The 69,275-nt window shown below is 54.0% G+C and overlaps 2 protein-coding genes across 7 annotated transcripts; one reads left to right on the top strand and one right to left on the bottom strand.

The window, feature by feature from the left end:
- Window positions 1-950: 950 nt before the first annotated feature.
- Window positions 951-6,206, bottom strand: DLX3 (distal-less homeobox 3). Its single transcript, XM_032322779.1, has 3 exons — window positions 5,676-6,206; window positions 4,383-4,573; window positions 951-2,801 (listed from the first exon to the last, which is right to left on the bottom strand). Exons 1-3 carry the CDS (start codon window positions 5,998-6,000, stop codon window positions 2,454-2,456), a joined length of 864 nt encoding a protein of 287 aa, XP_032178670.1. The 5' UTR covers window positions 6,001-6,206; the 3' UTR covers window positions 951-2,453.
- Window positions 6,207-38,694: 32,488 nt separating this feature from the next.
- On the top strand, window positions 38,695-69,015 carry ITGA3 (integrin subunit alpha 3). Of its 6 annotated transcripts, none has more exons than XM_032320182.1 (27): window positions 38,695-38,821; window positions 41,155-41,362; window positions 49,025-49,152; window positions 49,469-49,548; window positions 51,493-51,742; window positions 53,271-53,357; window positions 53,741-53,948; window positions 54,396-54,592; window positions 56,228-56,316; window positions 56,444-56,580; window positions 56,744-56,830; window positions 57,956-58,023; window positions 58,094-58,230; window positions 58,853-59,002; window positions 59,100-59,197; window positions 59,551-59,698; window positions 59,980-60,048; window positions 60,873-60,952; window positions 61,063-61,140; window positions 61,685-61,787; window positions 61,927-62,109; window positions 62,312-62,434; window positions 63,209-63,322; window positions 64,297-64,395; window positions 67,540-67,665; window positions 68,058-68,200; window positions 68,923-69,015. In XM_032320182.1, exons 2-26 carry the CDS (start codon window positions 41,157-41,159, stop codon window positions 68,166-68,168), a joined length of 3,156 nt encoding a protein of 1,051 aa, XP_032176073.1. In that variant the 5' UTR covers window positions 38,695-38,821; window positions 41,155-41,156; the 3' UTR covers window positions 68,169-68,200; window positions 68,923-69,015. The 6 variants fall into 6 exon arrangements, with proteins under 6 accessions (XP_032176073.1, XP_032176074.1, XP_032176079.1 ...); XM_032320183.1 differs by lacking the exon at window positions 38,695-38,821 and adding an exon at window positions 39,725-40,151; XM_032320188.1 differs by lacking the exon at window positions 38,695-38,821 and adding an exon at window positions 40,177-40,525.
- Window positions 69,016-69,275: the final 260 nt, after the last annotated feature.

Raw genomic sequence — 69,275 nt, 5'->3', positions numbered from 1 at the left:
TTTGTGTGACGCTAAGGGGGTCTCAGAGGTGTGTGTGTGTGTGTGTGTGTGTGTGTGTGTGTCTGTCTGTCTGTCTGTCTCAAGTGGGAGTTCATGTAGGTGTGAGGGGAGAGAGAGATGTCACCGCGCGTCTCGGTACACATGTCTCAGGGGGAAAGGCAGCTCACAGGTGTGTGCGCGCCTTCATGCAGTCTCCCAGCTGCACCAGCACGTGTCCCTCACACCCTTCCCCTCATTCCAGCTCGTCCAGGTCCCTGTCTCCAGTGTCAGAGGTGAGCAGCCAGAAGGGGTGGGTGGGAGCCATGCTGTCCCCCCTCCCCGAGGTCTGGGGGGCAGTAGCAAGAAGGCTCAGAGTCAGGGCGCAAGCCTGAGAAGGGAAACACCGAGCCCACTCGATGTGTTTGTTTCTCTCAGTCCGCTCGGATCCCCGGCAAGGGCTGGGGGCATGGTGGTGCTCCCCCTGCCTGAGGCCTCACCCTCACCCCAAGCTGGAAGGGACAGACCAGAGAGTGAGGGACCGGGGAGTGCCTGGGCGTGGAGGCAGGGGGTTTACACACGTGTGCAAGCATGTCTGCGTGTGAGCCCAAGATCAAAGAGCAGCCCTGAGGTGACCTGGCGGCGGCGGCCGTGGCGGAAGGCAGCTGGCTGGCAGGGAACGCCAAGCGGCCAAGCAGAGTGGAGTCAGGGAGGCCACAGCCGGGAGCCTCCCACCCACCCCGACCTGCCCCAGTCGGGGGCAGCCACAGGGTCAGGAGCACCTGCAACCAGCGGCCAGGCCCAGCCCAGCCCTTGAGCCGAGAGTCCCAGCAGTGGATCCTCAGGACACAGAGTTCCCCAGGAGCCCCTGGAAGCTCAGAGGCCTCTCTGTGTCCAACACCTTCCCCAACTCCCAGGCCCTCCCCGAGAGCTGTCTGCCTCCAGCCTCCAGTTCAAAGAGCTCAGCGGTTATTTTCTTCTTTTTTATTAACGTTATATATAAAGATGGATCCAGTAAGAAAGCAGAAATGAGAAGGCTGGGAGGGAGTGGGAGTTGGCTTCGTTCCTGCCCGGCTCGGGTGGGACTCTGAGATCTACCTCGTCTCTCCTTGCTCCCGCACCTCCCACCAAACCCAGATCCGGCCGGAGCCCACATCCCTGTTTCTCTCTGCTCACAACGCATAGGCAGGTATGTCCAGGAGGAAAAGGCCACATAAATAGGAAACCACAGTAGGGAGGAGGCTGTTTCTCTCTGTTGCTCTTAAAAAAAAAAATTACTATATATATAGCTAGTCTATCACCTCCCCTTTTCTTCGATGTTTGACTACATCAGGGTGGAGGAAGGTTAGCTCTGGCAGGACGTCCGGGCCCAGGAGGGGCGACGCTACCAGCCCTTCAGACGGCCACCCCGTCACCCCTAAAGGCACGGAGCTGTCGCCCTCCCCTCTCTCCCCGTGCACCTCACCCGCCATTCTCCATCTGCGGGAGCAATCTGTTTCCAAAGTCACCGGAAAGGGGATGGTTTGGGGTTTGTCTTGCCTGGCATGCTTCCTTGGAGATTTGGGGTTTGGCGCCCAAACTGCCAACTTACTGCAGGAGAGAGAGGAAGAGGTGGGTGGGAGTGGGGCAGAGCTGAGGTGCCCATGCAGGGGAGACTGGTCCTATCTGGTAACAATGCCCTTTGTTTTCCTAGTTTTCAACAGCTTTTAAAACCAAAGTTGTGCAAAGTCCTGTACACGGAAGAAATGGGTCCTTAGGAAAGACCCCTGAGACCCACCGCTCCTCTCCGACCAGAGGAGGAGAGAGGACAGAGATGGTTCCTTGAGTTCTTCCCTCTAAAGCCACAGATATTAAACGATTCCCTCACTTGGGGAGATTTCTTTGGTTTAACCCTCAAATCTGAAATGAGGGCTAGAAGTGCAGGCTGGGAGCTTCCTGACATCCCCACCCTGAGTCTGGTCACGATGTCCAATGTCTTTTTGACAGAGGGGATGCTCGGGAAGTGGGGAGCCGCAGGTGGCTTAGGAGGGACCAGGCCTAGCAGGTCCTGGGATCCTTGGTGCCTGGTGCCCCGGCCCGGGCCTGAGCTGCAAACGCTCCATGGTCTCCCTGGTCCCCAAGGTCTCCAGTCTGCGGAACGAGCACTAAGTTTTAGAAGCTGGAAGGCGATGGGCCATTGAAAGCCAATCCAGGCTCCTGGAGCAGAAGGGGAACGGCTGTCCCAGCTGGAGTGGAGTGCCCCAATATCTGGAGGGGGACCCCAGTGCCTAGGCAGGGGGAGGGAGGTTCAGGGGACATCCGTGGTCCATGCAAATTTCATCTGGAAGCTCTCAGGTCCCTGGAGGAAGGGGCAAGGAAAGGGGGCAAGGGGTGCCTTTTCCCCAGTGCTCCTCGATGATTCCTGAGTGTCGGCTAGGACAGAGGTGCCTTCTGCCTGGTCCGGGGTCCTTCATGGGAGGTTCAGGCCAGGTGGGTGCTCAGTACACAGCCCCAGGGTTGGGCGGGGGCCCGGGGGAGGCGTGATGCAGGGCGGCCGGCTGAGGCGGCTGCTGCTGTAAGTGGGGTCCACTCAGGTTTTGTGCATGGTACCAGGAGTTGGTGGGGTCGTCCAGATAGCTTGGGGAGGCACTGTATGGGAGCGGTGGGGGCAGCTGGCTTCGGGCAGGGGCCGGAGTGGAGTGGGAGGAGGTGTCCCAGAGGGCGGGGGACGGCGGTGAGTTGCAGGCCATGGAATCACTGTTGTTGGGGCTGTGCTCCAGGGGCACCTCCCCGTTCTTGTAGAGCTTCTTAAATTTGGAGCGGCGGTTCTGGAACCAAATCTTCACCTGCGTGGGAGGGCATGCAGAAAAGGGGGAGCAAGTTAGCCTTTCAGGATGCTCAGCGAAAACCCCAAGAGGACCCAGCCTAGAGAGAGCAAGCCCAAGTTCAGCCCACCCCATTTTACACACAAGGTCCAGGCAAAACCCAAGGGTTTCAACCCAGGGCCAGCATCTTTATTCTATCTGGGCTAGAACGTGGAGAGGAACATTCCACTCCCTGGGTCCAAAGTCCGCTCTAGTGCGTGACCTTGGGCAAGCTACTTAACTTCTCCCATCTGCAAAATGGGGATGCTGACAGCCCCTACTTCATAGGGTCATCACGAGGCTCAAATAAATTCGGATGGATAAAGAACTTAGGACCGCCTGTGTGGCTAGCACTCAACAAAAGGCAGCCAGTGGGGTGGGGAACGGGCAGTTCGTGGCATTTGTTCACATAAGAAACCCATGGGCAGAGATGCACAGACCTACAGAGACAAACACACACCCACGTAAGCATCTCCATGTGCAGGAATGCACCCATTCACAGCATCGCACTCACACACCAGCTTATAAAGACACACACAGGCACAGAGGCACCCAGGTAAATGCCCTGTGAACGTGAGCACCCATGGGCACCCTGGGACTGGCTCACGGGGGTGACCTGGGGACTCAGGAGCAGGTGAGCCATGATTCCCCACTTTTCCCTTGGGGTATCTCCCCCTCCCCCTGCTGTTCCCCACCCCATGACTGATACAAACAATGAATCAGCTCCTCACGGGGTGACCCAGATTCCCAGCGGACAGGGCCCCACGCAGCCACCCAGGTCCGCCTGTCAACACCTGTAGGGATCCAGGCATCCAACAGCCACTCCCCCCTGAGCAGGGCCAGCCTGCTGGGGGGGCTCTAGGAACAAGCTGGGGGGAGGGGTGGAGCTCACCTTTGAGTTCTCATCCCCCTTTGGTGGGGTATCTCCCTCCCTGGCTTGGTGCAGAGGAAGGGGTGAAGCATTTGGGTCAAGCACTAATGTGGTGTTTGGGTAGAAGGGAACATTTCTGTACACATGCTCGCCAGTGTGCACAGCTGTGGATACAGCCATGTACACGTGTCCCTCCATCTATAAACACAATGACCCTTGAAAGGTCACACTCCTGTTGCGACCCTTCCCACATGTACACTGGCCCATTGGCATGTGTGCAAATGTACACGCATACACACGTGTATGTACGCTGCTACCCACACACGCCTGGCCTGCTGGCCGGGAGGGGGGGCCCAGACGGGAGGTGAACTCCTGTTAAGTGAGGGACAAGCCCTGCGGAGAAGCGTGGGAGCCAGGGCGTCTGGAGTAAGGGGAGGATACCTCTCCTTGTGGCAGACAGACACAGTTGCACAGGTTCACAAATAATGCACGCCTGTACACGTTTTAATGCAGAAACTTCCGACAGCAGTTGTGGCTCGGCATGGGGGAGGGGTGGCCTTCGCTCTAAGAGCGAGGGTTTCAAGGGCCTGCCGGCGATCTCAAAGGCCAGCCAGTTTGTCGGCGCCTGGGGAGCCCCCGGGTCCCGCGCGGCCCCACCAAGCCCCAGCGGCCGTCGCCGGCCCCTCACTGACCTGTGTCTGCGTGAGGCCCAGCTGCGCGGCCAGCTCGGCGCGCTCGGGCAGCGCCAGATACTGGGCCTTCTGGAAGCGGCGCTGCAGGGCGGCCAGCTGGTAGCTGGAGTAGATCGTGCGCGGCTTTCGGACCTTCTTGGGCTTCCCGTTCACCATGCGCACCTCGGCTTCCGGCTCCTCCTTCACGGATACTGCGGGCAACGCACGGGGTGGGGGGCGGCTCAGCCTGGGCCTGCGCCCCCTGCGCCCTTCGCGCCCCCGCGGGCAGTCCCAGGCTCCCGCCCAGCGACTCGCGGCGGGCCGCCCGCCTGCGCGCTCCGCCGTCCGCGCCCCGGCAGGGTGTTGCGGCGACCGAGCCGGACCGGGGGTTGAAGGCGGAGACCCGGACCCGGCGGCCGCCCACGACGCGCGCCCCCAGCCCGCAGCTCCGCGCCCGGGCCCCAGAGCGCCGTCCCCGGCGCCGGCCACCCGGGCGAGGACAGCCGAGGCTTCGGTCCGACGCCTGCCCGGCTCGCCTCTCAGCCTCTCGTCTCCTCGCCACCCTCCTGCCGGCCGCCCCCTTCCCGCCCCACCTTGCCCTCCGTCACCTCTCTCGCTCTTTCCCTCCTCTCTCCCTTCCTTCCTTTTTCTTTCCTAAACTTTTTTTTTTTTTTATTAAATCTTGGAATCGTTTTAGATTCTCAGAAAAGTTGCAAGCACAATACAAACTCCCTCTTCCTTCCTTCCTTTCTCCTTCCTTCTCTTTCTTTCTTGGCCTTTCTTGGGTTCCTTTCTCTCACTTTGTCTCTCCACATTTCTCTTTCGCTCCTTCTCCACCCCTTCTCTTTTTTTCACTTTTTCACTTCTCAGTCTCTGCTTCCGTGTGTGTGTGTGTGTGCGCGTGTGTGTGTGTGTGTGTGTGTGCCTTTCTCCAAGTTGCCCTTACCATTCACCTCCTATCCCCGGCCCATTTCCAGAGGGTTCCTGGAGTTTCCAGCCCGTTGCCTAACCTAACCCCAAGCCTTGCCACCCGTTGGAAGAGTTGATGTGCCGGCGAAAGCAACTCGATTCAGAAGTCCCCTGACACCCCTCTTCTCTTCCCTCCTCTAGTTGGCCCCATCCTCACCGAGACCCCGAGACCCCGGCGCACAGCCTTGCGACTGAAAGGTTGTCTGACCCCTCTGGGGTCATTTAACCCACCCTGCCTAACTTTAGACAGCATTTTTATTTTTTTTTAATCCCCTCAACGCGTCCCTAGATCTGGGGTTCAATTCCCCGTCTTTCTCTCCCTAGGGGAACCCTCCAGGCTCTCACCTGGATCCTGGGCGGGCAGCGGCTGCTCCCGGTACGCCCCGTATTGCCGGTAGGAGGCTCCATAGGTATATTCCGACTTTGGCGAGTAAGCGCCCGTGCCCGCAAGCCCGTTGAGATTGAACTGGTGGTGGTAGGTGTAGGGGTTCACGGTCTGGCCGTAGGGCTGGCCCGAGTAGTAGTCGTGCTGGGGAGCGCTGTAGTAGCCCAAATCGGTGACAGAAGACTCGGGCAGGGTGGGCGAGTCCTTGGAGCCCGCATGGCAGCTCAGCGAGCTGGAGATGTCGGTCAGGATGCTGCTGAGCTTGCGATCGAAGGAGCCACTCATCCTGGCGGGCGCCGCGGGTCCGGGGGCCGGCCTGGGCCGCCGAGCCGGAGCGGGCAGGAGCGCGGAGGAGGCACAGGAGACGAGGCGGGGGTGTGCGTCCGGGGGGGCGAGGGGAGGACCCGCAGGTTCTCGGGGGAGGGGAGGCCGAGGGGCGCCTAGACCATCGCCGGCCTTCCGGCGGTCGCTGCGCGCCTCCCGTCGCGTCCCAAGCCACAGTCAAATGCTGCCAGCTCCGCCCGGCCAGCCGGTTATAGACTCAATAGTGGAGTCGCGGAGGGAGGCTCCTGCGCTCTGATTGGCTGCAAGTCTTGCCTTCGAGGCAAAACATGCTCTTGCGCTCTTTCGTTCTCTCTCTCTTTCTCTTCTCTCTCCCCCATTCTTTGTTGTTACCCAAAACACACACACACACACACACACACACACACACACACACACCCCTTGTTACTCCTCCCGTGGCTCCCACCCCCAGTTCAGATAACCCCTCCAGCGTCTCTGCAGGAAGGCGTAGGGGGCGGGTGTCTCTGCCGGGCGCCCCCGGGATTTGCCAGTCTGTCTGTCTCCCTGGCTGCGGCTGGGAGGTGGGCTTAGGTGCGATGGAGAAGCAGGGGAATTTGCCCATTGGGCGTTTGTAGAGGGAGGTGGTCCAAGGTGGTGTGTGTGTGACACTATGCAAATAACAGGCGGACAGATGTGCCCAGAATGAGAAAGACCCAGGGCTCATGAAAATACTTTAAATTTCTTTTACAATCAGAAGAGAAGGAACAGACACTTTAGGTTGAAGAAAATGTTTGACTATAGGATATTGATTTATTTACAGCGATGCAGTCATAAAATGTAACCTTGAATGCCTTTCCAGAGAAAGGGGCCCATCAGGACAAAGTGCCACAGGACCGTGAATGTCATAATGGGGCCGTGAGGGTCCTGTTGGAGAGGTTGGGGGGGGTGCGGCTGGAGTGGGGGAGCAAGTGGGTGTGGATTTAGGGGTTTATCCAGAGGGTGGAGGGGCGTAACCTGTTGGGCGATGCTGTTTCAGAGACTGCCTGAGCTTGCTGGAGGGAGCAGGGGACCTGAGTCCCCATGAGGCTGGGTGGGACACAGGCTGGCTTTCTGTGTGTCTTGGTAAGTCTGGGGGGCCTATTCTGGGCACTGGGGACAACACTAAGGAAATGCGGGCATTTTTAGAGATCAGGTATATGGGACGGGTGGACTTGGTGCGTGTGGTGTAAGGGTTTCACGTGGTCCACAGTATACAGACATGCACAAAGGTGTAGGAGTGTGTGTGTGTGTGTGTGTGTGCATGCAGGAGTGGGCATGGGGGAGAGTATAAGCTGTGTGAGTGGAGGGCTGTGGGAGGGGGTTTCTGCGTGTGCATGCATAGTTGTATGCAAATGTATACAAAACTCTTAGCGCCTTCCCAGTCTCCAGTAGCTCTAACCCATGATGCCCACTGAGTCCTGTCCCTCGGAGAGGGCCCTGAAGAGGCTCCCCTTCCTGCCGGCGGGCGCCTCTTAGGTCCTATCTGGCCTGCAAAGTCATCCAAGTTGTTCCCAAGCCTACAATATTTCTCTATTCCACCCCCTATTCTGCTCTCCGCCTTCTTTGGGGGGGAGGGGAAGGTCCTCCAAATCTCAGTTCCCGGCCGCGTACGACCTTCACACGGGGCAGCCCTGTCAATTCTTCCCTGTCCCCTTGAGGGGCACGGCTGGGCTAAGGCCACCAAGGACACGCAGTGCCAGCGCGCCACCTTGTGGTTATTTCTGGACTCGGCAGCCTCCCATCGTCTCGACGGGCCCGGGGGTACGGGTTTCCCTCGCAGACTCCCCCGCCTGGCAGATAAGTGTGCAGGGGGCTCTTCGCCCCTGTCCAAACTTAGACTCCGTGGGCAGGCTGCCAGGGGCTCCCAGGGCTTTGGGAGCTGCAGCTGGCGGAGGCAGAGGGCCCCGGTCCTCGGGCCGAGGGGCTGGAGGGCCCGCCAGGTCTGAGCTGCTCCGGGGAGGCCGTAGCGTGGGAAAGGTGGGGGCGGGAGCCGGGCGAGGGGAGCGCTATCTGTCTGTCTATCTCCGCGTCCCCCTAGCGCCTATCGCCCGCCGCTCTGAGCCCGTGGCGGGGCGAGTTGCCACCCGCTCAGGATGCCCTCTGTTCTGTTGCCAAGAGGGCGCCTAGAAAGCCCGAGGCGTTGGGGGCAGCGAGGGCACTGGCCCGGCCGGCTCCCCTCCCAGGATGGGAGCGGGGGAAGAGGTCAGGGCCTGCTCTGGAGCACCCAGCTCCCCCCAGAAAAGAGACAGCCTATGGCAACCCCCCTTCTCATGCCTTCATTCATTCATTCACTACGGAGACAAGGAGGGCCGGGTGATTGGCAGATGGCAGGGAGTTAGTCTGCCTTCTTTATGAGGTCCTTGAAGAAGCTTCGCTCCTTTCTCTCCTCCCCCACCCCAACCTGCAGCTCCCAAGTTCAGTGAGTGAGCACTGGACTGGGAGTCCGGAATCCTGGAATCCTGCAAATGTGAATTACATTAGGCTAGTTTCTGTGCTACATTCGGCTCGGAGAGTCTGAAAGAAATGGACAAGACCGCACAGTGAAGACTTCAGTGAGCAATTCAACAAGGTTGGGTACGGTGAGATTAGCATCTGGTTCTCTGTTGCACTTTACGCTTCAAGACTCTAGGGACTGTATCTTGCTGTTCACTATCACCTCCCAGATACCTAGAGCAGGTCCTGACACACACAACCTCAGTCCTCAATAGATGTTTGTTGAATGAATAACTGAGATTCTCTACTCCTGGAGAGGGACTGAATCATCTTGTCTGAGTGTGCTTGCAGAATGACAGAAAGGGAAGGCGTGGAGCCGGCCCTGGTGTCAGGCTACCTCCCTCCAGGGTAGAAGTAGCAGCAGCTTCCCAGATAGGACCATGTGTGACCTCAGAGGGGCCCTGTCAGGTCACTGGGACTGGGGCCACCTGCCTTCGCCCAGGACCCTGTAGGCTCGGAGTTGGCAAGGCAGTGGGAGGATGTAGTGGGATCAGTGCTGCCCAGTGCATCTGCTCTGGGCCAGCATGATGAGCAGGTGTCAGCCGGGCCAGAGTCCCGCCGCTGGTGCTGGGATGCTGCGGGGTGGTCTGTTGGGAGCCTCTGTGAGGCTGGTGGGACAGGGGAGCTGTGGTCCATCGCCCACCCTCTCCCTGGGCACGAGAAACGGTAGACTGTTGAAGCAAGCTGCTTCTTGGAACCCAGGTATCGTGCTCTCTGGGCATGGCCACAGCAGCTGGGCTCAGGAGGCGCTGGATCCCAGGGGAGGAACTCAGGAGGAAGGCTGGAGGCAGAGGGAGAAGCGGTCCAGCCCTTGCTCTCTCCTTTGCCTGGGGAGCGGACGCCATCTAGTGGTCGGTATTAGGAGGCCAGAGTCCAGCTCCACCAGGGAGACCCGGGAAGGGAGTTTCGTGCAAAAGCCCCACCATCATACTCAGAAAGAATATGGTCTTCACTGATTTTAGGAGCCCTGTCCGCACTACATATTCACTTTTCCTTTTTTGTTTTTAAATATTTTATTTATTTATTCACGAGAGTCAGAGAGGCAGAGGGAGAAGCGAGCTCCCTGTGGGACCTGATCCCAGGAACCTGGGATCCTAAACTGAGCCAAAGGCAGACGCTTAACGACTGAGCCACCCAGGTGCCCCTAAATATTAATTTCTCATCACCACCTTGCCTTACTCTGCAGCTGCCATCTCCCTCCCCTGCACCCATCCTTGTCCAGCCAGTGGGTCTTTCTCTTAAGTTTGTCATTTGTAAATCAGAAAGTCGATGATTACGGGGCACCTAGGTGGTTCAGTTGGTTGAGGGCCCAACTCTTGATTTCGGCTCAGGTCATGATCCTGGGGTTGTGAGATTGAACCCCATGTCCAGCTCCTCACTCAGAGGGGAGTCCGCTTCCTCTCTTCCTGTCCTTCTGTCCTTCCCCCCGACCCTGCACTCTCTCTTTCTGCAATAAATAAATAAATCTTTTTAAAAAGTGGATTATTAGATGGTCTCTAAGTTCCCTTCAAACTCTGATTCTAAATTCTCGGACTCTTGTCATTCAAGGGGGAGCTCGCCTTCACCATCTCACCAACCTCCTTGGACATATACCCCAGACCTCCAGCCCTTGGCTGTCTGGATGTCTCCTGGAGTCCTTCATCTACCCAATAAATCCCTCCTGACCCTCTACTGTTCTTGGTGCTGGGGACAGAGTGATGAACAAGACAGACACAATACCCTCTCCATGAAGTCCAAGGTCAACAGGAGGAGTGGACACAAAAGCAGCCAGTTTTGCTATCATGTGACACATACTGGGAGAGGTGTGGCACGCTCTGCTGTGACACGGTGACATGGAGGCAGGAAGATATCTGGACTGAGACCTGAAGGTTGTGTGAGATTCAGCCAGAAAAAGCAAGGATAAGGGGAAGAAGGGAGTTCTGGAAAAAGTCTTTGCAAAGCCTCATGGGACTGCCTGGGGCACAGTGTAGGGGAAGGATTGGCTAAAGGGAAAGCTGGAGACCCAGAGCACAGAGATCTTAGAACCCCAGAGCAAAAGAATGGGCTTTATCTAGTGGCGACAGGGAACCACTGGAAGATTTTAATCAGGGGAGAGACATGACTGGGTGTTGGTTCTAGAAGGGTCTCTCTGGTTGCTGTGTGGGGATGAATCAGAGCTGACAAGAACAGAACCTGGGGGGACAGCCTGGAGACTACTGAAGGAGCCTGAGCAAGAGAGCTGTTGGGTCCAGGGTAAGGAGGAGGCAGTGAGGATGGAGAGAAGCAGATGGGTTTGAGAGACAGCGAGGAGGAGGGATAGTAGTGCTTGGAAATGGACTGGAGGTGAGTGACCAGGAGAGGGGACAGTGGAGACTAGTGGCAAAGTTTGAGACCATTCTCAGTGAGAGAGGAAGAGAGAACACAAAGAAGAGGGACTGCTTGACGAGCAGCCCTTTTAGTTTAGTTTTGCTCTTTTCAACCTTTTTGCAGAAAAGTGCACAAATCATAAATAACGAATTTGTGCGACCCAAACACAGCCATGTAACTGACAGCCAGGGTGGGAAGCGATGGTACCAGCCCTCAGAGGTCCCCTCAGGTTTCCTTCTGGTTATGACACCCCAAGGCTAAAGTCTCAGCTCCTACTATTAAAGGTCAGTTTTGCAAGATTTTGAACTTCGAAATAAATGGAAGTATACAGCGTATACTCTTTTATGTCTGACTTCTTTTGTTCAAGATTATGTTTGTGTGAGTTTGATATTATTGGATATATTGTAGATCATTCATTTTCGCTGTCATATGCAGGTTTCTATCATGTGTATATACCGCCATTTATTTATCTGTGCTGCTGTCTGTGGGCATTTGAGTAGTTTCCTGTTTGGGACCATCATGAGCAGCGCTACGGGCATTCTTGTACATGCCTTTTGGCGCGCACTGCTGTTGGGTACCTAACGGTGGACTTGTGGGGCCACAGAATGTATGTTTGGCTTTTAAAGATACTCCGGGGCGGGGGGCGCCTGGGTGGCTCAGTCAGTTAAGCGTCTGCCTTCAGCTCAGGTCATGATCCCAGAGTCCTGGGATCGAGTCCTGCATCTCCTGCTCCTCTCTTGTCTCTCTCTCCAACAAATAAGTAACATCTTAAAAAAACATTTTTTTTTTTTTAAAGAAGATATTGCCGGGGCCCTTGGATGGCTCAGTTGGTTGGGTGTCCAGCTCTTGATTTCAGCTCAGGTCATGATCTCCGGGTTCGGGGTCGAGCCCCACATCAAGCTCTGTACTCAGTGAGGAGTCTGCTTGAGATTTTTTTCTACCCCTCTCCTTCTGTCTCTCCCCTGGCCCTCCCTCTCTCTTTCTCTCTCTCTCTCTCAAAGAAATAAAATCTTAAAAACGAAGAAGAAGAAGATTCTGCCTAATCATTGTCCCAAGTGGTTAGGCTCAGTCAGCTCAGCTCTGACCACGCTGAGTGTGACCGGCTTTACGGGAGCTGTCCAGCAGGTAGTTGGCTCTATGGGTCTGAAAAATCAGAGTCTGGGATGGGAGATGCAAGTTGGGGGTTTGATGGATGAGATGGTTCTGGAAGGGAGGGACAGAAGAGAGCCAAAGAGAGTTCTAGGGCGACACCTGGGAGAGAGTGGCCAGGTTGGTGTCAGGCAGTCCAGAGGGCAGTGTCTGGGTGGCCCCGGGTGTGTCTGCGGGTGCTGCTGTCGCTGCTGAGTGTTTCGAGGAGGAGGGAGTGGTCAGCAAGGTCAAATCCTGCTGGGGACGTGCGGTTCGGGCAGGATGAGGATGGAGATGTGCCCTTTGGGTGACATTTCAAGGGGGGCAGTCAGTAACACCAGGCAGAGCGAGTTCGGTGGAGGGGAAGTGGGAAGGTTGTTTACAGCTGGTTGAGGGGCAGTAGGAGGGGCGGAGATGGAGAGAACAAGTGCAGGCAACGCTTGCCGAGGAAAGGCAGGAGGGAGCGGAAAGCGCGGTCGCTGGAGGGTATTTGGCACATTAGGAAAGGGGTGTGTGTGTGTGCGTGTGTGTGTGTGTGTGTGTGTTTTAAATGGAAGCAAGCTTGTTTAGATGTCAATTACAGCAGCCAGCAGAGAGGGGTTCATCAAAAGATCCATCCTTGAGTAGGTGGGAGGGAAGGATTGGAGCCCCACCCAAGGGGGGAGACTCACAGCATTTTCTCCCTGCCCTTGAGTCAAGAGGGAAGATGCAATGACAAGGGCTGGCTTTCATGCAGCACTGACCGTGACGGGCACTGCTCAAACCTTCTACACCGGAGTTCCTGCCCCACTACTCTATAAGGTGGCCACTCTCCTTTCCACCTTTTGACAGGGGGGAAACTGAGGCACAGAAAGACTAAGTAATTGGCATATTCAAGATTTGGACCCAGGAAGTCTGCCTTTTTTTTTTTAAAGGAAGCAGGCTCTTTGCTCAGCAGAGAGGCTGACACAGGGCTCCGTCTCAGGACCCTGAGATCATGACCTGAGTCAAAGGCAGAGGCTTTAACCCACTGAGCCACCCAGGCGCCCCAGCAGTCTGACTTTTAACCCCTCTGGGATGGAGGTACGTTTGCAGGTTTGGAGTCAGAAGTAAATGGAAAAGACTTTAGCTATTTTAAAGACTTTTAAATTATTTATTTATTTATTTATTTATTTATTTATTTTGACAGAGAAGTGGGTGGGGGGGAGACCACAAGCAGGCAGAGCAGCAGGCAAAGGGAAAGGGAGAAGCCGGCTTCTGCTGAGCAGGGAGGCCTACCTGGGGCTCGATCCCAGGACACTGGGATCATGACCCAAGCCAAAGGCAGATGTTTAGCCAACTGAGTCACCCAGGCACCCCCATAACAAATATTTTTAGTCATGTTTCAGTTTCCTTGACATGTGCAGAAGCACAATGAGATTACTGATGTTATACACATAGAAGGAGATTCTCCTTAGACACCTGCCTACAAGATGACTGTCAGGGTTGCTGTCCACGGCACAGATGTCAGAATGTTGACCTGTGAAGTCATTCTTAAAGAGTGAGAGAAGAGAAATGTCCTTCTCTAATTTGGAAGCATATGAAATACCAAAATGAAGAAAGGAGGGGCGCCAGTTGGTTAAGTTGAAAGGAGGTGGCTCAGTTGGTTAAGCATTTGATTTTGGCTCAGGTCATGACCTCAGGGTCTTGGGATTGGGTCTGGAGCCGGCTTCACGCTCAGCAGGGCGTCTGCTTCTCCCTCTCCCTTTGCCCCTCCCCCATCTCTCTCTCTGTCTCTCAAATACATAAAATCTTTTATTTTATTTTATTTTTTAAATATTTATTTATTTATTTATTTATTTGACAGAGAGAGAGATCACAAGTAGGCAGAGAGGCAGGCAGAGAGAGGGGGGGAAGCAGGCTCCCCACTGAGCAGAGAGCCCGATGTGGGGCTCCATCCCAGGACCTTGAGATCATGACCTGGGCTGAAGGCAGTGGCTTAACCCACTGAGCCACCCAGGCGCCCCCATAAAATCTTTTAATAAATGAAACGGTTACCTGGTGACTCAGTTGGTTAAGCGACTGCCTTCAGCTCAGGTCATGATCCCGGAGTCCTGGGATCGAGACCCGCATCGGGCTCCCAGCTCCATGGGAAGTCTGCTTCTCCCTCTGACCTTCTCCCCTCTCGTGCTCTCTCTTGCTCTGGTGGCTCTCTCTCAAATAAATAAATGAAATCTATTAAAAAATGAAATGAATCAGAGCAAAATGGAAATCTATATGCTATTTCTCCAAAACTGTTTGATGATCCTTGGACAGGCCATGGAGAACCTACAGAAGGATGAACTGACTGCCTTGGAATTGTTCCGTATCATGCACAGGCTATGCTAAAACTCATACAGTTAAAAAAAAAAAAAAAAAAGACTCACATTTAGGAAATAGGAGTGCTTCAGAACTCCAAAAAACAAAACAAAACAAAACAAAAAAAACCCAAAACACAAGACTTTCTTAATTTTTTAAATAGAAACTGTAACTTATTTGAAATCGACGTTAGTCTGGGTTCTCCAGAGAAAAGACCCAATATGATACCCATCCATCTGTCCATCTGTCTATCCATCTATCCATCTATCTATCTATCTATCATCTAACTGTTTAAGGAATTGGCTCATGTAGTTATGGAAGATGGAATTTCAAGATCTCTAATTAGCAAGCTGCAGACCCTTGAGAGCTGACTGTGAGGTTTCAGCCTGAGTTCCAAGGCCTGAGACCTGGGACCATGGATGGTGTAAGTTCCAGTGTGAAGGCAGGCAAAGACCGGTGTCCCAACATGAAGATAGCCAGAAGAGAGAGTGTCTTCTCTCCAATCAGCCTTTTATCCCATGCAGGACTTCAACAGATTGGATGAGAGGACCTCCCTCCACACCCCCGCCACCCCATTTGCCAACCACGATGATGGGGAGAGTAATCTTTACTCAGTCTACTGATTCAAATGCTAATCTCATTCATAAACACCCACTTGGACACACCAGAATAGTGTTTCTCCAAACACCTGGGCGCCCTTGACCCAATTCAGCCCACATAAAATTAACCGTCACAGAATCCAACTTGGATTTCACACTACAGATCACCTCCATGGGTTTTATTAAAGATTCACCTGTAATTTGAGAGGGGTAGGGACAGAAGGAAAGAACCTCAAGCAGACTTCCAACTGTTTGTGAGCCCCAAAAGGGGACTCAAACTCACAATTCTGGGATCATGATCTGAGCCCAAATCAAGACAGACGCTTTAACTAACTGACCTACCCAAGTGCCCCCAGATCACCTCTGTGTTTTAAAACCATTTTTCCTTGCATGGAGCACTGGGTGTGGTGCAAAAATAATGAATACTGTTATGCTGGGGAAAAAAAAAGACCAAAAAAAATTTATTTTCCTAAGAAAGAAGTCAATCAGGACATCTGGATGGCTCAGTCGTTAAGCATCTGCCTTCGGCTCAGGTCATGACCCGAGGATCCTGGATCGAGCCCTCATCAGGCACCCTGCTCAGCAGGGAGCCTGCTTCTCCCTCTCCCACTCCCCCTGCTTGTGCTCCTGCTCTCGCTGTTTCTCTCTGTCAAATAAATAAATAAATAAATAAAATCTTTTAAAAAATGATGGACATTTTAGTCATGGCTAGTCTATATGATTAACTCATAGACACAAAGGACCAGTTGATAAACAGTGGATCTACGAGATTGTAGATGCAGGATTGTAGATGCAAAGTAGCTGGACATTTTTGAGGAGCCGTAATATATTTCCACAAGTCTAAAATCCCACTGTTGCGAGTAAGTAGAATCCTAAGTGTTCCATGCCCATATGTTTTTGTTGAGGACAGATTTAGTTGGAAGTTATCACACTGGAGGGACACAAGGAATCCTATATTGTGGGCTTGTTAAGCACAGAGCTGTGGGTCCAAGTGACTTTGACATTTGACTCTGTGAAGTTTCAGCACTATATATAAAAGGAAAGGAGGCTGTCATGAAAAAAGGTGCAGGAAGTTCAAAGAAGTATTATTGGAATAGAAAACCAAGAATCACATTATCCTACCATGTCCTGGGTCAGACAGAAACATGCCATTGTTGTATTATTATTGTTGTTATTATTATTACCAAATATGAACAGTATCTGCTCCATTTGTCCTATCACATGTATGTTCTCCTTTTTAAAGTCTTAAACTTCTGAATCTTGAGAATAGGCCATCAGGGATGCCTGGCTGGCTCAGTTAAAAGTCTCTTGATCTCAGGGTTGTAAGTTCGAGCCCCACATTTGGCATAGAGATTACTTAAATAAATGAATAAACCTAAATTTTTAAAAAAAGAATACACAATCATATAGCTCACAGAATTTAAATGTCTAACAAAGAGTTCTTAAAGAGTTCAAATAAATTTTCCTATATCAGATAAAAAGAGATGTCCTAAAAATATTGTTATATTTTTCTCACACATATTATTTAATTGGTCCTATTATCATTTGGCGCTAATTGCCTCTTTTAACTAGTCGTATTATTTCATTTAAATAACAGCATTGGGGTGCCTGGGTGGCTTAGTGGGTTAAAGCCTCTTCCTTCGGCTCAGGTCATGATCCCAGGGTCCACCCGCATCGGGCTCTCTGCTCAGCGGGGAGCCTGCTTCCCTCTCTCTCTCTGCCTGCCTCTCTGCCTACTTGTGATCTCTCTCTCTGTGTCAAATAAATAAATTTAAATAAATAAATAAATAAATAAATAAATAACAGCATCTATGGACCAGGAAAGAAAATAATTTTAAAAAACCCATAATTTCAAATAACTCCATACTTTTATGTTAAAGACATAAAACATGCTTAGATAAAATATTATCAAGTTTTCTTTTTTTTTCTGGTTTGGCTGCATTTTTCTAGAAAGATTGGCCCTCTAAAAAGCTAATCAACTGTGGTTGAGGGCCCTCACTGCCTTCTGGAAGCCCGGAGCTTCACAGAGCTCAAATGAGGTCTACTCATCTCTCTCTCCATCTGCTTTCTATGGGGTTCCCCCCGCCCAGGCTTCTTCAGCTAAAAATCCTAGCCAGGAAAGCGCTTCTCCAGACACAGTCTTGGGATTGGGTCTCAGTGCGTGCCCTGAGTTCACACGCCTGTCCCTGACCCCCTTACTGTGTCCAAAGGAGCCTGGGTTATCAGCTCTTCCCAGAGCGGGAGGGAGCCTGTAGGAAGCCAGCTCCCTCAAAGACAGCTAGGGGATAGAGAAGTGGCAAAGAGAAACCTGGGACTCTTCCCAGAAGAGGGGAGAGATGCCGTGCAGGCAAAAGCATCTTTAGCTATCCATTACCCTGTTGGTGGCCAGCCAAAGTGCTTTCTCCTAAATCGCTTTGGGCCAGCTCCCCGAAGCCAAACAAACATGCATCCTTTTTATCACTTACTATATTATATTGAGATGATCTGTCACTGTGTCTCTCTTACTGATTGGACAGTGAGTTTCTCAAGGACAGGAGCCACCCCTGATTCCCGCTCTGTCCCCTACACCTTGCACCCAGCCAGGCACATCACGGATGCCCCGGGATCCCGTTCTTGGCTCTATTCTCAGCCCTCGGCTCACTTGTGCCTGGCACGATCTCTTCCGCTCCTATGGCTTTCGACGACAGTTCCAGCACAGGTCCCCCTGGGTGCAGGGCTGGGTGTCCTGCTGCCTTCCGGATGGTCTGAGTTGGACATCTCACAGACAGCTCAAACTCTTTTGGAAATGGAACCTCCCATCTTTATCCCTAAACACTAAGCATTCTCCTCCTCCACTGCTCCCTTTCTCAGGGACCATCGGTCGGTCACTCAATTTACTCTGCTCTCACCTGCCACCATCAGTCTACCCCCACGTGTCTGTTTGTTGTTTTTGTTTAAAGATTTTATTTGTTTATTTGTCAGAGAGAGAGAGAGCACAAGCGGGGGAAGCAGCAGGCAGAGGGAGAAGCAGGCTCCCTGCTGAGCAAGGAGACCGATGCGGGACTCGATCCCCAGAGCCCAGGATCGTGATCTGAGCCAAACGCAGCTTAACTGACTGAGCCACCCAGGACTCCCTCCCTTACATGTTTTTGATCCTGCTTCCCAGATATCTCTCAATGTCCCGTCTCTCCTCATCCCACTGCCCAACCTCAGGACGCCTCCCTGATGGTACAGTAGGCCTTCTGCTCCAGACCTCCCCCAGCCTGTCCCTCGGTGCTCAGCACCTGTCACCTTCACCAGGTGGCTCACTTCTCCAGGTGGCTCACTCCTTCTTGTCCTGGGAGATCAGTCCAAGGAGAAGCCCTCTATGTGGCCTCAGCCCTCAGCCGAGAGCCCTATACGTTGCTCTTCTGTGCTTTCCAACCCCTTATTCATTTAGTCCTCCTTTCAGTGGTGCATTTGACTGTGTGGCCACAGTGGGACTTGACAGCCGTTCGACAGCCTGTGGTAAAGCCTCTGCTTAGGCAGGTGGTCTCTTTGCCGGCCGGTTTCTCCTTGTAGACTGTGAGTGTCCAGGGAGCAGCCGCCGTGTTCCTTATCTCGGTGACTCCAGCCAGAGTTTATCCCGGGACTGGCACGTAGTAGGTGTTTAGCAATTGCTCCATGAGTGAATCAGCAGGGCGGCTCCCACAGAGGTTGGCAGACTTGGAAAGGGCCAGGTAGAAAGTATTTCAGCTTCTGTAGGCAGTGTGTTCTCCATTACAAACAAGAAAGCCACAGAGGATACGCAAATATAACACTGTATTTACAAAATGAGATGGGCCACCCTGCCTCAGGCTGGCCTTCCAGTCTGGGTGAGGGGAGGGGAGCCCTCTGATTCTTTCTCTGCCTTGAGGACAAAAGGGAAAAGAGGAAAACATGAAGGTCAGCCATAAGTAGAATTTTCTAAGGAACAAAGGTCAGGGAGGAATTTCTTTCCTTGGAAGTTTATTTAGTTAGTTATTTTTTGGGAAGATTTTATTTATTTATTTGAGAGAGAGAGTGGGCGGTTGGTGCAGAGGGAGAGGGAGAAGTAAGCTCCTTGCTGAGCTGGGAGCCTGATGTGGGGTTCCATTCCAGGACCCCAAGATCATGACCTGAGCCGACTGAGCCACCCAGGCAGCCTGGAGGTTTTAAAAACAAGAGAAAACTGCCCGATTATAGCTGAAAACCAAGGTGGTGAGGCCTGGGGAAGTGCAAGGAAAGTGTTACAATCCAGGCTTCTGCCATTGAACGAGGGCGCTGGGCCCTGACCTCGGCCTGCAGTTAGCACAGTCGCCACCAGGTGGCAGGCTTGTCCATTTCTAAATGCTGAGGACTCTGGCTGCTGGGCACTCAAGTTGGTTGATAAATTTATTTATCCATCATTTATTCATTCATGATTTGTATTCCCCAAGCACTTTGGACTCCTCCTATGTGCCAGCAGGCATTGTGCTAAGTGTGGGGAGGAAGCAAGTGGCCAAGACTAAGACTGTGTTCAAGGCATCTGCCTAAGCCCTCCCTACCCAGCGGCAGGTCAAATGCCCAGATGAGGGTCCGTAGCTGGGGTTAGATGTCTGTGGGGGAGGCCTGCTGCTGAGGTCTGTTCCCACTGAAGCCTCGTGGAATCATACCCGTTGCCCTCTGTTCTCATTCAGCAAGAGCCAACGGGCAACAGGCCCTGAGCGAGGTTTGGATTGCCTCCCACCCCGATCTCAGGTCTCCCACAACGGGTCTCAGGTGCAGCCACACACTGGTCCCTGGGGCTGAGGTTTTCTCCATCTCTGTTCCTCTTCCAACCAAGCCCAACCTCAAACCACCAGTTGCTCCCCTCCCCTGTCCCTCCCTTCCCTTTGCTCCGTTCTGGCAGCTTTTCTCCTAAGTGTCCATGCAGAGAGCAGGAAGTGGGCACTGGAGCAGGCCCACGGCCTGGGTGTCTTGAGGTCACTGTACCCCTTCTGCCAGAGGGAGGCCCCACAGTCCACAGAAAGCTAGGGTGGTCAGGGGTGAGCTTGGAGGCTAAGAACACACCTGAGAGTAACTGCCCTAAATTGAATCAGAGGCCCCCCGTGCACCTGCTTCCTTGAGGACCTCAGGAGCCCCAGGCTGCTCCTTATGCCCTGGGACTCCAGACCCAGCAGGGATGGGGTAGCACCTACCAGGATCACTTTTTGGACAGGGTCCCCAGATGGCTTCCTCGGCCATCAGCCAGGGAGCCCAGTCCTCTGGAAGAGCACCAGCCACTGTTGTGCCTTATTTCCTTCTCCCCTCTTGTCCTGCCCCAACTTCCCTGGCAACTGGGAACCCCCTCCTTCAGCCCAGTCCCCGTGCCTTCTGACTCACTGTGCAGCTCAGTTGAAAAGCATCTGGCCATGCCCATGGCTCTGGCATCCAGCCCGTTGGCCCTGCCTGAGAGACGCCCCTTCCTCAAGTGCCTCCATGAGGATTATGTCCATTGAAAACTTCCCCACCTCATCCCCAAGAAGAAAATCCCCTCTGATAAGGGGGGGTGGCAGAGCACACACCGCCCCCCCCGCCGCCATATCCTGTGCCAGGTGGAGTGGGAGTCCCAGTCTTATCAGCTCATCACATTCTGAACATTCCTCGTGGGCGGGGGGGGGGGGGGGGAGGACGGGTGGCCAGAAGAGGAGAATGCTGCTGGACTCCAATATCCCAGGTCTTGGGGTACGCCAGTTTCTCCCCCCACCCAGGGCTCAGGTGCCTCCCAGCCCCTTGTGTCTTGGTCTCTGTGTCTACCTCCTCATCCTCTTCTGATCTGTTTTGTTCTTCCTCTTCCTCCATTTTCTCTTCCCTCTCTCAGCCCTGTCATCTCAGGAATTTGCAGTAGAATGTAGGGGGACCAAGCTAGGGTTCTCTGCAGGGCCTTTGTCCCTGTTCTAGGCAATCAGGCACTCGGGGTTTGGTCCAGCCCCAGCTCGGCCCCACTTCCCTGTGCATCCTGAGTCTGGGACTTGCCCTCTCTGGTCATGGGCTCATCCTGCCGCATGAGTGCAGGTATTCTACACCAGTCTCTTTCCACAAAGCCTCTTTCCAAACTGCACAGGACCAGAAGTGAGAGCCAATTCCTCCATGGCCTCCCACCTCCAGCCCAGGCTCCCTCCCTCTCTTGCTGCCTGCCCACCTTCTTTACACAGCATCTGTCGGTATGGGTCCAGTACTTGGACAAAGTTTTTCTATTCCTAGAACATATGCACATTCCCCTGACTTCTGGCCACCTCCCAACTTCTGACCAGAGTGGTAGTTGAAGTGGGGCTGGAATCCAGCAAACCTGAGTTCTAATGCTGGGTCTGCCGGTAACTTATTGCGTGATCTGAGACTAGTCACCACCATACTCTGAGCTTTAATTACCTGAGAAATGATGGGAGTGGACTGGTCGTCTCATGTTCCAGAACCAAAGGGTAACACCCGGCGACCTAGGCTGAAGGTTAAATGGAGGACCTGAAGGGGAGTCATGATGGAGGTGCTTCCCTTTGGAGACAACCCTTTTTTGTTTTTTGAGTGCTGAGCAGGCTACTCCCAGGGGCTCCCCTCCCACGAAGTGTTCCCTACTCCAAGCCCGTAGACCATTCTCTTATCAGAAAAATGTCCAAAAGTGTATTACTATGTAGAGTATCTCCAAACACACACAGCCAGCATCAAGCTTAATGGCGAAATATTGGAATATTGGAATATTCTGATCTCTACTGAGATCAGAAACCAGACAAGGATCTTCCTATCCCCACTTCTGTCCAGCATGATACTTAAAAGACCAGACAGGGCAACATGTCAAGAAAAAGGAGTTATGAGAATTGTAAAGGAAAAAATAAAACTACCAATATTTAGATAACATAATGGCACACGCAGAAAAATCAAAAAAATATACAAACTATTGGAATAAATATGTGAATTTAGCAAGGTCACTGGATATAAGTTCAGTATAAGAAATCAAATATCTTTCAAGGTACTATCAGTGCACAATTAGAGAAAGGAATTCAAAAGAAAATCATTTATACATCATAAAGATATCAAATTTCTCTTTTTAAAGATTTTATTTATTTATTTGTCAGATATCTCAAGTAGGCAGAGAGGTAGGCAGAGAGAGAGGGGGAAGCAGGATCCCTGCTGAGCAGAGACCCTGATGTGGGGCTTGATCCCAGAACCCTGAGATCATGACCTGAGCCAAAGGCAGAGGCTTAACCTGCTGAGCCATCCAGGTGCCCCAAGATATCAAATTCTTATTGAGAAATAAACCTAACCAGAAGAGTAAAATATCACTCAATATACAGAAAATCATAAAACATCATTGAAAAATACTGTAAAATATCTACATTAACAGAGGGGTATACAGTGTTCATGGATTGGAAGATTCAATATTGTAAAAGTATTAATTCTTCACAAGTCAATCTATAGATTCAATGCAATCCCAATCAAAATCCTAGCAGAAATGTGTGTGAGTTTATATGAACAAGTTGATTCTAAAATTTATATGGAAATACAAAAGACCAAGAATAGCTAAGAGGTTTTTTTTGTTTTGTTTTGTTTTTGTTTTTGTTTTTGTTTTTAAGAGAAGGGAGAGGAAGGGTCAGAGGGAGAGGGAGAATCTTCAGCAGGCTCCACACCAGTCTGGAGCCAGACAAAGGGATTGATCTCACAACCCTGAGATTATGACCCGAGCTGAAATCAAGAGTTGGATGCTTGGGGCGCCTGGGTGGCTCAGTGGGTTAAGCCTCTGCCTTTGGCTCAGGTCATGATCTCATTATATATATATATATATATATATATATATATATATATATATATATGTTGGATGCTTAACCAACTGAGCCATCCAGGTGCCCCAAGACTCTCTTGAAGAAGAGAAAAGTTGGAGGACTTCTAGCACCAGATATTAAGACAATGTGGTATTAGTGAAAGAATAGACCAGTAGAAAAAAAATAGAGAGCCCTGAAACAGATCCACATAAAAATGGCCACTTGATTTTTGATACAGATATTGCTGCTTCACTATACAGAGAAAAGCATGGTCTTCTCAATAAATGGTGCTGGGTTGACTAGATATTCATATGGAAAAAAGCTATAAAAGATATCTTGATCCTGGGGCACCTAGGTGGCTCAGTGGGTTAAGCCTCTGCCTTTGACTCAGGTTGTGATCTCAGGGTCCTGGGATCGAGCCCTGCATCAGGCTCTCTGCTCAGTGGAGAGCCTGATTCCCCCTCTCTCTGCCTCTCTGCCTACTTGTGATCTCTATCTCTGTCAAATAAATGAATAAAGTCTTAAAAAAAAACACTTAAATACAGAAAAGTAAAACAACTAGAAGAAAACATTAAAATGTCTTCAGACATTTTAGGGGTAGGCCAAGTTTTCTTAAATAGGACACAAAATTCACTAACCATAATGGAAAAAAACTTGATAAAGTATTCTCCATTAAAATGAAGGACTTCTGTTTATCAAAAGTCACTATTAAGAAAGTGACCAAAAAAGCTACAGAGTTGTAGAGGGATTGTATCCAGAATATATAAAGAACTCTTACAGATCAATAAAAGTAAGATGAAGAACCCAATGGAAAATGGGCGAGTGACTTGAACAGGCACTTCACAAATAAGGCTTTTCAAATGGCCTGTGAACCTAAGGGAAGGTGTGACATCATGTCAGGAGGAAAATGTAAAAATCGCAATGAGCTAAAATGAAAAGACCAACGGAATATGGCAGGACTATGAAGCATATAGCACTTTCATACATGACTGAGGGAGTGTAAGTTGGCAGAACTGCTTTGGAAAATCTTATGACAGCATCAATTAAAGCTGAACATATTCTGCCCCTATGGTCTAGCATTTCCACTTCTGGGCATGTGTCCAACATGAAAAGCATACATTATGTTCCAAACGATACACACAAGGATGCCAGGAGCCCTGAACTAAAACACACCCAGATGTCCGTTGGCAGTAGACTAGATCAACAATGGGTGGTCTATTCATATGACGGCATACGATACAATATGAAGGAACAAACTTCAACTGGAAGAAGCAATACAGATGAATCTTGGGCAGCATGGGTAGGAGGAGACAGAGACGGACACAGCAGAGGACAGAGAACCAACAAGATCACAAGACAACAGGCAACCAGGGTGAGATGGAGCATGGCTGTGGGAGGAGGGGCAGCTGGGTGCTTGGACACCAGTGGTGTCCGATAGTCAGTTGTGGGTGGAAACGTAGGCCACCTCCCTCCTTTGTCACCCCCACCTTTCAGAAATGACACCCTCCCTCTCCACTGGTGAGCAATATTTAGGGAGGAATTAAAGAGGGAAGGCCTGACCAAGGGCAGAGCCAACAGCCCACGGGAGAGGGGCAGAGAGGACACGCAGAATCTGGCAATCGGTGGAAATCGGAGGGAGAGGGGACACCCCAGGCCCCTCAGGGTGAGGGCTGAAGCTTGAAATCCCAGCATGGATTTTTACATGAGAGGAGCAGACTGAGTCTGGAAGCCTAGAGAGCTCATGAACCCGGGCGATCGACCCTGAGGTTTCATGTGAGGCAAGCAGGGGAGAAAAGTGCAGCATAGGGCCCTCTGCTCCACGAATTTCCCCCTAGCCGCTTCCTGCATGGGTGCAGGGCTGCAGAAGGCCAGCCCCTCTCAGGCGGACAGGACATAAACATGTGGAGGATGTCAGTAGCCAAAGGCCAAGACGGCTGGAGGAGGCCACTGAGATTCACCTCAGTGACACTGGGAAGCGTGAAGGAGAGACCGCCCCTCTGAACCCGCCCTCCAAGTCTCTGAGTGGAAGGACTCTGAGCTCCCAGTCCTCGACAGCCCTTGTTTATGCTGCTTCCCTCCAGGGTCTTGTCTGTGGGGAGGCACCTTGGAGGAGATCTCACCAGCAGGGAACCATCGTCAGCATGACCCCAGCTGATCAGCAGGAAAACCAGTGGAGGGGATGCCTCACTATCTCTGTTGTGCAAATGAGGCTCCATCCCAGGCCCAAAGTGCCCAGCTGGGAAGCCATGGGGGTGGGTGTCCTTGGGAGGTGGGGGGGCTGTAGGGAAGAGGCGGCACCCTGGGTGAGTTGGCGGGAAGACAGGGAACAGGCTCTGCTCCTGTGGTCAGGGAGGGTCTATCTAGTTCAGTGTGGGGGTAAGGGGGCAGCAGGGGTGGATGGAGCCCCCAAAAGGAATAGGACCCTCCTCATCAAGGCCCATCTCCAAACGCCACCTTCTCCAGCAAGCCCTCCTAGATGTCTTCATCAGAGAGGCTTTCCCTAGTCTCGTCCCCATCCCCCAACGTCCCAAAAGGTAGAGCACACCACCCCTCCACCTGAGTGAGACACCTGCTCCGTCTGTCTCCCCACATAACTTGTGGACATCTGTGCAGCCAGGCCGGGCCTCCTCTAAGTTGGCACAGAGCAGGGGCTCACCAGCACTTTCTGAGTCAGCCGGAGAGGGGTCGGCTCCACCTGGAGGACTTCTTGAGGGAAGGTGCCCTGGAGCCTGGGAGAAAAGCCAGAGCACCTTCCAGATGTTGAGGGGAAAGGAAAGAGAGAAGAGGGAACCTGTGTGCTGGGAAGGAGTGCTCACGGCTGCTGGGACAGCCACATTTCCCACCAAACACCCCAAGTCTAGGGCAGACCTGCTCTTGCTGCCCTGGCTGGGAACCCCCAAAGGTGTACAAGGACTGGCCTATTCCCGTGACCAGTTCCAGCCAGGGAAGCCCAGGTCTGGGCAAGGAAAGGCCATGGTGAGCCAGAGGGCTTGTCCTTTATTGGTAAGCTGGACCCCATGGGACCTAAGCATCCCTCCCAGCACCAACCATGAACAGATGGGGGCTCCCCCTGGGGCAGGTGGCAGCTCCTCCCATTGTCTTCGGGGGTTGGGGTGTTTGCGGGAAAGGGGAGCAGGTGTTTACTTGGGCAGGAGAGACTTGGCCGAAGTTCAGACTTAGCTACTTAAAGCAGACGGTGAGGGGGAGAGATGCTGTTTGTTCCTGCGCTGTTGCCCCAAACCTCCCAGGCACTGGCGGGGACAGGCAGACACAGAGGCCGGGGGTCTAGGCTCTCCACACTTTGGGAGAATCCACAACCACTTTTCCCGGGCCAGCCTTTTGGGTGGGCTGCATTTGGGTTCCTGTCCTAGCCTGTGTTTGCAGAAGGACGAGAGACGAGGACTGAGGAGACTGAGACACAGAGGGAGCCAGGACAAGAGGGCGGAAGTAGGGCGATGGAGGTGAAGGGGGAGTAGGGACAAGGGTCCAGAAGGGCCCTAGGAGTGGGGCAGGGCAGCCCTTCATCCTGGCCCAGAGGTGGGGAGCTGCACAGGGCCAGCCCCTGTCCACTGCCCACGACCTGGGTCTTCACTTTCCTGGGGCCCGCCCCACACTTGCAGGTGGTTCTGGGCTTGTGTCCAGGGCCTGTCGTGGGTGATGTGACCGTACTCTGGGAGGTGGCTCCCCATCGGCCCAGGGCAGCGCCACCCCCTTCTGACCAGCTCCTTGATTATCTTTTCCCGTCAGCTCTGCCTCGAGGGACAGCCTCCAGCCCAGGATGGAAGGCAGGCAGCAGCTTATCGGCTGCAGCCTGGCCCTGTGGGAGCCCCGGCTCCTGGGGGCCTGGATAATGTGAACCAGGGAGACCAGGGAGATGGCTCCCACCCCCCATCCTGGGAGCCTGGGAGGCCCCCTTCCTGCCCCCAGTTTCCCAGTGGCTCCTCTGAGAGCAGGCCTGAGGCTTCTGGGCGGCAGCCAGATTCCTGCTGGGAGGGTGGGCTGTGGGAGGGATCTCTGGGCAGCCGCTACTGTTCTTCTATGTGTCCCATCCCCCACGTGGGGTGAGCCAGGCTCCTGCCTCCTCCAGCTTCCCTCCCACCCTCTGTCCAGAGTCTGCTGGCCCGTGTGAGACAAGAGTAATGGACGCAGCCAGGGCCTGACCCGAGAGTCTTGGCTCAGGGCCCAGCACTAGGAACACTGTCCGTAAATATTTGGGGAGTGAATGCTCCCTGCTCCCCTCTGCACACAGCCGACTCTTGACTGCAACCCCACTAGGCTCGTGGGAGCAGGAGGCCGCTGCCTGGTGTATCCCTCTGCCTCCGAGCTGGGATCAACATCAAGAATCAGCTGGGCCCTCAATAGGTCTGGTCACAGACAGGATCCCCATCTTCTTCGCTACCCACAGTGGGACCACTTTAGCCATCCCCCTGTTTCTGGGCTGGACAGAGTCTGCTCCAGCTGGGAGACCCCAAGCCCTCTCTCTTGTGTGCAGAATCCTTTGCTGATGGGCATTCTTTCTGAAATCTAGCTGCTGCCTTTCTGGGAGCCCTTGGCTTGGTATTGGGGTGGAAATGAACCCCGTCTGGACTTTGGGAAATAAACTTTGGTCCTTACGCTCCTCTATTGTGCCCCTTTCTGGAGAGTTGTCTGCCTGCTCTCACCCTGGATGGAAGGGTTGATCTCTGGGCAGATGTCCTGGAACTCCTGGGGAGTCCCCTCCCCTGCCCCACCAGGAGCCTGGAGGGGGACACACAGGGGGACCTCTCCACTTTCCTGCAGAGTCAGATTGAGAAAACAAGGATGTCTTTTGGAGGACATCTCTGGACAGCTCCCTCACTAGGCAGCTAGGAGTTTACCTGCCGCAGGGGAATGGCAGCAGTGGTCTTAGGGTGCTCCCTGCCTACACTCCCACGGATCCAGGAGAGGCTGTAGATGCGGGGCTGCCCGGGATTGGACAGTGGGACAGGAACGCTGGGGTTGTGGCTAGGAAGAAGGCAGCTGTGTGGGCTTTTCCAGTGTCGGTCCCTCGTCTAGAGCTCGCTATCAAACCTCATTTCATGAGACTGCCTTGGCCCGCTGTCTCATTGTGTAATATCAGGCAAGTTACTGCAATGCTCTAGAGCTCAGTTTCCTCATCTGTAAAATGGGGGTAATAATAGTACCTGCTTCATGGGATTGTTTTAAGGAGCAGATGAGGGGAACTTAGCATGGGATAGAGTATACGCTAAGTATGCAATACATGTTCACCATTATGACTGAAGCTTTCAAGTCTTAAAAGCCAGGTTCCTCCATGTTCTGTCAGCCCTGAGCTCTGGGTGTGCTTCTCATGGCCTAGGGGAGGGGGGCTATGCAGGAAATAAGGTACTCTGCGACTGGACCGGCTCCTGCTCCAACCACGTTCTGATCAGGTCAACCTGCCCCTATCCTCTCTTGCCCCCCACTGCCCCAACTCCTCTAGGTCTCCAGATCTAGGTCTTTCTCAACCCCCTCCAGCCTTGCGAAGGCTGGTGCCCAGCCCACTTCCAGGAAAAGGGACATAAACACAGCCAGGATGAATGAGAGCACCCAGCATCCTCTCCGGAAGCGCCAGGGTGGTGGGGAGCTCCTGTCCTGATCAGGGAGGGTCTGGGAATTCCTAAGGCTTGGGTGGGGGAACCCAGGGAGGAGGGAAGCACCCTTTTCAGGAGCCAAAGAGGGGTGAGGCAGGGTGGCTCCACAACCACCCCCCTCACACACACACACACACACAACCAAAGTCACGTTCAGACCCCTGCCCCCTGCCTGCACATTCAGCAGGTGTGAAGTGGTATCTCACTGCGGTTTTGATTTGCATTTCCCTGATGACTAATAATGTTAAACATCTTCCTAAGTGCTTATTGGCCATTTGTGTATCTTCTTTAGAGAAAAGTCTATTTGGATGCTTTTAAACCATCTCTCTGGCACCAGGTCCCTAAGCTGCCCTTTCTCCTTCCATTCTCCCTACCGCCACCCTTTCTCCCTCAAAACCCAGCCTCTCCCACTGCGTGATCCTTCAATGGCTCCCCATTCCTTGTGGCCAGACTTCCCAAACTGTGTGTTCTGTGAAATGTGTTTTGGAAAAAGCAAAGAGAAGTTCCTTTGAAAACGGTTCCACGGTAAACTACGGTCATCCTCTTGGGAAATGCTGCAAACTCAAAGACACTCCAAGTTTGCCAATACATGTCAGCTCAAAGCTTTCCCCAAGCAAAAACTCCCCTCCCAGACCCAGAATTTCCTAAGTAAACATGACGATAGCTTTGCACCCTGCCTTATATTTTCCTTTTTACAGCTTTATTGAGATACAATTCGCATACCGTACAACTTGGTCAAAGCGTACAGTTCAGTGGTTTTTAGAATATTCATAGTCAAGCAACCCTCACCGCAATTACTTTTGGAACGTCTTCTTTACCCCCAAAAGAAATCTCATACTCTGAGGCCCTTTAGCCTCATCCCCAGCCTGCACCCCCATCCCTCCCCCTGGACCCTAGGCAGCTACTAATGTGCTCTGTGTCTCCTATTTGCCGATCCTGGACATTTCATATAAATGGAATCATACTATATATAGCCTTTTGTGCCTGGCTTCTCTTGCTCAGCAAGATGTCTCCAAGGTTTGACTATACTGGAATCATTTCATTCCTCTTTGTGGCCACATAACAGTCTGGTGTGTGGACATGACACATTTTGCTTGTCCATTCATCAGTTGATGGACACTTGGGTGAGTTTTATTTTGGGGCTATTATGAACAACAGTGCTCTGAACACCCGTGTACAAGCTTTTGCGGAAACGTGTGTGTTCGTTTCTCCTGGGTGTACGCCAGGGAGTGGAAATTGCTGGACCAAAAGGTCACTCTATATTTAACTCTTTGAGAAAATGCCAGACTGTGTTTTGAGGCAATTGCATCATTTAACATCCCCACCGACGGTGCACGACGGCTCCGGATTCTCGGCGTCTTTACTGAAACTTACCTAACTCTTTGGCTGTACCCATTCTCGTGAGCATGACGTGGTGTCTCCTTGTGGCTCTGACTTGCATTTCCCTAACGACTAGCATCTCCTTCTAGGCTTGTTGTCTCTCTCTATGCCTTGTTTGGAGAAATATCTATTCAAACCCTTTGCCCCTGTTTCAGCTGAATTCCTCATCTCTTTACTATTGACTCGTAAGTGTCCCTTGTATATTCTAGTACTGATCTCTTATCAGTATGTGATCTAGAACTATTTTATTCCATCCTAGGGATTATCTTTTTGCGAAGGTGTCCTTTGAAGGACTTTGAGGTTTTATTTGTTTTATTTTTTTAAAAGATTTTTATTTATGTATTTGACAGAGATCACGAGTAAGCAGAGAGGCAGGCAGAGAGAGTGGGGGGGAAGCAGGCTCCCTGCTGAGCAGAGAGCCACATATGGGGCTCCATCCCAGGACCCTAAGATCATGACCTGAGCTGAAGGCAGAGGATTAACCCACTGAACCACCCAGGTGCCCCAACTTTGAGGTTTTAAAGTGTGAGGCACAGTGCCTTAGTCCCTTCTGGTTGCTGTGACAAAATACCATGGACTGGGAAGATTGTAAACAACGGACATTTGCGGCTCGAAGTTCTGGAGGCGGAAGGGGAAGCTCAGGGCGTGAGCACGGCGGGGTGAGGGCCCCCATGCAGGGGCAGATTTCTCCCTATATCTTCACGTGAGGCTAGGGCTCTGTGGAGCCTCTTTTACAAGGACACTAATCAGGCACCTGGGTGGCTCAGCGGCTTAACCGGCTGCCTCCCGCTGAGGTCAGGATCCCAGGGTCCTGGGATCGAGTCCCTCATCAGGCTCTCTGTTCAGTGGGGAGTCTGCTTCTCCCTCTGCCCCCTGCCCCCACACTCATGCTCATTTGCTCTCCTTCTCTCACAAAAATAAAGAAAATAAATTCTTAGAAGATAAAATAAGGTACTAATCCCAATCGTGGAGCTCTAGGCTCTCAACCTAATCACCTCCCAAAGACCCCACCTCCTAATATCACCACGTGGGGGATTAGCTTTTTAACATATGAATGTCAAGGCTGGGATGCAAATATTCATACCTGGCACCGGGTTTCCCTATATTTTCTTTTGTTGCTTGTGGTTTCAGGGTCCTCGCATGAGAATCCATTCCCAAATCCAAGATGACCAAGACTTACCCCTGTGTTTTCTTTGCAGAAAACCTAGTTTCATAGGTTTAGCTCTTGCATTTAGATCTTTGATCCTTTTTGAGTTCATTTTTGTCTGTGATCTGAAGTAGGGGTCCAGCTTCATTCTTTTGCATGTGGACATCTAGTCCTCTCCGCCATTCCCCCTTGTATATATATATTTTTAAAGATTTTATTTATTTATTTGAGAGAGAGTGAGAGCTGGAGAGAGAAGGGGAGAGAGTACACACAAACAGAGAGGGAGAGAGAGAGAAGCAGACGCCCTGCCGAGCCAGGAGCCTGACACCACCTGATCCAGGACCCTGCGATCCTGACCTGAGCCCAAGGCAGGCGCTTAACCAACTGAGCCACCCAAGCTCCCCCCACACCTCTCCTACCTCCCCTACCTATGTTTATAAAACATCCAGTAGCAGCTCATGGAACTCTGGGGGAGCATCAGTTAGGAAACGCCAATCTAGAAGGTCAGATCCAAGTTTCCTAGCCTGACCAAAGCCCTTCACCATCTGCTCTCCACTTAGCTCTTTCCACCTTGTCTGGACTGGCCTCTTGCTACTCCTTAGACTCCTACTGGGTTTTCCTGCCTCTGTATCTAAGGACACACTGTTCCCATGCGTCCCCCCGACCCCACCATAAGCCCTGCCCATACACACACCACCATCTTTGCCTGCTGAAATTCACGCATCTCTAAGGAATAATATAGCTAACATTTGCTGGGCACTTGCTATGTACCATTTTCCTTTATTCACATTATCTCATTTAATTTTTACAATAACCCCATGGAGTATATACTCCTATTATCTCCCTCTTACAGATAAGGAAGTTGAAGTTCAACAGGAGTAAGGGACTTGCCCGAGGTTACTCCGTCAGCAGGTGAAGGAGGGAGAATTTGAACCCAGGCCACCTTGCTCTTAACAAATCACCGCCTCCCCACCCCCCCGCCGACAGCCTTTGCTTATTACTGCCGCTCTGCCCACCACTTCATTAGTTCCCAAATATACTCACTGAACTGTACTATGTATTTCGCTGAAATAACAAGTTAGTGCGCCAGTCGAAGAATTAATAGACCTGCATTGTCAGAGTTGGAAGGGACCCAAGCTGTGATGGGTATTCCAGGATAACGACTTGATCTGATGGATAGGGAGGTTCTGAGACTCGTCCAGGGTCACGAGGCAGGGGTGGGGGTGGGGGGGGCAGGAACCGGGTCAGGACCAAGTCTCTTCACCTCCAGCCTGACGGTTTTGACGCCACACTTGCCGTCCTTCCTTTCAACACACATCTCTCCGCGTGCCTTATCTGCGCCCTGCCCCCGTCTGAGCTCCAGCCGAGGCAGACAACACAAGACCTCAAGGATCCTGCTCTGTGTCTCCTCCTGGGACCCGGGGGCAGCAGGGGGTGGGGCATGATGGTGGCTAAGATCTGGTAGGGCTCCCCTCCGGGGCTTCAAGACCCTCCTGGCCATCCCTGGCCTTTGGCCCAGTTTTCTCTGTTCTCTTACAGAGAGCACCAGGAATGGGAGGCAGCAGTTGGCCAGGGGCACAGGGCGGGCCGAGAGGAAGGACCCCGGGTCCGGGTCATTTCCTGGCACCCTTGTTTGCCGCGTGCCCCTGGCTTCTGGTGGCTGTTTCCGCCCCGCCCACCGCCTCCCTGGATGCGTGGGCAGCTGGCCCAAGGCTGGAATTCTCCCACCATTCCCAGTTTGGACTGCCTCTGGGCTGAGCCCTCCCCTCAGAGCCCAGCAGATCAGGATTAGAATCTTGCTCCCCTCAACGGGTGCTGTGATCTTGCACATGTCACTTTGCCAGTCTGGGCCTTTGTTTTCTTCTGGAAAAGGGGATAATAGGACTGAGGTCACAGGCTGGTCATGAAGAATAAAGGTCATAGAGGGCTTAGCCCTGTGAGACTCCCAGTGAAAATGGCTATCCCTTTTCTCAGCCCAGTTCTCTCCATTTTCCTCCTCCAAGAAGTCTTCCAGGATGCTTACTCTCCACTGTCTCCCCATCCCTGTCCCACTCTGGGAGCCCCGGGGAAGGCCAACCAGGCTACTCGGGGGTGGGGGTGTTGTGATGGGGCTCCCCAGGTGCTGATACCTCCACTAGCTCTCAGGGGTTCACTTCCTGGACATAGAAATGTCCATGTCCCACAGGAATGGAGCCAAGAGGAACCCATCAGAAGCACTATGAGTTGTTTGATGGACCAGAGAAGATTCAATTTGATGAGTATCACTGACCTCCACTCCAAGCAGAGCACTGTAGCAGGAGCTATGGGCAAGGTGGAGAGAGGTTCTGTGCTTGCTTTTCCTTGCTTTCCCTAGAGTCAGGGCTGTTGGGAGACAGAGAGCCACTGTCACCCCCTTCACCATCTTAATAAAAAAATAGCATTTATTGGGGCACCTGGGTGGCTCAGTGGATTGGGCCTCTGCCTTCGGCTCAGGTCGTGATCTCAGGGTCCTGGAATCGAGCCCCATGTGGGGCTCTCTGCTCAGCAGGGAGCCTGCTTCCCCCCTCTCGCTCTCTGCCTGCCTCTCTGCCTACTTGTGATCTCTGTCAAATAAATAAATATTTAAGAAAAAATAGCATTTATTGACCTATTCACTATGTTCAGGTGTTGCGCAATTCCTAATTACTCTCCACAACGACTGCACGGTTAGCGCGCGGCTGTTCACTCCAGTGTGTGGTGGAGAGACTGAGTCACAGAGAGCTTAAGCAATTTTGCCCAAGCTAATAAGTGACACAATGGCCCAACGTGACAAGCACTCTATCTGAGGGAAAAACAGGGTTATCCTGGAACAGAAAACATCTGTGGAGGCCCAGGGAGCCTGGAAGACGGTAGACCTCAGTTGGCTTTGACAGAAGGGGAGCTGTCAGTGGGCAGAAAGGCACTGTGGTCGGTGCTGGTTGCAGGTGGAGGGAACACCCTGGACAAAGCTCTTGAGAAAGGGGTGAGCAGAATTTGGAGGGTGAAGATCTTCCCCTCCCCCACCCTCCACAGGCTGGGGCCATGGGGAAAGAACGGGACTGTGGAGGGCAAGGACCCAAGGTAAGCAGTGGTCTTGGAGGACCTCAAGCCCCAGGCTGAGCTGAGCAGCTGGGTGTTTGAGGCTTGATTCTGCAAGCTGTCCAAGGTTTTGGGTTTTTTGTTTGTTTGTTTGTTTTTGTCTTTTTGTTTTTTAAGATTTTATTTATTTATTTGAGAGAGCGAGAACAGGTGCATGAGTGGGCGCAGGGGAGGGCAGCAGAGGGAAAAGCAGACTCCCTGCTGAGCAGGGAGCCCAACTAGGTGCTCGATCCCGGGGCCCCGAGATCCCAACCTGAGCCAAAAGCAGATGCTTAACTGACTGAGCCACCCAGGTGCCCCCAAGGTTGGTTTTGAATAGGGTCAGGGTAGGAGAGCCTCTGAGCCGGGTAATGATTATTTACCGGGAGGAGAGGGAAAAGGCCTAGTGTCTGGCCCCATGCCCCGTGTTCTCCAGATATGCTCTCACTCAGTCTCCCAGCTGTCCCTAGAGTTGGGCATGATCATCACCCTTTGCAAAGAAACTGAGGCTCAGAGGAGACCAAAAGTGAGTTAGAGGCTGATGCTCACGGGGGCAGCGGGTCCCCCTGCCTGGCACCCTGGCAGCGAGCGTGGGGGTACAGTGTTCTGAAGCCTAAAGCTGTCTATGGGAGTAGAGAGTAGAGAGTAGAGAAGGCATGGAATGAATGAAGTGCGGGCCCCTGGGGTTGTAAATGGGGCCACCAAGAGAGCGAGAACAACAAGGGGGCTAGACAGAGCAAAGGACAGAGCTGGAGGGCCTGGAGTCCTGCGTGTGGGTGGCAAGGGTCTGAGGGAGACGGTGCCCCAGGCACCATCCCCAGGGACCTTGCTGTGACCCCAGCCTGACCACTAGAAGCCAGACCGCCATGGCCCTGGTCATGTCCAGGCTGAGGCTAGTGCTTCTGGGGAAAGGCCCCTAAGAACTTCCCTCTGTTGGTAGGTTTGGAGTGCACTACACTGGGGTCTATCCTCTCTCCACCCCTGTTCTGGGGTCCCTGGCAGATGGCTGGGGCGACCTGTGCCTCCACCTAGGAGGCCTTAGATGTCCCGCAGACTCACAAAACATCCCTGCCACTGACCTCTCCCCGAGTCCCTGCACCATCTCCTGCCCCCACCTCACCCAAGCATCTCTCAGGTCCGTGTCCATCTCTGCAATAGGGCGGGTCCTTACCCTTCCTCAGGTCCCTCCCTGCATCAGCCCCAGATGGATCTTTGGAATCCACAAAAGCTCTCAGCTCACTGCCAGGTGAGAACCCATCCGTCCCCTTCCATTCCAAGGTCGGCACGCTGAAGCCTTTCCTGAGCATGTCCCTTCCAGCCTCTGTCCTGCGATCTCTGCTCCGCTGCCTGGCCCATGGCACCTCCCAGGGTCCGTGCCCTTGTGTGCGCCTGCTCATCCTCCCCCAGGCCGTAGCCCTGGGTTCCGTCCATCTGACTCAGCGATTGAGCCTCCCAGCTACCATCAGGACGTTGCCCAGAGCAGTTCTGCCACTGAAGGAGTGAGTGGTCTTGATGTACCTGGCTCAGAGGCTCTCCTACCCTGACCCTATTCCAAACCAACCAAACCCAATGACTCTTTTCTTCAGAGGATCCTAGGACAAGGTGGGGAAGGGGAACTGCCGAGGAAAAAAGCCAGGACTCTGGGTGTTGTTTTGCAGGAAAGTGAAATCCCTTCCTCATTACCCCGTCATGCCAACCCTTCACCAGGGACGGTAGTGCCAGGGGTCTGTCTGGAACCCCTGCCCGCCCCTCCCACACCCATGAAGTTATTCTTTGTCCCAGCTCTGGCCTTTCCCACCACAACCCCCCCCCCCCCACCTTCACGCTGCCTGAATCATTTCTCCCCCGGGGCTCTGGTTTCTGTGGGCGATGCTGTAATATCCTGCCGGTCTCCGCCAGGGAGCCCACGTGCTGCCCTGCCAGGTAGAGCTCCCCGCCTTCTCATAGGAACCTTCAGGAGACAAGGCCTTAGGCTACAGGGAGGGTGCGTAATGGTGAGAATTTCTGTGATCCTGGCAGGAAAGGAGAGGGCCCTTAATGAAGAGGGGAATTTCTGCTACCTCCCAGATCAAACTCCAGAGGGTGCCCTGCCTCGCACATCAGAGCGGGGAGCCTGAGAGCAGGGCTTCTGCTCCCCCAACCCTGCACCCTTCCCTGCCCGCACCCCCACTGCCCTGTAGTCTGCTCCTTAGCTCATGGAAACCTGCAAGCAGATTGCAAATCAGGGGTATCTGGCTTTCCTGTCCCGCTGCAGCCTTCTACGGCAGGGGTGAGGTCCACAGTGAGGCCCCAGGGGGGTGGGGTGCTGGGAGGAGGAGCAAGGGCGGGGAGGAGGCTCCAACCTGTTCCTCAGGGCCCAGCTGGGTCCGGAGTGGGTGGGGAGGAGGAAGTGAGTCAGTGGGCACAGCGATTCATGCCTCAGAATTCTGACTTTCCTTTTCAACCCACTGAGCCAAGACATTTGTCCCAACAGGATCCCAGGCTTGGGGAGGGAACAGGGACAAGAGGATATTTATGAGACAGAACTGGCCTTCCACTCACCTCGCCTGGGTTCTCTGTTTTTAAGGTCATAAAGAACACGTGGCTGGTTGAATTCGGCTGGACATGCAGTGATTGAAGATCTCCTGTATCCAACGGACTGTCATGCTTCTGGAAACACAGCTGCCGTAAACGGTGACACAACCACCACGTCGTGAGCGACTTCTGGGCCCCAGTTCTATTTTCCCACAGACCTGTGGGTCTATAATCACAGGGCAAGCCCAGACTAGAAGTCATTGTAAGGGCTGGAAGATTCGAGAGTGACTGCGGGTCGCCCCCTCTACCCCCCCACCCCACCATTGCCCCCCAAGCACCAGCCCTAAAATACAATGTGGTAAAGGTTTAGACTGTTTACATTTGACAGCTCTCCAAATGTGGGGTCCGGATGAAAGCTCGGCCTCCCCCGAAGGTGCCCTTGAGCACGCCTGGGGGTTCCCTGCTCTGGGCCGGTACACAGGGGCGTGTCAGTGAATGTTTGAAGCTGGCAGATTCCAAGGCAGGGACGGGGCATCTGCTTGAATGTATCTAGGTCGCAGGAGAAAGGAAATCTGATAAACCCATTCATGCTTCATTGCTCCTCCTTCGCTCCTCAGTAATTTGCATTTTCAACTCCGATCAGAGATAGAGACCTGAGTCTTAATTCAATAGATTTAGTCCACTTAGTTCCACAAATCTTAGGAGCCTTGGGATACACAGGCTGCCGGCTGGGGAATAAGGAGACATATCCTCCAGCCCTTTCATGGTGCAGATGGGGAAATCGAGGCTTGGAGGAAGATAGTAACTTGCCCAAGGTGATAGGGCTGAAGAGAGCCCATGTTCAACTCATAAGGCGCCTTAATTCTGCTCCATCTCTCTCTCCTCCAGCCGCCCACGCACAACCTGTCTGCGCTCAGAGCTTCCTGTGGGGAGGGAGCTAGCAAGCTGAGTGGTCCGGGGCTCTGAGACAGCGATATGGGGGGTGGGGTCCCCAGAGGAAGGCTAACGCAAACCTAGCAAGCATTGAATAAACCGAGTCACCTGGATAGAATCTTGACGTTGGGGCACCTGGGTGGCTCAGTTGGTTAAGCGACTGCGTTCAGCTCAGGTCATGATCCTGGAGTCCCGGAATCAAGTCCCGCATTGGGCTCCCAGCTCCATGAGGAGTCTGCTTCTCCCTCTGACCTTCTCCCCTCTCGTGCTCTTTCTCCCTCTATCAAATAAATGAATAAAATATTAAAAAAAAAAAGAATCTCAACGTTGTCATCATTGTGACTCAGAAAACTTCACCCTAATCCAGACCCCTATAACTCTTCTTCTTTTCTTCTCTCCCAAGGCTCTGTCCTACTAGTCCTTCCCTTCTCCCTTGTCCAGATACTCCTCCTCCAAGAAGCCTCCCTTCCTCCACAGCAGAACCCATAGTTGACCTGTTTTCATCGTCCCTGGCAGAAGCAGACAGACCCCACCCAAGGTTTTGCTTGATGTCAAGACTGATGACGTCACACACAGGCCAAGAGGGTATTAAAGAGTTTATTATTTACATAATCGAGGTCTCTGGGGGAGAGCAGGGCTGGCCTGTTGAGCAAGGTCTGGAATGGCTTGAGAGAACAAGGAGAGGAGAAAGCCTTATTGCGGTTAGGGACTGAGATCAAGATGAGCATTTGTGCGGGAAAGGGGTTTGAATCTCCCGTGGCCACCAAAGAAGGGAACATGCTCCCTCCACCAGGGGGTTCGTTATCAGTTTGTCCAGGTGTAGGGCACAGGGGGAGGGGTGTGGCTTATAAGCATCAGCAGTTAAACATCAAAAAAAGGACTCTGATTCCTTCTCATGTGTGTTATTGATGTGCCCTTGTTTCTCTCTGTCTACCTTTCTAGGTGGGCCCTTTTCCATGGAGAAGAGTTGCCAAGACAAATTCAACTCGGGTTTGAGATCAGGCTATGGATGGTATGTCACTGGAACCAGGGGACTTCAGACCATCGTCATGAACTTGAGGCTTCTCTTTCGCCTCTCTCCAGCTCAGAGACCCTTTCAGTGTCCACATCTCCCTCCATCCCCGCTCCGTCTCCCCCAGATCTCTCTGACGCTCCCCCACATTCCTTCGCTTGAGCCCTCTCCCGCTCCCAGGCAGTCCTGCTCCCACTCCCACATTCCCTCAGGATACTCCCCTGGAATGGAAAAACCATCCCTCATCCCTTTCCTGCTCCCAGCCCTGGGATCGGACATACTGGTCATTCCTGTTTGGGATGGCCAAAGAGATAACGCCTGGCATAGAGCCCATCTGTCATCACAGGATTCTCAAAGCTGTTTCAGGTGGGACTCCTTGCCCACACAGAGCGTCTGCCCTGGCCCCTGCCCTCCCGGCCCCAAACATCTTCTCTTCTCCAGGAATAAGACAGCTGTGACCAGCAGCCAGCCCAAAGGAGAACAAGGTAACTGGTCAACCTCCACCCAGATCAGCTTTCTGTTCCTTATGCCCAGATGTCTCCTAACCCCTGCAGGCCATGGGCCACAAGGCAGACCATGGGGAGAGGCTGGGTGACTCTGGGGAGTCACAGCTTGGGAACCTTAGAGAACACTGTTGTTGTAGTTGCTTTTGCTCCAATGCATCTGGTTGTGTGACCAACATCTGTCGGAACTTGTCTCTTACAGATACAGCTGTGGTGAGTAGCTTCCAGTCCTAGTTCTGCCCCCTCCCACACCCTCACCCCTGTGAGCCATCTGAACTTGGACTTTGGAAACCTTAGGTTTCCTCCTAAGTTAAATGAGAATGATAATCCTGACCTCACAGGGAGGATAGGAGGATGATATAGGAGTCTGCATGTGAAATGATTCATAAACTATAACATTCAAGTTCCTGTCCAGGCTGTTAACATAATTTTGTACTCCGAGTTCTTCTTCCCTTCCTTAGGGAGGTGCCAAATGGTACAAGCTTCAGGTTCCCCCAAACCTAGACCTGCCCTGAGTATCATACCAATGATAATGATTAGCATAAGGGGTCAAGAAGGACTCCAAGGTCAGATAATACAGAACTAAAATCCAAGCTGTGTGGTCTTCACCAAGTTGCTTAACCTCTCTGAACCTCAGGTTTCTCATCATAAAGCAGATAACCCTCAAAGATTGTTGTGAAGATTGAATCTAATAATCTCTGTAAGGCACTTAACATAGTTCCTGCTGAGTGAGCACTTTTTTTTTTCTGAGCACTTTCTACACAATAGTTTCCTTTTTATTATTATAAACTCTCAGAGACAGGGACTCTAAATCAAATTGCAAGAGAGTGAGGGCTGAAGGCTGAACTTCTGGGCCAAACAAAGTTCCTTCAGCCTGCAGAAAAGAATGTGCAGGGGAAGTGAGTCTCTGTGCTGCGGTATGAGAAATCTGAGTTCGATTCAAGAAAGTACATAGTTTCCTCTTGAAGTTCCCTTTCAGTTAGTTTCTTCGGAGGATGACTAGCGCTTTGCGCTCCGCCCACCTACCTCCACCTGGGGCCACCCACTACACACCTAGGGAGGCTGGCGTTCTGCCCAGTCTCCAACACTCAGGCTGAGCCTGGGTAGGAGGAGGAGAACTCTGCTGGGCTGGGCCCTGAAGGCTGGAGTGGACGAGACATGGTTAGAGTCTAGGCCCCGCTCCCGGGCCACACAGTGCATTCTAAGCAGAAGGGACCCATTTCCACCCCGAATGGTTCATAAGGGATACCAGAAGGCGGAGCCCTTTGTGGGGAAGCGCTGTCTTGCGGCTCATCACAATTAGCAATGCTCGGTTAGTACGACTGCTGAATATCCGTCTGGCTTTGCGGAGGGACCGTATCCAGCCCGGATCAGGGTGGGCGGGGGCGGGCGGGCAAGAGAAACACATCTCGACAAGGACAGCGAAGGGACTGGGTGCGAGGAAGAACATTCAGAGACCGCCAACAACCTCTCAGGGACTCACAGCGCTGCGGAGGCGAAGCCGGCATTCCACCCAGAGGCGCGCGAATGTCGCCTCCCAGATGCGCCAACGCCGGGGCTCTCCAGCGGGCCCGCAGAGGTGGCCGCGCCAGGAAAGGCCTTTCCAGCAGCGGTAGCCGCCGGAGCAAAGCAGCCGGACAAATCCCACCCCCCGGCCCCGCCCGTCCAATCCATCTTGCTCGGGAGGTGACGCTCCCTGGGAGAAGCAAGGGGCGGAGAGGGGAAATCCAAGCCTTTGGGGGCTCCCGACAGGTGTTTGGGGGAGAGGGCGGAGCCTGGTTAGGGAGGATGAGGAGGGAGGGGCGGTGCTGCCCCTTTAAGAGGCGGTAGCGGAGCCGGGACCTTTTCTCTTTCCCCGGAAGGAAAGCGGAGCCCCGGCTGGGCGCGCAAGGTGGGGAGGTGCGGGCTTGGGCGTGGGGAGGCGGGGCGCGCGCAGGGGACCGCTCCCTCCCGTCTCTCTTGCGGTCGACCGGTCTGCGTTCCCAGATCCGCCGCCGAGCCAGGATCGAAGGCTACGGTGCGGCCAAGGGGGCGCGGCCGGGACGAGCTGGGGGCAGGGTGCCGGGGGCGGCGGGGCCGGTGACCCGCCGGCCGGGCAGGCGGGAGAGTAGACCCGCGAATCTCGAAGAGGAGTCTGAGAGCGCAGACCCTGAGCGGACGTGAAACTGACCGGGGCTGGGGGCCAGAAACTTCTCAGCGCTGCGGAGCTCAGCGACGCAGCCCGCCCGAGTGCTCTCCGGTGGCGCGGGGAGCAGGTGAACAGGTCCTCACTCCCAGCTGCACGCCCTCACGCGCTCTCGCCCCGGCCCCCGCAGCCATGGGCCCCGGCCCCCACCGCCCCGCCTGCGTCCCACGCCGGATGCTCTGTGCGCTCGCCTTGATGGTGGCCGCCGGCGGCCGCGTCGCCTCCGCCTTCAACCTGGACACCCGATTCCTGGTGGTGAAGGAGGCCAAGAACCCGGGCAGCCTCTTCGGCTACTCGGTCGCCCTCCACCGGCAGACGGAGCGGCAGCAGCGCTACCTGTAAGTTGAGGTTGGCTGGGGGTGGGGAGGGGCGTTGGGCGGGGGGGACAGAGTGTGTGAGCAGGGGTGCGGGTGGATCCAGAGCCGAGTCGCAGCCCGGCTTCCAGGCCCGCGAGGCGCGGGCTCTAGTGAACGGGTATTAAACGGGGTGGGGGGAAACCTGGGCAGGCCTTCCCCACCCAGGTCTGGCGGGAAGCGGAGGGATTGGGTGTGGGATGGGGTCCGCAATCCCTGGCAAGTGCTGACCCAGCCAGAACCTGTCTAAACTCAGCCCCTCAGCCCTATAAAGCTGTCTTGAAAGTAGAAGTGGGATCCCCGTTTCCTGAGCCTCCTCCCACGCCTTCGACCACGTACCTAATGTAGGAATACTTCTCTCCAGGGCTGGGACCTGGGGAAAACTGCAAGGTAAACACCCAGTGGATCCCTCTTCCCCCTTAACTGGGAAGAAACTGTGGCCCGGTATGTTTAAGCGCCAGGGCCTTGCCAGCCACACCCTCTGCAGATCCAGACTGGAGGGCCTTGCAGGCACTGGGAGCTTGATGCTTGGCGGGTGCAGGGTGAGGTGATGGGCGAGTCTGGGCCTTTGGAACTGTCCAGGAGCTTCCTCTGACCCCTTGAAGATGGGGAGGCAGAAGGAGCTGTCCCAACTCCTGCTTGCACTCCTGTCCCCCCACCCCACCCCCCACAGGGGCGCCCTCCCACCAGACGTCTTCCCTGCATTCCACAGATTCATGTTGAATCTTCAACCCTGAGTGTGTTTGTTTTGGTTTGAAGAGGGAAATGGTGTTTTTCTCTTCTGTTCGCCTTCCCGGACAGCTGTAAGGAGAAGGAGGGGAACAGCTACCCGTGGGGGAGAGAGGAGCGAAGGAGATTGCCTCCAGCTGCTCGTGTTTCCTATTACACCCCCCCACCCACCCCCACCACGGCCACTGCCACACTCCTGCCTAGAGGGGCAAGTCTAGGTTTTAGAAGTTTCTCTGCCCTGGGCTCAGGTGCTGAGGTTGGCAGCTGGGGAAAAAAAGGCAGCTGGGAGAGGGGAGGCCACGGCAGAAGGGAAGGAGTTGGGACAGGTGCGGCAGGTCCCACCTACCTCTTTGGGCCGGGGAACCTATCAGACATCTACCCCAACCTGGTGTCTAGCTCCACGAGCGAGAGGACGGGGTTTCCACAAGGTGTATTGAAAGCTTTCCCAGCTCTGGCTGGGGCCTGCAGAAACTTGAGGAAGCTTGGAATATCCAAAGTCCAAACTCTGCCTCAGTCTTGGCCTCTGCCCTGCTGGCCCAGCCCTGGCCCAGTCTACTTACCTACCTGGCCTCCATCTCGCTTTTGCAGAGGCTAAGGCCACCACACCCTTCCCAGCACAGCACCAGCAACTGTGGGCTGCCCTTGACCAGCCCTTCATCTTTTGAAGACCCTGAAAGTGGCTATCAGCCCAAGTTTCTGTATTGGCACTCTTTCTGCCCCAGCCCAGAAAAATAATTTTTAGAATTCCTTTTATTATTTTTTAAAGATTTTATTTATTTATTTGAGAGAGAGAACAAGTGTGCACGAGCAGGGGTAGGGGCATAGGGGAGAAGCAGGCTCCCCACCGAACAGGGAGCCAGATGCAGGACTGGATGCAAGGGCCTTGAGATCATGACCTGAGCTGAAGGAAGCTGCTTAACTGACTGAGCCACCCAGGCGCCCCAGATTTTTTTAGACTTCAATACTGAATCTGCATGATATAAGACAACACAGTGGAAAAAGAAGGTGGGGAAAACGAGAGTGAATAATGAAAATCTGGAGTAGATAATGGCCTCTGTAAACCCCACATCCAACCCCCTACCCGCTATGTGACCTTGAGCAAGATATTTCCCTTCTTGGGGCCAGTTTTCTCCAAAGAGAGGTTGGACCTGGATCTATGTCCTCCTTCATGCCTCTGTTGGCCTATTAAGAAGAAAGCAGATGCTGGGGAGGGAGAAGAGGCCCCTAAGTCCCCCTGCCAGTTTCCAGTCTTGGATCTGTCACTACTACGTGAATCTTAATGTCCCCACCTGTCAAGGGTGAGGGAAGGACAGCATGCCTTCTTCATGAGGTGCCAGTGGGACTGTAGTGAGACAGTGTGTGTACATCACTTTGTATGTGCCTGTGTCTCTGGGGAGCAGCTCAGGGCTCTCATGCCGAAGCCAGGCCCTTGTACCCATGGGTCTCACCCTAGATGGCTGAGCAGAGGGGCTTTACTGTTCTTCCTGGGCAGCTAGAGATCACATTATGCTTGCTGAAAGCCCAGAAGTTTCTAAAACTAATGAACTGTGGAGAGGCAGGTAATTCTAGAGCAAGTTCTGGGCCATTCTCTCGGGTAGCATGTCTCTCTCTCTGGTTCTCTATCTTGGCTCATCTCCTCCTTTTGCTGAATTCTGCCCCTTGGCCCTTTGGGAGGGCCAGCTGGGCCAGCTGGGCTAAGCTGCAGCCAGCTGTGTAGCCAGATGTGAACAGCTGTCTGAGCGCACAGCTTCGGGGAACCAACCAGTCAGGTATTATATTCTGTTAGCCTACAAGCCCTTTTGGAAAAGGGGGGAGGTCTCCTGGTCCTGAACAAACTCTTAGCCTCAGTTTATTGAAGGTCTGCAGGAGGTTTGCGGGAGGGGGGGGGGGGGTTCCTGCAAATACACGGAAAATCCTGCATCTGTGCGTCCTTCGGGGGTAAGGGGAAGGGAAGAGCACAGTTCTCATCCTGTTTTCAAAGAAGGCCTTATTTCAGAAACAGCTAAAACTCCAGGTCTTTATCTCGTTGCCATCGTCTTTATCTCTGGACCTGAGTTAGGGAACTCCCACATCGGAGTTCACCCCTACCCCCAGGCCCCGGCTTCCCTGTCTCGGGAAGTGCGGGTGAGGAAGAGGGCCAAGGACCAAGGTGCTTCAGGCTTCTGGGTGGAATGTGTGACGAGCCCTGGGGAAGCAGAGGGACCATTCCTCTGGGAGCTGGTCTCTGCCCCCGGCCCCCTGCACCTACGCTGTGGTTCCCTCCTGGGAATCCAGTTGTCCTGGTCCGGCCTGACCTTGTAGACCACAAAGATACCTCTGGAGCTCTCTCTCCCCTTTGCGCTTGCATGAACTTGAGGGTGTCTACGGAGCCTGGGGCGGGCGTGGCTGTGCCTCTGTCTGATGAGGTCATATCTGAAGTAGGCAGGAACCAGGCTTACCTGCCATGCTCTCCTAAAACATGTTTCCCTGGGCAGGGCAGGCACCTGGCAGCCTCCAAGACTCATGCTGGAGGAGACGGGCAGAACAGTTGTGGCTGCAGGCAGACCTGCACCGTGGAGCGCCCTGTTCCTTGGGCTTTCTCCAGCGACCCGCCCAGGACGAGGAGCTTTAAATGGGGCAGGAGGAAGGGGAAGCCTGACTTTTTAGCGAAAGAAATGAAAGGGGGTTGCCCCGAGCTAAGCTACGGAGGAAGATGTCTGTTGCAGCAGGAGAGATGGAGAATAGAGAACAGGGGGAACCCCCCTCTCCCCACACCGCAGAGGATCAAAAGGGGAAAAGATACTAAGGAGCCAGCAAGAGGGAGAAGAAATGAGTCAAACAGCCTTGTTTGGGGCCAAGGTCTCTTTCTCCCGTCCTCTCTCATTCTCTCACTTCCTCCGGCCTGTTGCTCTGGTTCTAGGGCTGAGTCACCAGGAGGGAGAGGGGGCTGGGTGGGCAGCGTCAAGGCGACGTAGGGGAGGATGGAGAGGGCTGTTGTTCGGCTGCCACAGGAGCAGCCTCTAGGGAGATGGCTAATTCGGGCGGCACTTTGGGCACAGAGCTGGGACCCAGCATCCGAGGGCGGCCTGCACCTGCACCCCGGTCTCAGCGCTGAAGCGGCGCTCGGTGCCACCCACCCGCCTCCAGCCCAAGGGGGCAGGGAACCCTGAGGAGTGCGGTGCTGGGGCCTGCGGTCTCTCTGCTGGCCCCTGTTACCCTCCAGGTTAACCGGAAGCTTCCGAGGTGCCTCCCTGAATCTTACTGGCGGATTCTCTGAGCATCACCCCACCCCAGTGCCCCCCAGGGAGCCTTCTCTTCGGGGTGAGAAGCCTGGTGCTTTGAATGCTCCTGGGCCCCATTCCCCAGCCTTCTCCGCTTCTGCCGTTTTCAGCTTGGCCGCTGCATTAGCTTTGAACCCTCCCCCACCACCCCCACCCCAGGAAGAATGATGGAATGGGGGTGAGGAAGTGCTTTTATGGAACTTGGAGTTCAAGGGCTCCCCAGAGGCCAAGAGGGGCTGTCTGGCTGGAGCCAAAGACGAGGCTGAGGAGCTGTCAGAAAGCCCTTGAGAGGTCATTTCATCCATCCCCCTAGTCCCGGAGGGGCCCAGCCCAGCTCCAGGAGAGGGGAAGTCAGATCTCCTTTCTTCTGTGCTCTAAGAGCTGGGCAGAGCATCCTGCTGGCCTCCCTTCTGACAGCTGCCTGGAGTTGGACTCACTGGTGATCTGGGAGGGGTCAGCATTTGGACCCACTGCTTTGGAGCAGCCCCAAAAGCAGGCAGTAGAGGGGTGCGTTTGCATTCTATTTTCCATTTCATTTCTGCACCAGGAAGACCTCTCCCACACCTGGCTGTGGCTTGAGGGATCTGGACCTGACCCTCTGCACAGGCCTTCCCCCATTCAACTCCCAGTCCCCTGGCTGGGGACCCATTGGATCCTGGGCTGGGAGCCAGAGGGCCTTAAAGGGCCTCTGAGCAGGCCAAGTAGGAGCTAAAAATACCCCAGGGGGGTTAGAGGGGGGCTCCCCATGGAATCTCTGGGGAGGGACGGGCCTGGGATGTGGGGCTGGAATTTAGGGCACCCGCCCTGCCCCACCGCCCATCAGTGGGCACAAGGCTGGGGCAGGGTGACGGCCTGAGTGAGTATGGACGGCAAACGGATTGATTTCAGTCCCAAATGCTACTCATGGCTGGCTTTCCCTGCGCAGTACCCCAGGAGGCTAAGAGGAAGGGTCCCTCAGCCCACTACCTCTGAGATGAACAGAGCTGGGAAGTCATGGTTACCCTGCTCCCCGGCCACCCCATGTCCCCACAGCCTGGTCCCCCCTGCCACCCAGCCTGCAGCTGGGGGACAGCAACACTTCCACTGCGTGTCCCACCTTGGAATGCAGCCTGGGCTCCCGAGGCACACCTCGCCTCCTGAGGCCTGGACCTACCCCTTCAAGTTCATCGTAGCCAGTGCCCTCCCCCCCCGCCCAGTGATTCTGCCATCATGGGAGGACTCCTAGGTCCCATCCTCCGCTCCCTCTAAACAGCCAGTCTGCTCTTTGCCCTCTGTTCCAGACTCCCTAACCACTCCTGCTTGCTTGGAGGAACACCTGGGGGTGACGGAAGTCCAGTCCCTGATGCCGGACTAAGTGCTTACATTGGCCATGACGTCATAGTCCAAATGCCCTTCTGAAACATGGACCCATTTGTTCCCCTCAACAACCCTGGAAGTTGGTGGGACAGCCGTGGTCCCCATTTCACCGATGAAGCACTCACAGCTCAGAGAGGGAAAAGAAACATCCCTCCTGAGGAAGAACCAGGTCCTTCGGTTCTTTTCCCACAAGCGGAGACATTTCCTTTCCCTCGGGCTTTTGCCTCCCTCTCTCACCTGGCAGTCACTAGGGGGCGGGGGGACCTGGGTGGTCAGGCAGTGGACTCACCAGGCACCCTCTCCAGGCCAGACAGAGGGTGACTAACCGGGCCCGGGCTGCCACTCTGGCGCCCTGCCAGCCCTCCTGCCCACCCCTCCTAGCGCTGCTCTGCTTGGAGAAGCTGCACCCCTGCCCCCAGGGACACTTCCCAGCTGAGGTTGGAGTGGAGAAGTGAGGCGCAGGCAGAGGTCCCACCCCCCTTCCCAGCACCCTCAGGCAGTGCATTCCTGACAGCCAGTGGGCGGAGGCACCCCAGGTCCCAGCATGCCCGGGCCCAGCCCTGCCCACTCTCCCGCTGCCCTCACTCATGGGTCCCAGGCAGGAGCTGTGGGCGGGGATGTTGCTGTGCTCCTCCAGACTCTGGCAGGTAGCCCGGAGCCCAGTTCTGAGCTGGGAACCTCGGGATGATGGTGGTGCTGGGGCCAGACGGAGGGGTATCTAGGAGGTGCCTGCTACCCAGAAGGCTGTGTCCATCAGGATCCGGGAGACCATCCAGGCAGAATGTCCACAGGCTACAGACAGGGAGGTCATGATCAGGGAGCAAAGGGGGTAGAGCTGTCTTGACCTGAGGTGCACAGTATTTGTTAAATAGGCTGGTTCTGGGGTTCCGCCTCCAGGTTCAATTCTGATGGTCTGCTGTAGGCTGAGGAGTTTGCCAGTTTTTAACAAATCGGCCAGGGATTTCTTTTCTTTCTTTCTTTTTTTAAGATTTGATTTATTTATTTGACCGAGAGAGAGAGAGAGAGAGGGAGAGACAGCAAGAGAGGGAACACAAGCAGGGGGAGTGGGAGAGGGAGAAGTAGGCTTCCTGCGGAGCAGGGGGCCCGATGTGGGGCTCGATCCCAGGACCCTGGGATCATGACCTGAGCTGAAGGCAGGCATCTAACCAGCTGAGCCACCCAGGAGCCCCTGGCCAGGGATTTCTGGTGCTGGTGGGCCAAAGACCATTTCTGAGATATTGCTCCCAGGCTGCTCTGCCTTCCTGTCCTCTAGCCACCTGTCTGCAGTGGGATGTGTGACCAGGGCCCTAGGCACCCTTCTAGGAACTTGCAGTCGCTGTCCCCAAAGATGGGTTCTGGGCATGCTGGGGGCAATCCCCACTCTCAGGCCCACCTGCCAAGAACTCAGCCCTGTGGCTCCATTGTCCACAAAGTGTCAGGTGCTCATCCCTTCATAGCTTGTATGCCTGTCTCTAGGGGGTGGTAGTGCCGTGCGTCGGGGGGCAGGGATAGACATCACCCAGGTTGCTTAGGGGCCTTGCTGACACCAGCTCACCTGGCTCTGCTTTCAGGGACACTCCCTGCATCCAGTGTCACCTTTCAGTGCTAGCCCCTGGGCCCAAGTCCTCATATAATTTAGAGAGGAAGGACCAATGCCTCCTGTGTCATCTCCTACAGCTCCCACCCCCACCGGAAGTTGAAACCTGTGCCAGGATTCCCCCAGTCATTCTCTCTTCCAGTCTACCTTTACCACAGAGGCCAAAGCACCCCTTCCAAAACCCAGATCTGATCATGTCACTGCCTTGCTTGAAACCCCCTTCCCACCCTGCCCTCCCCACCCCCCACCATGTTCCTGGCTCCCACCACACTTAGGGCTGTGCGGATCCTGAGTCACACTGCTTGTTCATGCTTCCTGGCCCTCATGCCGGTCATACCTTTGCCTACTGTGCCCTTCCTCCCTTTCTCCTGGTGAGCCCTGGCCATCCTCAGACTCAGTCCCATTCCTCTGTCTGTGAGCCTCCCGCACTGCTCCCCATGCCATTGCCCTGGGCTGGTTTGTGCCCTGCTTTCCTCTCTGGAGGCACTGACTGCAGATGTCTGTTTTCTTGCCTCTCCTGCGCTAGCCGCTCCTGGAGCACCGGGGCTGGGATCCATTCATCTCCTGACCCCAGAGCCCGGAACACTGCCTGGCACTGGTACACAGCAGGTGCTCAGCAAACATGTTGAACAGAAAGTTGTTCAAAGCACACTTTGGGGAGTCTGAGCCCAGGCCCGCCAACCTCATTGGATCCTCCCCACCCAGGCTCCTGGCTGGTGCTCCCCGGGACCTCGCCCTGCCTGATGGCTACACCAACCGGACCGGCGCGGTGTACCTGTGCCCACTCACTGCCGACAAGGACGACTGTGAGCGGATGGACATCTCAGAGAAAAGTGAGGGGAGGGTGCTGGGGGTCAGCACTGGGGCAGGCGTCCGGTGGAGGGGGTAGCACGGAGGGTGACCTGGAGGAGCTATCCGGCTTAACTGGGCAGTTTCCACTCCCTTCTTCCCCTTTTGGAAGGAGGGAGTGCTAGAGGAAAGTGGGACCACGTGGCATCTGTGGAGCTGAGATTAATGGCGGGCTGGAGAAGGGCACAGGGAGGGTGGCCTGCAGGAGCGGAGGTCCAGGAAGACCAACTCCTACCCTCTAGAGGCTCTGAGCACGGGGAGGACGGGCGCCCCGGCTCATGATCCCTCCCATGCCCACAGGTGACCCTGACCATCACATTATTGAGGACATGTGGCTTGGGGTGACAGTGGCCAGCCAGGGCCCTGCAGGCAGAGTCTTGGTAAGTGGGCTTTCACTGTCAGCTCCCTCTACGCCAGTCCTCTCCTTCATCTCCCAGGAGCTGGTGGGGGAAGCAGAGGGCAGGAAAGGGGTCTTCAGTGAGTGAGCTGGGACCTTGCAGATGTCCATTTCTGTGGCTGGATGTCTCCACGGTCCTGAGTGCCTCCTCCATCTGCACTTCTGGCATGCTTCCAGGGCCTGGCAGGACATGGGTCCTGTCTGAATCACCCGCTTCCTACCCCCCCACCCACCGCCACCCCCTCCCGGGGTGCTCACCCTGCGTGGGAACGAGCTGAGGGAACTGTGAGGAGGAAAGGGCAGAGAGAGCCCGGGGCAGTGTGGCCTGGGCCCTCTCCTTCCTGACAGGCTGGCAGGCGGAAGAGGCACAGCCCTGCTGACCCCAGCTCACCCCTGGGGGTTTGGGGGCCACTCCCTGCTGTCACTTGTCACTTCCTGGCTGCCTTCTTCAGTGTCGGCCCCTGGGGTCTCAATTTCTGAATCCCAGATAGGCAATTTTTTTTTTCATTTTTTAAAAATGGATGTGAAATCTACAGACAGTGAAACATACAGATTTTAAGTTTTAAGGAGGTCTGACCAACCAAACACCTGTGAAACCGACACCCATCAAAGAGATATTGACATCACTCCAGAGAGTGTGTCCCCATCCAATCAGTGGCCACCCCCATAGTCATCTCTGTTACAGTTTGTCACCTTTGAACACCATTGCAAGCCCCGGGTTCGCCTCAGTTCAAGGAAATGCTATTTTAGGACTGTGTTATGGAAGGCCTCTGTTGAGGGTGGTTCTAGATTTCGGGCCCTTCTTCAGTTGCAAGCATACCCACTCCACAGATGTTCAGTGAGCACCTACTGTGTGCCCCGCTTCGGCTAGCACCAGCGGCTTGACAGTGACTCCGGCCTGCTGCTGGGGGAGCTCACGGCTGGAAGCAGACACAGAAAGCAAGCAGACCCAGTTCCGGGTTTCCCCTGGCCCCTGGCTGTTTTATCAACACCCTTTTCTTTTCTTTTTTTTTTTTTTTTTTTAAAGATTTTATTTATTTATTTGACAGAGAGAGATCACAAGTAGGCAGAGAGACAGGCAGAGAGAGAGAGAGGAGGAAGCAGGCTCCCTGCTGAGCAGAGAGCCCGATGCGGGACTCGATCCCAGGACCCTGAGATCATGACCTGAGCCGAAGGCAGCGGCTTAACCCACTGAGCCACCCAGGCGCCCAAACACCCTTTTCTGATTGATGTGTCCCACAACTGTTTGTCGAGCCCCTCCAGTATACGGGGAGAAGCTATAAGACAGGCAGGAGCAGCCTAGCGCTTAGGAGCTCAGACTTGGGAGCCTGACAACCTTGGTTTGAGGAGTCTCTGCGTCTCCCTAGATGTGAGGTCTTAGAGACTTAGTTCTCTGTGCCTCTTATCTAAAATGGGGGGGTTGGTGGAAATTGTCCCTACTCCGCAAGGGTGTGTTGGGAGACCTACTGGAGTTCGTATGTGAAGAGCTTAGACTTCTGTCTGCCGTATAAGAAGCACTTAGTAGGCGTTCGCTGCTATTATTAACTGGTGTCATTGCTAAGATTATTTTAACAATGGCCCACCCATTAAGAGGGCACAGCAGAGAGGTTAAGTTCCTATATCTGCTCTGTTTCGACCGGAGAGCCCGGGCCCGGCATCCCCTCATCCTTTCCCCTTTTCCTTTTGCCAAGATCTGTAAGCCACTCTCAAATCCAGGACCTCCTGGCCTTCCCAAAAAGTGTTCCCACCCTTCAGAGCAGATTTCTGAATCCTGGAAAGCAGACGCAGGTCCAGGTGTCACTGTGGCATGGCAGAAAAGCTGGGAGACCTCTTTGAGCTCCTCCTCGGCCAAGCCAGCGGTGCCCAGGGCCAAGAAGACAGCCGGCCTTCGGTCCCTGCTGTGGGCTCAGGCTGTGTGTGTCCCCAGGTCTGCGCCCACCGCTACACCCAGGTGCTGTGGTCAGGGTCGGAGGACCAGCGGCGCATGGTGGGCAAGTGCTACGTGCGGGGCAACGACCTCGAGCTGGACCCCACTGACGACTGGCAGACGTACCACAACGAGATGTGCAACAGCAACACAGACTACCTGGCCACAGGCATGTGCCAGCTGGGAACCAGTGGTGGCTTCACCCACAACACCGTGTACTTTGGCGCTCCGGGGGCCTACAACTGGCAAGGTAGGTGCTGCGGGGGGACGCCAGGAGGAGCGGAGACCACCCGCTCCCAGGGGGCAGAAGAGACCTGTTTGCCCCTCTTGCGCCTCAAGCACTTATTATGTTTATTAGCCTTAAACTATCCTCACGAGGCAAAGCAAAGCGTCCTTAGACCCATTTTCCAGAAAACTGAGCCTCAGAGAAGTGAAGTCAGTTGCCCAGGGCCAATGGTAAATTATGAAACCTGAACTGGAATTCAGGTCCGTCTGATTCTGCTTCAAAGCATTGAAAGCCTTATGAAGACAATAAAACATGCTCCTGGTGCAGCTACTAACTGGGACAGTAGGATTTGGTGACACAAAGAGAGACAGTGCCCCTTCTCTCCCACCTCCCTCCCTCGCCCCGTTTCCCCGTGCAGACTACCGAGTGTCTCGCGGAGCCTCTGACTTATTTTAGAATATATAGATATCTTCATTTATTTCTTTTAAGATTTTATTTATTTATTTGACAGAGAGAGAGATCACAAGTAGGCAGAGAGGCAGGTAGAGAAAGAGGGGGGAAGCAGGCTCCCTGCTGAGCAGAGAGCCCAATGCAGGACTCGATCCCAGGACTCTGAGACCGTGACCTGAGCCGAAGGCAGAGGCTTAACCCACTGAGCCACACAGGCACCCCTAGAATATATAGGTATCTTTAAAACACACACACACACACACACACACACACACACACACACACACAGAGGATCACACTCAACACGCTGTTCTACTTTCTCTTTTCCACTTCTTGATGAGCTGGGGGCATTTTTTTTCTCATCCGTACATAGAGGGCAATCTTTGGGGGGCCCGGGGAGTATTTTCTTTGGATCAAGAGCCGTGCTTATAAATGCTCTGGCCACGCTCAGATACTCGGGTGTCTGAGGCTCACAGCTCCTCCATCTCTGCCTCTCTCCACCACATAGTGGTGGTCCCAGTGAGCCTTCTCTCCTTTCTGCATCTATGTTAATTGCAGAATCAACAAGCAGAGGGAGCCCCGAATCTCCTCCACTTGACCAAGAGGTAGTCCAGGGCATAGTCGTAGGGGCAGACACCAGAGGCTGAGGGCTCTGCTCAGTCCTCTGGTCCTGCCTCCCCCACCAACCCCTAGTCCTTTAGAACCTCAGCAGGGCAGCAGGTGCCCTCCAGCAGCAGCCCCAGGGAGCAAGGATCAGGTGGACAGCTGAGTTTGGGGCAGAACCAGGAGATAGTGGTGTGGAGTCTGGTCTCAGTGTCTAGAGCGAGAGCAATGTCATTTTGTGTCCAGGAGCCTGGATGACCAGATTCCAGCCCTGGCTCAACACCTGCTCCCTATCCCCGAGCCTTGCTTTTCTTATCTGCAAAATGGGCATCGTTGTTCTACTTTACAGAATTATTAAAGCAGATGTGATTTGCCAATGGCAGAGGGCTCAGAAATAAAAGGGGTTATTATATCCTTATTGTGTGGGGGTGTCAGGAGGACTTGGACATGGTGGTTGAAGAGAGTGGTGATTCAAACCCCTTCCTCCCCCTCCTGAAAGGAAATAGCTACATGATTCAGCGGAAGGACTGGGATTTATCCGAATATAGCTATAAGGACCCAGAGGACCAAGGAAACCTCTATATTGGTGAGTTGAGCTGTGGTGGGTCATGGGGTGGTGGAGGAAGGAGGGGCTCAGTTCCTAGCACGCTGGTCTCTCACCTTCAGTGCTTAGTGGAAGAGTGAGGCCTCGGGGCAGGTGTGACTAGCACCATTGAGCTCAAGTAGCACACACTTATTGAGCACCACCTGTATGCCAGGCCTGTTCTCAGTGCCCAAAATTCACAGTCCCTACCTTCATGGAAGTCACAGTCTGGTGTGCAGGCAAGACTGGAGGCTGGGCATCCAGGGTCCACTTTCTTGTCCAACTTGGAATAAAGGAATAGAAGATATTTGGGAAGTCTTGGCGAGCAGGGTGGAAGGGGACCAAGTTTACTGGGCCTTGACTGACTACCTCCCCACCCATCCTAGGGTACACAGTGCAGGTGGGCAGCGCCATCTTGCACCCCAAGGACATCACCATCGTGACAGGTGCCCCCCGGTACCGACACATGGGCGCTGTCTTCTTGCTGAGTCAGGAGGCAGGCGGAGACCTGCGGAGGAGGCAGGTGCTGGAGGGCACGCAGGTGGGCGCCTACTTTGGCAGTGCCATTGCCCTGGCGGACCTGAACAATGACGGGTGAGGATCCAGGGACAGCCTCTGGGGCCCCGCAACCCTGGGGAATGGCCAGGGCGGCAGGCCTGCCCAAGCCTGGGCAGAGCAATGGAAGGTCACGATTGTCCGATTGTCCAACTGTCCGTTTGTTTGCCTGCTCCTTATTGGGATTTGCATGTTGACTGCACTTAGTCTTGATGAGATTCTGGGTATTTCCACGTCAATTGCAGGACACCTGCATCTACTTTTGTCCTTGTATGGTTCTTGGGGATGTGGATTGTCGGGGTGTGATCTGCGCTCCCTGTCTTTTCTGGGACGTGTGTCTTCTATCAGACGGGTCCTGATGACATTGCCACGTCCTTCCCAGGAGCCATGGCCAGAGATGCCATTTGTATAGCCTTGGACCCTGGCGCAGTTGTGCCCACTAAACAAGAGTTATGTCCTATCTCTCCCTCCTTCTCTCCCGTGCAGGTGGCAGGACCTCCTGGTGGGGGCCCCGTACTACTTTGAGCGGAAAGAAGAGGTAGGGGGTGCCCTGTATGTCTTCATGAACCAGGCAGGCACCTCCTTCCCTGCCCACCCCTCCCTCCTTCTCCATGGCCCCAGTCGCTCCGCCTTTGGCTTCTCCGTGGCCAGCATTGGTGACATCAACCAGGATGGATTCCAGGGTATGAGCCAGCGCTCCTGACCCAGCACACCCACGGACTGGGTGCCTGCTGCATACCAGGCTTGACAGGACCCAAAGAGAGGATGGGATGGGGTCCAGGCCCAGGGAGTTCATGGCAGTAATAGAGAGCAGCTGTGCAGGGGGCGTGACCTGTGGTAAGCTCGGTGGGCCTCCCGGAGGAGTGGCTGTACCACTGGGCTGAGTGCGCAAACCAGAGGGGAACCAAAGGGGCCCCACGAGAGCGTGGGATACTTGCTCAGTCTACCCAAATTTAGTGGATGTGGGGTGTTCACATGAGAGATGAGTGAGACTGGAGAGGCAGTGTGGAGATGGGGGTAGATGCTTTGAAAGCCAGGCAGAGGAACTGGGGCTTTACATTTGGGTAATGGCAGAGGGGTGGGTGTCCAGAGGAGGTTCAGGGGCAGGGGTGTGATGTGATAACTTGGTATCTTGAAAGATGGTTCTGGAGAGTGATATGGGATGGATGGGGAGAGCAAGCTGGGGGTGTTAAGGTCACGAACGTATTCGATCAAGTGTGGGATGCTAAGGGCTGGGACATAGTGGGTGCCCCAGATATGGGGGATGTCCAGTGCTCTACAGGACTTGGGGATCAATCAGACATGGGGTATCAAGGAAAGAGATAGATTAGCCTCGTTGCAATGACAGCCCCTGGCTTATCTGGAAACCACTTTTCCCGATGACCTCAATTTCCCAGAACACCCCTGAGAACCATAAGGAAGGCAGGGGAGTCGCTGAAGAGCGAAAATCGGTGCTAGAAAGTTCAGTTAGCAAAGCCCAAGCATTTACTGATAGAAGAGCCGTCCGGTTTCTACTCAGGACCTACTTTTCCTTTACATACTTTTCTAACAAGCTTGGCTTTCCGGTTACCTAGGCTTTATCAGATCAAAAGCGGGGAACTAGAAAGGGTTTAGTAAAGCCTAAGAAGATAATAAAACATGGTGGGGTTTATTTGTGGAAACAATGGTTAGAATTTTAAAAGTCTAAAATCTAAGGAATTTTTAACAAGGAAAGTGATAGTGTGCTTAAAATTCCAGCCCCCGGTGTTAGACAGACATGGACTCAACCGTCCCCTTTCTACTCATTAGCTGTGTGACTTTGGGTTTTCTGAGTCTGCTTCCTCCTCTTTAAGATGGGACAGCAGTCCCCAACCCCAGCAGTCTTGTCAGGATTAAAGGAGATCGGTGCTTGATAACTACCTGGCAAAGTCACCAACGGGGAACACTTGCTTTTGTGACCATGCTTGTAATGCCCTTGGAGGAACCAGGTGTCTGAAGGGGAGTCTGGTGGAGGAGAGGGAAGGGACCATAGTAAGGAACAAACACTGGGCCAGTGCTCAGGAGTGTAGACCTGCCTGTCATATTAACTTGCAGCATGACTCTAGGTAAGTCCCTTGTCTCTCCTAGATCTGCTTTCCCACAATATAAAAACGAGGCAGCTGGGCTCACAGTGGTCCCGGTTTTAATCCTGAGCGGTAGAGCTCTGTTCTCTGATGTTCTGAGCGCTGCCTGGCAGTGTGAGGTCTGTTTCCTGCTGGACCCTGTGGCCTGGAGTGCCAGGTCGGGGAGACATGGGGCCCGCAGGACGCAGGGTGACCTGTCCTGCCTCTCTTCCCCAGACATTGCCGTGGGAGCTCCATTTGAGGGCTTGGGCAAAGTGTATATCTACCACAGCAGCTCCAGCGGGCTCCTGGGACAGCCACAGCAGGTACGAGTGGACAGGAACAAAGGGGAATTTCCCTCCTTCCCCTCACCTACCCTCTCCCTATTCCCCCTGGTCGCCTCTCCCCAGAGCTCACCCTGAGCCTGTGCCCACTGCTTCTCCCTACCCCCAGGTAATCCAGGCGGAGGAGCTGGGACTGCCCGGCTTGGCCACCTTTGGCTACTCACTGAGTGGACAGATGGATGTGGATGGGAACTCCTACCCGGACCTGCTGGTGGGGAGCCTGTCCGACCGCATCGTGCTGCTGCGGTAAGCCAGGCCAGTGGTGGATAGGGACCTTTCTCCCCTCTAGCCCTGTCTGCACGGAGCCCCAGCTCTGTCTACCTTCAGCACTGGGTCCATGCAAGCCCAAGCCCTGGGCCTGGCCTGGCAGGGGCCAAGCAGGAAGCACTGATGTCTGTTTTCTGTGCAGGGCACGGCCTGTCATCAACATCCTCCATAAGACCTTGGTGGCCCGGCCATCCGTGCTGGACCCTGCGTTCTGCACAGCCACCTCCTGGTGAGACTCTCGGGCCCTTCTCTGAGCACGTGCTCCTCCTTATGTATGGGCAAACCAGGAAGGGAAACCCCTCCCCTGGCAACTCCTGCTACCCAACCCGTACCGGGTTGATTTCTGGGATAAGCGTTGCCCCTTCTACCCAACCTCATTAAAAAGGTAATGGGCAAATACTGGAGGGGCGGGTGAGTGTGGTGGTTAGGAGTGGGAGCTCTGGATAGCCTTGTACAAATCCAGCTCTGCCCACTGCAATGGTAGAGGTGGGCTCTGGGGAGGGCTGTCCCAGAGGAGGAGGGAAGAAGGAGACATTTCAGTGGTTGGGAGAGAGCCACCTTGAACAAATTATCTCTCCGAGTCTCAGATTCATTGCCTATAAAACAAAGTTAATAATAATAACGAATTTATGGGATCATTGTGATAATTAAATGAGATAAAGTACAAAAAGCCCTTCACATGGCACCTTGTCCACCTAAGTGCTCAGAATATGTTAGTGGCTAACATGGTCACGGTAATGATGGCGATGACCCCGAGACTTGTGTGAATGAGGCCTGGATCAGAAGGCAGATGGTCCCAGAGCAGAAAGCAGGGGTGAGTGGGAGAGGATCTGGACAGCGTGTCCTATACAGGACTGGGCAGGACACTAATCAACTGATGACTTCAGGCAAGTCATTCTTGCTTTCAGGGCCTCAGTTTCCCTATTGGTGACCTCTAACACTGTTTTCTTTAAATTTTTAAAAAAGATTTTATTTACTTTAGAGGGAGGGGCCGCCGCAAAGGGAAAGGGAGAGAGAGTCTCAGGTAGACTCCCTGCTGAGTGCAGACCCCCCCCCAGCCCCCAATGAGGGGCTCGATCTCATGACTCTGAGCTCATGACCAGAGCCCAAACCAAGAGTCAGTTGCTTAACGAACTGTGGCACCCTCTAACCCTGTTTTCTATGGCTTTCAGGGGAGGGGGGAGGGAAGACACCAAGGACACCCCAAAGCAGCTCTGTGGACCCCCCAGTTTTGCCCCTGCCTTTCCTCCTAAGGACCTCTGTTTCCCCTGGCCCAGTACAGGGGTGAAGGCCAGGGCCTGGATAACTGGGTCCCACCGTAACCTCCCCCTCTGTGTCTCCCGCCTCTCAACAGCGTGCAGGTGGAACTGTGCTTTGCTTACAACCAGAGTGCCGGGAACCCCAACTATAGGAGAAACATCAGTGAGTGTGGGGGTGTGAGGGGGGAGGGGCATGCTTGCCCAGGCACTGATAACACCCCGTCCTCCCCCAGCCCTGGCCTACACGCTGGAGGCCGACCGGGACCGCCGACCGCCTCGGCTTCGCTTTGCCCGCAGCCAGTCAGCCGTCTTCCACGGCTTCTTCTCCATGCCCCACACACGCTGCCAGAAGCTGGAACTGCTCCTCATGGTGAGGGAGGGGGCGGGGCCAGACACCAGCTCCAAGATCTGGAGGAGGGAGGTAGATGCCCCGACAGGTCAGGGGCAAGGGACTGAAGTCTCCCCAGAGACAGAGGTCGGGGAGGTGGACCTGGGAGGCCATAAGTCTGCAGTGGGTACAGTGCCCAGAATGTGCTAGAAAGAGATAGGGCCTTGGAATGGGGATGGGTGCCAAAGGGCTCATCTCCTCTTACAAAAGTGAGGGGTGTGGGACTCTTGGCTTAGTTGGTGTCTGGTGGGCAAAAGGGGCCCCTGAGTGTGGGACCAGCTCAGCCCCTCTCTAGGATATCTAGGTTGAAAGAGCTCATCCTGGGGACCCCAAGGATGAAGGGAGGCTCAACAAGCCCCACCCCCAATATGTCCCCCCACCCCCAACTCTAGAGAGAAGGAGGCCCCTCACCTTGCTTGCAGATCGAAGTTGTAGGAAGGGGGTCAATTTGGTGATTGGACCAGAGGGGGTTCAGCCGTACTGGGGTTTTTCAGGGTGGGTGGAGGCTCAGGTCTTTTTTGAGGGTTCAGGGTGGTGTGAAGAGTCAACTTGGGGAGAGGGGAGGGGAGCGCAGTGCTGGGCTCAGCTCCCCCTCCTTCCCCAGGACAACGTCCGCGACAAACTCCGTCCCATCATCATCTCTATGAACTACTCTTTACCTTTGAGGATTCCTGAGCACCCCCGACTGGGGCTGCAGTCCCTAGACCCCTACCCTGTCCTGAATCAAGCGCAGGTTCTGGAGAACCACACCGAGGTGGGTGGGGCCGCGGCCTGAAGGGCCGGGACCGGGAGGCCTGTGAAGCCAGATGTCTCTGTGCCTGATAGGCCCTCACGCCTCTGGCCACCCCCAGGTCCAGTTCCAGAAAGAGTGCGGCCAGGACAACAAATGCGACAGCAACTTGGAGATGCAGGCGGCCTTCGTGTCGGAGCTGGGGCAGCCGCTGAACAGGTGAGCTCTGGGCCACGCTGATTGGCCAAGGGTGGGGCGGGGCTTTATTGGTGAGGGGCGGGGCCCTGCGGGTCTGGGGGATCCTAGGGACTTTGGAAGATTCGAGGGGAGGAGCCTCAGGGAGAGGCGCGCTGAGGGCAGGGATGTTAATTGGCCAGGCAGATGCTTCTGGCCTTCGCTGGCCAGGAAAGGGGCCTTCTTCTCCAAGGGAGGCTGGAGGGTGGGGCTTGGCTATCCCGAGACGGAGCTTTCTTCACTCAGTAGGCCTGAGGGGCGGGGCCTAACTGATCCGGGGCGGGCCTGGGGCGGGGCTCTGGGTTCAACCCCGGGGGTCCTCCCCACTGCACCCCCAGGCTGCAGTACAGCAGAGATGGCCGGAAACTGCTCCTGAGCATCAATGTGACCAACACCCCCAGCAGGGAGCGCGCTGGGGAAGATGCCCACGAGGCACTGCTCACCCTGGCAGTGCCTCCTGCCCTGCTGCTGTCTTCAGTGCGCCCCGTGAGTGCCCCCCGCGAGTGACCCCCACAGGGCTCGGAGCCCAAGCAGGGCCCCAAGCCCAAGCAGGGCCCCGGGAGCGTTTACATCCTTATATGCATGTCATTTACATGTGTTCCCACTAGTCCCGTGTTCACCCCGCTTCCTCTTGGCAGGGCTTCCTCAGGTGCTTGTGGCGGCTGTAATACTATAGGAACCTGTAGGCATCAGACCCAGTGCCACAGGGAAGTGGCCGGAGATGCCCGACTCTGACCACTCACTCCTGATTCCTCTACTTTCCTCAGGCTGGGACATGCCAGGCCAACGAGACCATTGTCTGTGAGCTGGGGAACCCCTTCAAACGGAACCAGAGGGTGAGTGTGGGCCACACCTTCCCAGGCCTGTGGGTCCCAGGCTGCTACACTGATGAGCTCCTTAACCCTGCTTCTGCCTGCCTGCTTCCCAGTCTTCCTTGAAGGAAAGAGCCAGGGTAGGAGACAGAGCAATACAGGAGGACATGGGGGGAGGCCCAGAGACTAAGAAAAATGGGGCCACTGGCGATGCACAAAACTAGAGCAGGTGGAGGTGAGGAACTTGATTTTGCTGTGCACCTACTATGTGCCAGGCCCGGAGTCCAAGACTTCACACTTTTTTTATGCTGCAGTTCTCACAAACGTTTGAGGAGGTAGATGCTGTTTTACAGAAAGATAGTATAGGCTTAGTAAGTTACAGTAACTCTGGTGCCTGGTAGCTCAGTCGGTTAAGCACCTGACTCTTGATTTTGGCTCAGGTCATGATCTCGGAGTCACGAGATCAAGCTCCCCTTGGGCCTCTGTACTTGGGGGGTTTGCTTGAGATTCTCTGCCTCTCGCTCCCTCTCTGTCCCTCCCCCTGCGCATGCTCTCCCTCTCTCTAAATAAATCTTTCTTTAAATAAGAAAGTTACAGTAACTTGCTCAAGGTCATGTCGTTGAAAGTAGCAGAGATGTCCTGGACAGAGAAGAAGGGGAAAGGGAAGCTGGATGAAGCTAACAGGGTGAAAGTGTGGACGCAGGTGGCCAGGAAGAGATTGCTTGCCCAAATCAGAGGGGAGGCCAGAGAACCAACTCCCTCGAATAGAGTTCAGCCCCTCTCTCCCCCATGGCATCACCCTGCCCAGCCCCACATGCCCCTCTCTGCCTCCCTGTTCCTCATGACAGATGGAGCTGCTCATTGCCTTCGAGGTCACTGGAGTGACCCTGCACACAAGGGAGCTCCAGGCCCAGCTGCAGCTCTCCACGTGAGTGACCATAAGAAGCCAGTCCCTGGCAGGGGTGAGGTACCCTGGGACCTCCTGCAGCCCTGGCCTTAGCTGACAGCTCTCGCCTATCCCCTGCATTCCCTCCTCAGGTCAAGTCACCAGGACAACCTGTGGCCAGTGACCCTGACTCTGCTGGTAGACTACACGCTCCGGGCCTCACTCAGCATGTGGGTACCATCCCTCCCCTAGTCTCGCTGTGATGGTGCACGGGCCACGCTGTCCTCGACGTGGCTCCCAAGCTCCTCGGACACACCCTTCTAGGCCTAGTATCCTCAGGCTTCTGCTTCCCCTGGGCCACCCCTTTCCCTAACAGCAGTCACTATTATTACTCTTGCTATTATTACTTCCCTTGAAAGGCAGGTAGCAGTGGAGGAATCAGCCAGCCTGGGGCCAAGGTTTCAGAGTGGCCCTACCATTTCAAGGGAGCTCATTGTGCTAGGAATTTTACATTCAGCAGTTCACCGACTTCCCACAGCAGCCCCATATTATAGCGACTTCAGCAAACTCCATTTTACAGATGGGGAAGCCGAGGCTGGGAGGATACATAACTTGCTTGAGTGATAACTGGTACACAGCGAGTGAATGCAAAGCTGGGATTTATCTCAGGTCTGCCTGATATCAGAGGGGCTGGAGTTCACCTACCTTGGTGCCCACCCCCTCTGCCAAGGCCCCTCCCACCCCCTCAGACTCCAGCATCTTTCTTACCTCTAGAGTGAATCACCGACTACAAAGCTTCTTCGGAGGGACGGTGATGGGTGAGTCTGGCATGAAAACTGTGGAGGACGTGGGAAGCCCCCTCAAGTATGAGTTCCAGGTAAGGGGGCCACAGGGACCCCAGGTGGGGACTTCTAAGGCAGGGAGGGCCTGGGGTCTGAGGGTGTGCGGGTTGGGGATGGGTGAGATAGAGGTGGTTTGCCAGGAGGCAGTGGCCATGACACCCCTTGTGCCCACAGGTGAGCCCAATGGGGGAAGGGCTGACAGCCCTGGGGACCCTGGTCCTAGGGCTTGAGTGGCCCTATGAAGTCATCAATGGCAAGTGGCTGCTGTACCCCACAGAGATCACCATCCACGGCAATGGGTCCTGGCCCTGCCGGCCTCCTGGAGACCTCGTCAACCCTCTGAATCTCACTCTCTCTGTAAGGACACCACTGGGGGTCTTGCATTTACATCTCATTTGCATCATATCTCATTTGCATGCTGCAGGGCAGAAAGCCCAGTGTCTTGCCCTCCCTCTCCTCATATACCTTTAGGAACCTCCCTCTTGCCCTGCCCTTTCTGCCTTTCCCCTGACTCTGCTCCCACTCCTTCCTCCCAGCTAACATCTTCCTCCCTCCTCAGGTCCCTGGTGACAGGCCACCATCCCCACAGCGCAGGCGGAGACAGCTGGACCCAGGGGGAGGCCCGGCCCCCCCTCCAGTCACTCTGGCTGCTGCCAAGAAAGCCAAGTCTGAGACCAAGCTGGTGAGTGGCCAGGACAAGGTTGGGAGGGATCGTCTGCATCATCACAGGGCATGTGGGCACCAGGGGGCACCACAGCAAGGGAGAGAGACTGGGCACACTAGTCACCAGGAGACCCTGGTCTGATGGGGTGATGTGACCCCTGTGCCATCAGGAGCCCCTAGTCAGAGGGAGGAAGACTCATTTCCTCCCTCAGTGGGCATCCTACTGCTCTTGTCCTTGAGGAACAGCCAATCCTGGGGGTCAAAGGAAGAGACGCTGGCTTAATTCCCAAGAGCCCCATATTTTTGGGAGTGCTATAGTGGCCCAAAGTCTTGGACATTAGAGCTGGGGAATGGGAGAGGCAGGATGGAGGGGAGGCGGGGAGATGTGGGTGGTGCAGGGCACCCTCTGTTGGAAGGGAGAGAGGAACAGGCCTGGGAGGCAAGTGGAGGCCTAGCTGGGTGGAGAGGTAGGAGCTGGTGTCCCAGGTGGGAGAAGCTGGCATGAACAAAGGCTCAGTGTGGGACTGGGGTGGGAAGGAAGTATCAGGTGCTGGGTCCCATTTATAGGCAAAGGGACCAGATTTCATGTCGTCTACATCCTTGGCATCTCTATGTGCTTCAGTGTGGAAGTGTAGGGGTGGGGTGGTATGCGTGAGTGGAGGGGTGAGGTGGGGCCTCTAGGGGTCAGCCATGGGTGGGACTAAGCCAGAGGAAGAGCCAAAGGGAAGGCGTGAAGCAGGAAGAATGTGGAGCCCCAGACTGTCTCATGTCCCGTTTCCTCTGCGCACCTCAGAAGTGCGGCGGTGACCAGGCCCGCTGCGTGTGGCTGGAGTGCCCCATTCCTGACAGCCCTGCCATCACCAACGTGACGGTGCAGGCCCGAGTGTGGAACAGCACCTTCATTGAGGTCAGTGCCTGGGTCTGGACGTCTCTACTGCGCCCCCTCCAGGGTGGGGAGAGTAACAGGGAGAGCATGAGGCCAGGGTCACAGCCAGGCCTCCTGCATGTCTGTGTGCCCCTGTGTGTGCGTGTGTCAGTGACAACGTCAGACTTCACCCAGGAGGCACTGTACACCTGCCCCTGTAGGCCTGTCAGTGTTAGTTTGTGCATCTGTGTGTGGTTGTGGTGTCATGTTCATCTCCAGCCAGAACGACCGTCTCCCAGGAGTCCGTTCCCTCCTGTGTCTGTTCCTTTCCCACCTCCACATCGCTGTGGTGCCGCTCCCTCCCCCTGGAAGGCCAGCTTTCCTTCTGTTACCTCTGTACGTGAGCTTCTCTTCAGCCTTCAAGCTCTCCCCGGTTGCTTCACCACCAGTGAGGTCTTTGCTGAGGTTTCCAGCTGCAAACGACCTCTCCAGAACTTCCTCTGAAGCTGCGCGTGCCGCCGATTACGCTCTGCTCTGGGTCGCCCTTACTCCCATGCCAGCCCCCTAGACCAGATTTTTTTCTGCAAACGAAGAGATTATCCATCTTTTCAGCTTTTGTGGGGCGAGCAGTTTCCGCTGCAAGTCCTCAGCCCCGCCACGGAGCACCAGCCACCGTAAACAATGTAGAAAGGAACGGGCGTGGCTGTGCGCCAAAAACATTTTATTTACAAAAGCATGTGCTGGGCCAGATTTAGCCCAGGGACCTGACCCTAGACCATGACCTTCCTTGTCCCTGCTGTCCCCCACATCCGGTGTCGGACCCGGTGCATGAATGATGTGGATTTGTGTATGCAGATGCCCGGCTCTCGAAGCCCTTGGGATGCTGCTTAAAGATGCTGAGTGGTGGGACGGTGCCCTGGGGAGGATGCTCAGGGTCAAGAGGGAGGCTCTGAAGGGCTTCAGATGCTTCTTTGGACCCACCCCTTCCCCCTCATCCCTCCATCCCTCCAATGCAGGATTACAGAGACTTTGACAGAGTCAGTGTATCGGGCTGGGCTACCCTGTTCCTCCGAACCAGCATCCCCACCATCAACATGGAGAACAAGACTGTGTGGGTGAGTGAGCGCGTAAGGAGCCAGAGTGCCTGGCCCGGGCATGGGGGCGGGGGCAGGTTTTCAGAGCACCCGCACACACGTTAGCTACGAGGTTCTCCATCTTGGCAGTCCGTGAGACTCCTCTGGAGGGCTCCCGGTGTCTGGACTATACCCCTAAGCTGTGAAATCTGAGTCTGGGGAGGTGGGACCCCAGGTGGGATATGGTTATGAGTCCCCCTGTGACTCTGCTAGGGCTTACTCGATCTGCACAACTTGTCTGTGAGGGTGTTGCATCTCCGTGGAGACTTGAAAACAAAGTTCTCAAATTTGATTCTGAGTTACATCAGAGAGGGGGGATAAAAGAACAAAATTGTCCATTTTTTCGTGTAAAAGCTAGTGGAGATATGGAGGACATAATATAGGAGATGAAGGGAGGGTTGCTTAAATGTATTGTGGTATATCTCCTAAAATAAATTGAGGTAGCAGAGGAAAGCTGGAAAGACCAATGATATTTACGTTACGTTACATTACGTTAAGTTACATTACGAAGAGATACTACGTTATGTTATGAAGAGATATTTACGTTACTATCCAGATGGCATTTTTAACCAATGGAGAAAGTTGGATTATGAAGTGGTACTAACACATTTGGAAAGTAAAGGCAGACCCCTTCCCTCACATGATAACCAAAAACTACACTGAAGTTAGATTAAATATTTACGTAGAGGAAGTAAAACTTAATATACCAGGAAAAAACCTCAGAAAATAATTTAATAATAATCTTTAATTACGGGGAGAAGGAGTTATTTTACTAAACCCAGAAGCTGCAAGGGAAACATTTGGCCAATCAAATGTTATATTAAAATATGTTTATATATCTATATAAAAAATAATATATTGTATAGTATATATAATATAATATAACACAAATGTTATATTAAATTAAAATACAGATTTTAGGGGCGCCTGGGTGGCTCAGTGGGTTAAGCCACTGCCTTCGGCTCAGGTCATGATCTCGGGGTCCTGGGATCGAGTCCCGCATCGGGCTCTTTGCTCAGCAGGGGGCCTGCTTCCCTTCTTCTCTCTCTGCCTGCCTCTCTGCCTACTTGTGATCTCTCTCTGTCAAATAAATAAATAAAATCTTAAAAAAAAATACAGATTTTAAATCTGTATATAGTGAAAGAGATAAAGAGAAACTAGAAAGGCAAACGATAGGTTGCTTTTAAAAGAGTTTCCAGCATATATGACAAAGGATTGATGTATATTTTTAGTGTGTCAAGGTAAAGGGCAGCATAACATAAACAGGCAGAGTCCACAGGGTGAACTAGGAATGGTCACTTCAGTAGTGAGGTCATAAAAATAACAGCAACAAAAATTTTTTTTTCCCATCAGATTGAAAAAGATTAAAAAACGCTAAGGCTGTCTGGTGCCGATGAGGTAGAAGGAAATGCTATTGGTTAGAGTATAAATGGATAGATTGTTTTTGGAAATGAGTTTGTCAATATCTATTAGAGTTTAAAACGCACACTTCCTTTGATCCAGCCCACAATAATATATCTTAAGGAGCTAATAGGACAAATATGTGAATATAAATGTACGAGGATATTTGAAAGCGTGGTTTATAATGGCATGAAATTGGAAACACTCTACATGTCTTTTGGTAGGAGATCGGCTCAATAAATTGTGGCACATTTTTGAATGGCTATCCAGTCATCAGAGATTAGGTCGATCTTTCTTAATTGACATCAGGAGATGATGATTATAGCTGAAAGAGGAGGCAGGTCGGGTCATAGGAGGGTAGGTGCTGCACAGAGACCCTGCTTATGTGGAAGAAAGGACGTGTGTTTAACCTGTGCATTAGAAATGATGGAAAGAGATTCACCAAAATGTTGAAGAGTTATTTTTGGGAAGTAAAATTACTGGGAACCTTTAGTTTCCTTGATATCATCTGTATTTAAACAAAAATAATAATCAAGGGCGCCTGGGTGGCTCAGTTGGTTGAGCGACTGCCTTTGGCTCAGGTCAAGATCCTGGACTTCCAGGATCGAGTCCCGCATTGGGCTCCCAGCTCCTTGGGGAGTCTGCTTCTCCCTCTGACCTTCTCCTCTCTCATGCTCTCTCTCACTGTCTCTCTCTCAAATAAATAAACTCTTTTAAGAAATAATAATAAAAATAATTTTAAAGAAATAATAATGTATAGTCAGAAAAAATTTTCTCCCAATATATATAAAATACATAATATGTAATATATTTTTATGTTATAATATATTCTATAACACTTATGCTACATGTGTTATGTTTTATTATTATATACAGTATTGCATAATATATGTTATAAAATAATATATTGTATATTATAATATAATATAACACAATTGTATATATAATAGTGTTTGATTACATATATTGTATGTAATATAATTTTATATTATAATAATATAACTATATATATGTGTGTATGCGTGTGTGTGTGTGTGTGTGTGTGTCTCCACTGTAGGGGAAGAAAAATAATGGTACTACATGCTCTTCATTCTTTGTTTTTTGTAAATATTTATGGACCGCTGGTTATGTACCAGGTATTGTTCAGAGCAGTTTACTGATAATAAACACATTTAATCCTCACCAGCAACCTATGAAGTAGGTATCATTTTCATAACCCCTATTTTACAGATGAGCAACAGAGAGGTTCAGTTATTTGCCCAAGGTCACACAGCCAGTGAGTAGCACAGCTGGCACTTGAATCCAGGTAGTCTGGCTCCAGAATGCTCTTGACCACTTTGCCATACCATGAGGCAGGTATTATGATCTCCTTTATCAGAGAGCATGAAATGGAGATTCAGAGAGGTGAACTTATTTGTCCAAGGCCACACAGTTCAAGGATGGAGCGGATATTTAAGCCCGGATGTGTGGGTTACAAACCCAGACTCCAGGCTGCGTCCCAGATCTGAAGCTGGTCCTCTGGGGCTGGGTCTGCCCGGAGGGAAAACCAGAGGATGGAGGTATCTGCGGCTCTCAGTGGGCAGGCAGGGGCTTTTTCTGGTCCCTGAGTGCCCCCTGCTGGTAGTAGGTCAAACAGCAGGGTGCTGGGTCCTGCTGGGACAGGATGAATGAGCATGGGGTCTAACGGGGCGGTCACAGGGCTGAGCCCCTTGTCACCCCCGCCAGTTCTCCGTGGACATTGACTCTGACCTGGTGGAGGAGCTGCCAGCGGAGATCGAGCTGTGGCTGGTGCTTGTGGCCGTGGGTGCTGGGCTGCTGCTCCTGGGGTTGATCATTCTTCTGCTGTGGAAGGTTAGGACCCCAGACCACCACTGGGATTCCCACTCTGGGACCTCCTGCCAGCAGACCCTCACCAGCTCTCCCCTCATCCCATTCCTCATTTCCACCCACCCCCACCCTTCTCCCATGTTGTCCCCACCTTCTCCCCAGCTTCCCATCTCAACCTTGCCCCCCAGCCCCCATCCTCAGCTCACCCACCAGGACATTCCGGCCGGGTTAATGGGGGGGGATCTGCAAGCTGGAAAGCGGAAGCCAGGAGCTCTGGCTTCTGGCCACACCACCAAGCAGGGGCTGGGATCCACGGATCCAGGCTCCTCGGCCCTAAGCCCCAGCCCATGAGTGCTGCTGGCCAGGACCCCCACAGCGCCCCCTGATGGCCCATCCCCACCTCCTCCCCTCCGCAGTGCGGCTTCTTCAAGCGAGCCCGCACTCGCGCCCTGTATGAAGCTAAGAGGCAGAAGGCGGAGATGAAGAGCCAGCCGTCAGAGACAGAGAGGCTGACGGACGACTACTGAGGGGGGCAGCCCCCTGCCCCCAGCCCACCCGGGTAACACGGCCTCTGGGCCCTCTTCCCTGAGCCCCGCAGCTGGCCAGGGCCTCTAATTCTGTCCTATCTGCTCTTCTTCCTCATGGGCTCTCTCTGCACCTCACTTGGCCCCAGCACCACCCCACGGAGCAGGCCACCATCTCCCTCCACGCCCTGGGAGGGCTCAAGAGCTCTTCTCACTGCCTCCTCCTGCTGAAGATTTGGGGCCCCAAGAGGGAGCCATAAAATGCTCCCTGTGACCCCTTTGTTTTCTGGGAACCAGAAAAGGACCACGGCCAAGGCTAGACCCCATCTATAGGCCCCACAGCAAATATCCAGAGGGATTCTGCACCTCCAGAGAAGGAGGGCACTAGGAGAGTCCTTCCCCTGGACCTATTACCTTTCCTCCTCCGAGCCCCTCCGGGGTGACACGCTGGCCCCCCACCCCCACAGCGTGATCAGGGCAGACCGGCACACTTGCTGCGTCAGCAGCGTCAGTGACCGCCACTGTCTCCAGCTGCCTCCCCCCTCCTCTCTGCCTTCCTCAGTTCCTGCTTCCTCTGGGGCTGAGGGTGGGCAAGCTCGCCCTCCCTGTCACAGTGCAGGGAGATGGCATGTGTTTGGGTCAGGGGTCCTGGCTTTGAGGGCTTCTGCTTAGGGGAGGTGCTAAGCACATCTTCCTGCAACCTCAAGGGCTGGATGCTGATGTCCTTCCTTTTCTCCGCCCCTCCCCCACCCCCTAGTGTGACTTCTTTAAGCGGACCCGCTATTACCGGATCATGCCCAAGTACCACGCAGTGCGGATCCGGGAGGAGGAGCGCTACCCACCTCCAGGGAGCACCGTGCCTACCAAGAAGCACTGGGTGACCAGCTGGCAGACTCGGGACCGATACTACTGATGTCCTCCCCGATCCCACCCCTGCTCCCCCAGCGCCCCTTCTATTTATCATAAGTTATGCCCCTGACAGTCCACGGGGGCCACTGCCTTTGGCCGGCACTGGCAGGTTTGGGCACACACACCCCTCTAGCACAGGCACGTGCTGTCTGGCCACAGGCTGCTCCCCGTAGGAGGGCTGGAGCTGCGGGGCCCTGGACA

This window comes from Mustela erminea, chromosome 18, assembly GCF_009829155.1.
Source record: "Mustela erminea isolate mMusErm1 chromosome 18, mMusErm1.Pri, whole genome shotgun sequence".
NCBI lineage: Eukaryota > Metazoa > Chordata > Mammalia > Carnivora > Mustelidae > Mustela > Mustela erminea.
Note: the sequence above shows the minus strand (reverse complement) of the source record. Positions and strands in the feature narration are given on the sequence as shown.

Coding starts and splice junctions, on each gene's coding strand:
- ITGA3 (XM_032320183.1), top strand. Junction 54,593..56,227: donor CAACCAGGATGGATTCCAGG/GTATGAGCCAGC, acceptor TCTCTTCCCCAG/ACATTGCCGTGGGAGCTCCA. Junction 59,699..59,979: donor TGCTGTCTTCAGTGCGCCCC/GTGAGTGCCCCC, acceptor TACTTTCCTCAG/GCTGGGACATGCCAGGCCAA.
- DLX3 (XM_032322779.1), bottom strand. CDS start 6,000: ATGAGTGGCTCCTTCGATCGCAAGCTCAGCAGCATCCTGACCGACATC. Junction 4,574..5,675: donor GCTGCCCGCCCAGGATCCAG/GTGAGAGCCTGG, acceptor CGTTGCCCGCAG/TATCCGTGAAGGAGGAGCCG. Junction 2,802..4,382: donor TGGGCCTCACGCAGACACAG/GTCAGTGAGGGG, acceptor CCTCCCACGCAG/GTGAAGATTTGGTTCCAGAA.